Source organism: Musa acuminata, unplaced genomic scaffold (assembly GCF_036884655.1).
Source record: "Musa acuminata AAA Group cultivar baxijiao unplaced genomic scaffold, Cavendish_Baxijiao_AAA HiC_scaffold_1077, whole genome shotgun sequence".
NCBI lineage: Eukaryota > Viridiplantae > Streptophyta > Magnoliopsida > Zingiberales > Musaceae > Musa > Musa acuminata.
The window spans coordinates 604,108-673,788 of NW_027021291.1; the positions used below are offsets into that span (position 1 = coordinate 604,108).

Here is a 69,681-nt window from a genome sequence, read left to right on the forward strand (position 1 = left end):
AGGCCTCCAAAGAGGCCAACGACGCCATGACGGAGGCCAACGGGGAGCTTCAAAAACTGATTCGGATAGAACGGACCGAGCTCCGTCTGGTGAAGGCCGAGGCGAGTGCCCTTAGCAAGAAGCTGGAGGGCGCAAATGCCGAGGTGAAAAAGGCCTCGGAGGCATTGGCGGAGGAGACCCTGCTTCGACCCCTGAAGGACAAGGCGCTTATCGAGGCGTACAAGAAGTCGGAAGGGTTCGAACTCGGGCTGACGCGGACGGGGCGGGTATCCTTCGAATACGGGTATCGAATCGCTACGTCGCGCTTCCGTGCTCGCCATCCTGGTCTCGTGGTGGATGAGGACCCCTTCAACTCTCACCCCGAAGACCGAGGTGTGGACATGCCTGAGGAGGTTCCCTTCGACGACCGCTTGGAGGTCCCCCGGCAGTGAGGACGGGCTGCGGACTTATGTGCGCCGAGCCTTTGTGCTTCCTCTGGGTGCCGAGTCTTGTATTTCTCCATTTTTGAAATAAAGGAAGCTTTCTACCATTCGTGTACTGTCCGGCCAAAGAGGCCCTTCGCTTGGCGGCGCGATCTCCCCATTGTTCTAAACAAAAAATCTCTTAAGGTTCCGGACGTTCCATGTTCTTGGCAAGCGGGACCCGTCCATTGTCGTGAGCCTGAATGTGCCTGGTCGGACTACCTCGATGATCCGATAAGGTCCTTCCTAGTTGGGGGCCAGCTTCCCCCCGGCCCTGGTCGGGTTGCTGACTTCGGCCCTTCGTAGGACTAAGTCGTTCATTTTAATAGGCCGAGGTCGTACCCTGCGGTTGTACACCCGGGCAACTGCTCTTTTATAAGAAAGATCCCTCAGGTGTGCGCCGGCGCGCCGCTCTTCGATCAGGTCCAAGCCGGCGCGCAGCCCCTGGTCCGATGTGGTCTCGAGGTACTCTTCTACTCGAGGGGTAGGGAATACTACCTCGGGGGGTAGGACGGCCTCGGTCCCATACGAGAGGCTGTAGGGTGATTCCCCGGTGGCTGTTTTGGGGGTGGTCCATAAGGACCACAAGATGCTGGGTAACTCCTCGACCTAGGCCGTTCGGGAAGCTGATACCCTTCTTTTGAGCCCGTCCAGGATAGATCGGTTTGTTACCTCGGCCAGCCCATTCGTTTGGGGGTAGGCTACCGAGCTGTGTTTTAACCGGATTCCATAGCTAGCGCAGAATTCTTGAATCCTTTTGCCGGCGAATTGGGTCCCGTTGTCCGTGACGATGGTCCTGGGGAGGCCGAACCGAGTCACAATGTTTTTCCATATGAACTTCTTGATCTGCTGCTCGGTGATCGCCGCCAGGGGTTCAGCTTCCGGCCATCGGGTGAAGTAGTCTATTGCGACCACAATGTACCTTCTCTGCCCTGAGGCTGGGGGGAAGGGGCCGAGGAGATCCAGCCCCCATTGCGCGAACGGCCACGCGCAGGTGATGGGGGAGAGCGGCACCGCCGACAGTTGGGGGGTCCAGGCGTGCCTTTGGCACGGGCCGCACTTCCGTACGTAGGCCTTCGCGTCCTGGACCATGGTGGGCCAGTAATAGCCTTAGCGGAGAATTTTGCAGGCCAGGGTTCGGCCGGCGATGTGCTCTCCACAAATCCCTTCGTGGACCTCGGCCAAGACAGTCGCCGCCTCTTCTGGCTCGAGGCACCGCAGAAGAGGGTGGGAGAAAGACCGCTTGTACAGCCGCCCGTTCGCTTCGGAGTACCATGCATGATTTCGGCGAATACGTCGAGCTGCGGCTTCGTCGGTGGGGAGGGTCCCGTCGCGTTTGTAGCGCAGCATGTCCCCTACCCAAGTGGCTCGGGAGTCGGCCACCGAAACACACGCGATCGGGATAGAGGGGGAGGGAAGCTCCTCGATACCGTGGGTGGTGCCCGGAGGTCGCTTCGAGGCTAGCTTGGCCAGCTCATCGGCACGGTCGTTCTGATGTCTTGGCACCCTGGATATCGTGAAGTGTGCGAAACAGGAGGCTAAGTTTTTTACCTCCGCTACGTACTTTGCCATGGTGGGTTCTCTGGCCATGCTCGGTCACTAGTTGCGAATCGGTGAGGACTTTGATGGCGTCGACCTGCATCTCGCGGGATAGTCTGAGCCCCGCCAGGAGTGCCTCGTACTCGGCTTCATTGTTGGTGGCATGGAACCCGAAGCGGAGGGAACGCTCGAACGTCTGCCCATCGGGGGCCGACAGCACCAGTCCTGCGCCTGCCCCGGTTGAAGCGGATGAGCCGTCCACCTGTAGGACCCACGTTCCGCCTAGTTCACTGGAGGGCCACCCTTCGGGATGGGCGAGCTCTGAGATGAAGTCGGCCAGTGCTTGTGCTTTGATGGCGGTCCTGGGCGTGTAGTGGATGTCGAACTCTCCGAGCTCGACCGACCACTTGAGGAGTCGCCCTGCGACATCGAATTTGGACAGTACTTGACTGAGAGGTTGGTCGGTGATTACCTTGATCGGATGAGCTTGGAAGTAGGGGCGTAACTTTCGGGCCGCCAGCACGAGCGCGAGGACGAGCTTCTCGATTGGAGGATATCGCTCCTCGGGCCCGCTCAGGACATGACTGGTGTAGTAGACAGGGAGCTGTTGGCCGGCTGTCTTGATGAGGACCGAGCTGACTACGTGCTGTGAGGCAGCTAGGTAAACGCCGAGCTCTTCTCCAGCAGTGACTGAAGTGAGGCGCAGAAGGTTGGCTAAATGTTGCTGGACCTGTCGGAAAGCTTCCCCACACTGGGGCGTCCATTGGAAATTCTTCGGGTCTCTTATTGCACGGAAGAAGGCGAGGCAGTGATCACCCGACCGGGACAAGAATCGGGATAGGGCGGCCAGCCGTCCGTTTAGTCGCTGTAGGTCTTTGATCGTCCAAGGGGCCTGCATGTCGAGGATCGCCTGGACCTTTTCCGGGTTGACGTCGATCCCTCTTTCATGTACAATGAATCCGAGGAACTTTCCTGTACTAACGCCGAAGGCGCACTTTGCGGGGTTGAGCCGAAGGCCGCAGTTTCGGAGTGTGGCGAATGTTTCTGATAGGTCCGTTAGGTGATCTCGCGAGACCCGGCTTTTTACAATCATGTCGTCCACATAGACCTCTAGGTTTCGCCCTATTTGTTGGGCGAATATCTTGTTGATGGTCCTCTGATAAGTTGCGCCCGCGTTCTTTAGCCCGAACGGCATCACTTTGTAAAAGTATGCCCCGAGGTTGGTGATGAAGGCTGTGTGTCTCTGATCCTCAGGCGCCATTCGGATCTGATTATATCCGGAGAAGGCGTCCATGAATGAGAGTCGGGCGTGCCCTGCGGTTGCATCCACGAGCTGATCAATCCTTGGAAGGGGGTAGCAGTCTTTTGGGAATGCCTGATTAAGACTGGTGTAGTCAACACACATTCGCCAGCTCCCATTATGCTTTTTTACCAGAACTACATTGGATAGCCACTGTGGGTACTTGACCTCTTCTATAAAGCCGGCCGCTAGGAGCCGTTCTACCTCTTCGCGGATGGCTTGTTGCCTGTCCGGGGCCTGGGGTCGCGGCCTTTGTTTCACCGGGCGGGCATCAGGCGATATGTTGAGGTGATGTTGGGCTGCCTTTGGGTCCACGCCTGCTGCGTCGGATGGCGACCAAGCAAAGACGTCGGCGTTCTCTTGCAAGAGGCCGACGAGTTGTTCCCGCTCGTCCAGGGGTAGGTCAGTCCCGACCTTAATGGTTCGGTCCGGGCGTCCCTTTTTCAGTGACACGTCGTAGGTTGGGGCCGACGGCTCGGGATGTGGATTTGGCCGTTTCATTTCTCTGGGATCGTCCAGGGGTGCTTCGGTTTTTGGCCTATTGTGTAGGGAGACCGCCGTCAGGTAGCATCGCCTGGATTCCCGAGGGTTTCCCCAGACCTCTCCAGTTCCCGCGTGAGTCGGGAATTTCACTGTCTGATGGTAAGTGGAGACCAGGGCCCTGCTTTTGTTGAGGGAAGGTCGGCCGAGGATGGCATTGTACGCTGTAGGAAGATCTACTATCAGAAAGGTCGACATCACCGTTTTAGTCTTGGGCGGTGTCCCCAGCGTCAGAGGTAGTGTGACAGATCCCAATGGCGAAACCGAGTTGCCGGTGAACCCGGTGAGGTCCGAGCGGACTGGTTTCAGGGCTTGCTTCGTAAGTCCCAGCTTCTGGAAGGCGTCGTGGAATAGTATATCCGCCGAGCTTCCTGTGTCAATCATAATTCTTCTTACCTGGGCATTGGCGATTCTGGCGGTTATTACTAGCGCGTCATCGTGCTCCAGTCGTTCGGCGTCTTCGGGGGGAAATGCGACCCGGGGGTCAGGGGTTCCATGGGGACCCTCGTCCCTGGCCGAGCGGGCGTAGGCCTTCCTTCCAGACATGCTATCCCCTCCGGATGCTGGGCCGCCAGTGATGACGTTGATTAGGCGCTCGGTCGGACCGTCTGGGCAAGGCGGGGGGATGTTGCCTTTCTGAACGTGGGGGTCGAGGCGCCCCTCCCGGCGGAGTTTGTAGATTTGCCGCGAGAGCTCGCGGCATTCTTCAGTGTCATGTCCGTTTTGGCGGTGGAAGCGGCAGTACTTGGACCAATCGGCCAGCTCTCGCGGGTTGTTCATCGGGTAAGGGGTTTTGAGCATTCCCTTTTCCCTGATCTGGAGAAAAATTTCCGTCCGGGATGCACCCGTTGGGAGCGGGAGGGGTCTCAGCAGGGGAGGATCGGGTTGGTGGAGCTTGCGTCTGGGAGGGAGCTATCCCTGAGCCGGTTCTGGTCTTTCCCTCTTGTGTTCCTGCCGTTTCCCCCCCGTCCAGGCTTCGACTTCCACGAACTGGTTCGCGCGCTGGAGCATCTCGGGGACCGAGGTAGGAGGTCGCTCCACGAGAGACCAGAAGAGTCGGGAGGGACGCAGGCCTATTACGAACGCCTGCATTAACAGTGAAGGGTGAGCGTCCGAGAGTTCCCGGATCCTTGTAGCAAAGCGATTTACGTAAAGGGAGAGGGGCTCATCCTCCTTCTGGGTAAGCCCGAGGAGGAACGCCATGGAGGGCTTCGGGCGAGCGCTAGCTATGAAGTGGAGCTCGAAGTCCTTGGCGAGCTGGTCGAATGAGGCGATCGTCGCAGTCTTCAAGCCTCCGTACCACGTGAGGGCCGGCCCTCTCAACGTGGTGGGGAATGCCCTGCTCATCAAGGCGTCGGAGGTCCCGTACAACGACATCTGCGCGCGGAAGGCCGCCGTGTGGTCGGCCGGGTCGGCGGAGCCGTCATAAGCGTCCAGGGGGGGGAGTCGGAAGCCTGGGGGAATGGCGTGTTCCAGTATCTTCGGCACGAACGGCGACCCCTGATGCGGGCCTTCCGTGGGCTCCCCTGGTGGCCCGGCACGGATTTCCCTTTGCACATTGTCAAGCCGCTGGTTGACGAGGCGCAACTGAGCGCGGAGGGATACTGCAGAGTTCGAGGATAGTGCCTCTGGTTCCGAATGGCCTTCCGGGCAGATCGCCGCCTGCTCTCGGGGCTGAGATAGCGGCACTCGAGGCGAAGCGGGGGGCTCTCGAGGGGGGGTGGGAGCTTGACTAGGGACCCCCTGTTGGTACAACAGTTGGGGGCCCGGGGGCCGAGATGGACGGGAGACAAGGGGGACAATAGTTTGCACCATGTCAGTGAGTAGCTGGACCTAGTGAGTGAGGCCGTGGAAGGCTTCAGCTGATACGGGCGACGGACCGCCGGTGGTTCCGTCGGGGGGCGATAGGCCCGGATCGTTGAAGATCCGCCAGTAGCGCTCTGAAGCCGTAGCGGGACGCTCTTCCCGAGATCCTTGGAGAGGGGGGAGTTCCCCCGTACCCTCGGTCGGGAATGGTTCCCCGATGGCGAGTCTGGCACGATCATCCTGATGATCGCTCGACATGCTGGGCCCTCCTTCTAGCGCCAACATGTTACGGTGTGTAACTTTTTAAGCCGTGGCCTCGGGGCCGACGCGGCTCGGTTCTGGGGCTCGAAATGTCGAGGATCTCGGGCGCAGCTCCCTCGGGGTCTCCCGATCGGGATCGGTCGTTCGGGGCGGTAGATCGGGTCGGCAGCTCCGCAGCAGCGCCGGGAAGAGGCCACCTCGTCTTCGTTCCTGCACACAGGTCGGGTCGGAAGCTCGGCCCGACCCCTCCGACGATCAAGTTAGAGGAAGATGTGGAGGGGGTTTTGGAGGACGAAATGCCTCCATGCAAGTGTGGTTTGTGAGTGTGTCCTCCCCCTGGCTTAGGACTCAGGGGTATTTATAAGTGGGCCTGGGTGAATACCTCACGTTGCGACTGACACGCCCATTGGGGCTGCGTGGGAGGCCGAGCTGCAGCAGGGTATGGTGCGTCTCGGTGGGCGTGTTCCGTACCCTTGACCGAGCCCAAAAGGCGCAGAGCCGGGCTCGTTGGCCGAGGGGTGGTGGCGTTGTTTGTGACGGACGGGGGCCAGTCCGGGCGTTAATGCGCCTGGGTCGGCGTCCCAGGGCTTCGTTGACCGGGGCGTGAGGCATTGGTACAGGGTGGCTGACGTCATTCACATCCTGTCGCCATTATTGCCCTCGTCACCAGTGATATTTGTTTTGCTTTGGGCAATTGCTTCTTCTACAGCTGGCTTTTTTACTTGCGCATTATATTATCCAGATTTGTGAAGGTAATGTATGTGAGCTAAAGTACATTTTAGCTAGTGATCCTTATCATCTGATACTTCCTGGTCACGTTTGTCTTGGTTTTCTCCAAACAAATCATGCAAAGACTTGCTTTCTACTGTCATCTGATACTACCAGGTCACTTTAGTGCATTGCGTTGGTCTTATCCACTCGGAAACAATAAATTTCCTTAACTTGTTTTGTATTTGTAAGTGGAGGTCGGGCCAATGGGGATATGGGTTCCATAATTGGAGGATGCTGATAACCTAAATCCTACTTGATATCTTACAAGTGAATCCCTAGAAACGCAGTTCCATGATGACAGGTGTTACGGTAAGTAACCTTTTAGTCGCGACTTCGGGGTTGACGCGGTTGATTCAGGGCTCCAAATGACTCGGATCAAACGTGACTCCCTTTGAAGTCCCGGGGCGACGGATGCGGGGGATCTTGCCGGGGAACTCCGTCTTGTCGAGCAGGCTTAACAGCGGTCGGGTACCTGCACACAGGTCGGGTCGGTAGCTCGGCCCGACCCCTCCGACGATCAAGTCAGTGCGGGGAAGTATCGTGTTTTTTGGCCTCCCCCTTTCCCCCATGTCCGATGGGTATTTATACAAGGGTTTTGATGTTACCTGATGGGCCATCCTGCAGGAGGGGGGCCGTACCTCTGATGGCGTCTGTCGTCGTGGACGTTGCGTGGAGAGCCGAGCTTCGGCAGGGTGAGGGGAGCGTCGGTCAGCCGAGGGGGTCTGGGTACGGTGGGTTTGGGCTCATGTCGCGTCGTTATTAACGTTCGTTCTGGGGCAGTGTGCCGCACAGGGCGTTCGACGTGGGGGGTGTATTACGTCAAATCCGGGGTGTTACGTCAGGCCAGTTTTTTACCCCTATCATATGCCCCCCCTAAAAGGAGCTATGCGTCGGTTTTTCATGCAGGGAGTCTGATGCATGGCTTCCTACTTCGGGTAGGCTGTTCATGCGGGTCCGAGGGGCATGGTGCAGACGAGCCGGTCGCGCGAACGCATCTCGAGCAGCACGAGGTCGAGGTGCGCAACTTTAGTCAGGAAGATGAGCAGAGTTGGACTCGGGGGTACTGGAGCTGAGGAGCACAGCGCAGGCAGGGTGACTGCGCAGGTGTGGTTTTGGGAGTCGTAGAGCCGAGGGCCGAGGAGCACAACGTAGGCGGGGTGACCGCGCAGGTGTGATCTTCGGGAGGCGTAAAGCCGAGGGCCGAGGGCCGAGGAGCACAACGTGGGCGGGGTGACCGCTCAGGTGTGTCTCGGGATGGCGTAAAGCTGAGGGCCGAGGAGCACAACATGGGCGGGGTGACCACTCAGGTGTGTCTCAGGATGCGTAAAGCTGAGGGCCGAGGAGCACAACGTGGGCGGGGTGACCGCTCAGGTGTGTCTCCGGATGGCGTAAAGCTGAGGGCCGAGGAGCACAACGTGGGCGGGGTGACCGCTCAGGTGTGTCTCGGGATGCGTAAAGCTGAGGGCCGAGGAGCACAACGTGGGCGGGGTGACCGCTCAGGTGTGTCTCGGGATGGCGTAAAGCCGAGGTGCTCGGTTCGGGCAGGCTGTAACCGAGGCGATGGCCCCGGTTGTAACACGGACGAGGCGATACTTGGCTTTCGATCGGTGTTTTGGTCGTTTTTGACCGTTGTGCGGGCGCAGTCAGCCGGGTTGCCTTTTGCCTGGGGAAGATCAAAGGGCCACGCCTTTCGGGCGTCGTCGGTTTTCAAGGTTGACATGATTAGGGGCTCCGTACTTCGCACCGCACTGTGATTAAGAGCCGTACCAGCCGAAGTTATGGCGATACGGCCTTTGCGTCTTCGCAGCATATCTCAGGAGGGGAAGGGTCGCCGCTTCGGCGGGAAGCAGGCTATAAATAGCGCTCCGTCGGTCTCTTTCACTTCTTGGTACCTGCATTTGCTTCAACCCCTTCTCTGGGTGACTCGACCTAGCACTCTTCAGTCGCCCTGCCTTCCCAAAAGCTCGGTAAGGATGGCTTCCCCTCCATCGTTGTCTCCTTCTTTGCCTCCTTTTTCTGGTGCTGCTGGTGAGGTGGCGTTGGCGAGCCCCCGCTCGTCGTCCGAGGAACGGGCCACCAAAGCCCTTGAATCGCTGATGTGGCCGCACGACCTCGACTCCATTGTGAGCGAGTCGTTGCTGGGGCTCCTTCGGGACCGCTATGGTATCCCGCCGGAGTTCTCGCTCCTTGCCCCTGAGCCGGGGCAGCGGGCGTATGATCCCATTCCTAGGGGCTTTGCCCTAACCATAGATGCCTTCGAAGCCGGACTACGCCTACCGTTCCACCCGGTCATAACCTCCTGTGTCGCGTGGTGGCGCATTTCCCCTTCTCAGATGGCGCCGAATTCTTGGCGCTACCTGGTGGCGTTCCTCGGGGAATGCTACTTCGCCCGAATCACCCCGAGCCGGTCTCTTTTCCTTTCCTGTTTTCGCCTGTCCAGGGGGTCGGGGGGCTATTACTTGTCCGCCCGACCTGGTTTCCGGGTCGGCGGGGCTCCCTCCAGCAACAAGGGGTGGAAGGAGCGCTTCTTCTATGTCTGCCATCCGGAGAGTTGGAGCTTTGGGCTCCGGTGGGCCGCGCGCGCAGTCGATAACAATGTCCCGGCCTTGGATGAGGGGGAGCTCCAAGCCCTTCGAAGATTGAAGGAGATCCTCCCATCTTCCAGAGCCATCCGAAAGATGACCGAGGTGTGGTTGGTCGAGGCGGGCTTGAGCCCGGTACCTCGAGGTATGCCTTGAGAAGGTGGCGGTAGGCCCTCATGTTTTATTTTCTTCTTTCGGGGTGCTCATCGAGGCCGATGTGTTTTTGCAGAGATGGTGAAACTTGCTGTAGTGCGCGGAGGACGCGTCCCGTCCGCAGCATCTCCGCGGCGTCAGGTCGGCCTAGGCGCTGGTACAAGAGAGGCGCCAGTGGAGCTCGAGGATGCCCGCCCTCGGAAGAAGGCCAAGGTCGGAGCTTCAAAGAAACCGACTCCCCCGCGGGCTCAGGAGAGCGTGGAGGCGGCGGAGTCGGGCTCACACGACAGGCGAGGGCGAGGCAGGCCCGAGCAACGAGGCGGGGAAGGCGCCGCGGGAACCCTCGATCCGGGACTTGTGCCGTCTGCCCGCGGGGCCGCCAAACGACTCCTACCAAGCGCGCTTGATGGGCGAGCTTTCCGAAGGCCAACCCTCTGACCGGTTGGTAGCCCGCTGGGGGGGGCTGACCCGCGGGACCCGGGTGTGGGCCGATGCGGAGACCGCAGCTGCATTCTTCCGAGGGGGGCTGCATCTCGACCTGGCTCGCGAAATGTATATTCTGCCGTCGGATGTCCTGCTCGGTAAATCCGTGAAGTCGCTATTGTGGGTAAGTGCTCTACTGTTGGCTTTCGATCTATGACGCAACCGAGGGTTCTGACTTTCCTCCCGCAGGGTCAGCACTACGCTATGGCGTTGGCAGATCGTGTTCGCGACTCGGGCCGGGCCTTAGGTATTTTGTGCGATCGCAACGCCGAGCTGCGTAGGCAGCTTGAGGAGGTTCGTGCAGGGGCAGCTCCTGAGGCGGTCGCGGCAGCCGAGCAGCGTTCCTTAGAGCTTGAAGCGGAGGTGACGCGTCTACGGGCTGAGGCTGGGGAGACCGAGGCCGAGGTCCTTCGCCTAAGGTCCGAGGCGAAGGCGGCTGAGGAGGAGAAAGACAACCTCCGAAGGCTCCTGGAGGGGGCGCAGTCTGAGGCTTGCCTGGCCCGAGGCGAGGCGGCCGCTCTTACCCAGCGGCTGGAGGGGGCATTGGCCGACGCGAAGGGGGCCTCGGAAGCCCTGGCGGCCGAGCGGGAGCGGCGACCGGAGAAGGAGAGGGAAATAATCGAAGCCTACAAGCAATCCCCCGGCTTCCAACTCGGGCTGGTTCGGTCAGGGCAGGTTACCTATGAGTACGGGTACCGGATAGCCCTGGGCCGATTCCGGACGTGCCATCCCGGGTTGGGGGTCGAGGCGGATCCTTTCACCTCGCACCCCGAGGACTTGGACGTAGACATGCCGGAGGAAGTTCCTTTCGACAATAGCGTCGGGGGCCCCGATGGCTTAGGGCAGTCTTGAAGTCGGCTCAACCGAGCCGTTTTTGCTTGTAACTTTTGTGGTCTTCGGGTCAGGTCGTAGTTGTAATCCTGTGCTTCGTAAAATCTTCCCAGTGTGCCTTTTGCTTCGAGAGTCTTCTTGTATTCTCATGCTCCAGAAATAAAGGTCCTTTCCTCGTATGTTTTTGAGCTTCAGAAATTGCATAGCTTCGACTTGGGAGACTTGGGAGATGCTTAACACGGATGTTGACCTCAGACAAAGAACTTTTTGAGGTTCTGGATGTTCCACGTTCTCGGCAAGGAGGAACCGTCCATTGCTGTGAGTCGATACGTACCCGGTCGGACCACGGCGGCAACTCGATATGGTCCCTCCCACTTGGGGGCCAGCTTCCCCCTCGTTCGGGTCGGGTCGCTGACCTCGGCCCTTCGTAGGACTAGATCGCCTAACATGATCGGTCGGGGTCGCACCTTTTTGTTGTAGGCCCTGGCGACGGCTCTCTGGTGAGAGAGGGCCTTCAGGTGCGCGTCGGCGCGCCGCTCCTCGAGCACGTCGAGGCTGGCGCGAAGTCCCTGGTTCGAGGTTTCCTCGTCGTAGCTCCTTGTCCGACGCGTGGCGATAGACATCTCGGGTGGTAGGATGGCCTCGGTTCCGAACGTCAAACTGTACGGGGATTCTCCAGTCGCAGTCTTGGGAGTGGTTCGCAGCGACCATAACACACTAGGGAGCTCGTCCGTCCAGATCGATCGGGCCGCTGACACTCTTCTTTTGAGGCCATCCAAGATGGACCGGTTGGTTACCTTGGCCAACCCGTTCGTCTGAGGGTGGGCCACCGAGCTGAACCTTAGTTGAATGCCATGACCGGCGCAGAATTCCCGAAACCTTGTGCCTGCGAACTGAGGTCCGTTGTCGGTGATAATGGCCCTGGGCAACCCAAACCGAGTTACAAGGTTCTTCCACACGAATTTCTCCATCTGATGTTCCGTGATCGTCGCCAGTGGCTCGGCCTCGACCCACTTTGTGAAGTAGTCTACTCCTACAATTATGTACTTCCGCTGTCCAGAAGCTGGTGGGAAGGGACCGAGGAGGTCCAGCCCCCACTGGGCAAAAGGCCATGCGCAGTCGATGGGGGAGAGCGGGACCGAGGGTTGTCGGGGTGCGCGGGCGTGTTGCTGGCACGATCCGCACCGCTGCACGTAGGCTTTCGCATCTCGGCACATGGTTGGCCAGTAGTAGCCTTGGCGGAGTATCTTGTGCGCCAAGGTTCGTCCGCCGATGTGTTCGCCGCAGACCCCCTCGTGAGTTTCGGCCAAGACTGTCTGTGCTTCGTCAGGTTTGAAGCATCGCAGGAGGGGGTGGGTGAAGGACCGTTTGTAAAGCCGACCACCCTCCTCGGCGTACCACGCGTGTGTGCGGCATAGACGTCGAGCGGCGACTTCGTCGAGAGGGAGAGTTCCATCCCGTTTGAAGCGCAGCAACTCTTGCACCCACGTAGTCGGCGCACCGCCTGGGGCCATAGTCGCTACTTCGATGGCGCGGGCGGGGAGCTCCTCAATCTCTGGCCATGCCTCGGGGGTTTGTCTTGACGCCAGCTTAGCGAGCGCATCGGCTCGCTCATTTTCCTCCCTCGGGACATTAGATAATGTAAAGTAAGGGAACCTCGCGGTTAGGTCTCTTACCCGTGCCAGGTACTTGGCCATGGTTGCGTCCCGAGCTTCATATCCACCGTTGAGCTGTTTGGCCACAAGTTGCGAGTCGGTGAGGACGTGTATTGCGTTTACCTGCATCTCGAGGGCCAGCCTTAATCCCGCTAGGAGTGCCTCGTATTCCGCCTCGTTATTAGTGGCTTTAAACCCGAAGCGGAGGGAACGCTCGAACGAGCGTCTGTCAGGGGCGAGGAGGACCAGCCCCGCTCCGGCACCACTTGAGTTAGCTGAGCCGTCCACGTGTAGGATCCAAGCCTCGGGGGTTTGCTTGGGATCTCCGTCCATGGGAGCCAGCTCCGCGATGAAGTCGGCCACCGCTTGGGCCTTCATGGCGGTCCTGGGTGCGTAACTGATATCATGTTCACCGAGCTCCACGGCCCATCGGAGGAGTCGACCTGCAACATCGAATTTTGTTAAGACCTGCCGGAGAGGCTGGTCGGTGATGACTTTCACCGGGTGCGCCTGGAAGTAAGGGCGCAACTTCCGAGCCGAGAGCACCAGGGTGAGTGCGAGTTTTTCTATCGGCGGGTAGCGCTCTTCAGGTCCACTCAGGACGTGGCTGACGTAGTAGATCGGTAGTTGTGGGCCGGAGCTTTCCTTGACAAGGACGGAGCTGACCGCATGCGGGGAGGCCGCTAGGTAGAGTCCCAGCTCCTCGCCGGGGGAGACAGAGGTGAGCCGAGGGAGGCTGGCCAGGTGCTGCTTTAAGGCCTCCTCGCATTCCGATGTCCATTGGAAATCCTTCGGGTTTTTGAGCGCCTTGAAGAGCGGGAGGCAACGATCGCCCGCTCGGGCGAGGAAGCAGGACAGGGCGACAAGTCTTTCGTTGAATCGCTATAGGTCCTTAACCGTCCGGGGGGTCTGCATATCGATTATTGCCTGTACCTTCTCTGGGTCGGCGTCGATTCCTCTCTGGTGTACAATGAATCCTAGGAACTTCCCGGAGGTGACGCCGAAAGCGCACTTTGTGGGGTTGAGCCGCATGCGGAACTTGCGTAGCGTGGCGAAGGCCTCGGCCAGGTCGGCAAGGTGCGTTCTGGCCTCTCGGCTTTTTACGATCATGTCGTCTACGTAGACTTCCATGTTTCTGCCGATTTGATGGGCAAACATTTTGTTTACCGTCCTCTGGTATGTGGCCCCGGCATTTTTTAACCCGAACGGCATGACCTTGTAGAAGTATATCCCTTGATCGGTGAGGAAAGCCGTACGTTCTCTGTCTTCGGGCGCCATCCTGATCTGGTTATACCCTGAATAGGCGTCCATGAAAGAGAGGCGTGCGTGTCCTGCCATCGCGTCGACCAGCTGGTCGATCTTCGGGAGGGGATAGCAGTCTTTAGGGCACGCACTGTTGAGACTGGTGTAGTCAACGCACATCCTCCAGCTTCCATTGTGTTTCTTCACGAGAACTACATTGGATAACCACTGGGGATACTTGGCTTCTTCTATGAAGCATGCCGCTAAGAGTCGGCCCACCTCCTCTCGTATGACGCGTTGTCGGTCAGGGGCGTGGCGCCGGGGTTTTTGTTTCACTGGGCGAGCGTCAGGTGGGATATTGAGATGATGCTCTACGACCTCTGGGTCGACCCCCTCCATGTCCGATGGGGACCAGGCAAAGATGTCGACATTTTTCCGCAGAAGACCGACGAGCTGTTCCCGTTCCCGTTCGGGCAGTTCCGATCCGACCCTTACCGTTTGGCTTGGTCGCGCTTCCTGCAAAGGAACGTCAACAGTGGATCCCCTCGGCTCGGGATGAGGAGCCAGTTTCTTCGCTTCCCGCGGATCTTCCAAGGGCGCCCTGGCCCTAGTTCTCTTGCCCAATGAGACGGAGGTAAGGTAGCAGCGCCTGGACTCTCGGGGGCTTCCGGTGGCCTCCCCGACCCCCTCGCGAGTCGGGAATTTGACGGTCCTATAGTAGGTCGAGACGACGGCTTTGACCTTGTTGAGGGTCGGTCGACCTAGTATGGTATTGTAAGCGGTGGGAAGGTCGACCACTAAGAACGTAGTCATTACGGTCTTCGATCTTGGCGGGGTCCCCACGGTCAGAGGCAAGGTAATGGCTCCCAGGGGCGATATTGAATCTCCCGTGAAGCCGGTGAGCGCTGAGCAGATCGGGCTTAAATTTTCCCTGGCCAGGCCCAGCTTCTGAAAGGCACTGAAGTAGAGTATGTTGGCCGAGCTTCCCGTGTCGACCATGATTCTCCTCATTTGCGCGTTGGCTACCCTTACCGATATCACCAAGGCATCGTCGTGGTCGGGTCGCTCAGCAGCTCCGGTTGGGAAGGTGATCTCGGGCTCGGGCTCGTGTCCCGAGGCTTCGTCGGGAGCGGACCGGGCGTACGCCTTTCTGCCCGACATGGAATTTCCTCCGGATGCGGGGCCTCCGGCTATGACATCGATGTGTCGCTCGACAGGGCCTTCTAGGCGAGGTGACTGCTCCTTGTTCGGCCGGAGGTATTGGCCGAGATGACCTCTGAGGATGAGCTCCTCGATTTGTCTCTTCAACTCGTAGCACTGCTTAGTGTCGTGCCCGTGTTGTCGATGGAATCGGCAATACTTTGAACGGTCTGCGAGCTCCCACGGGTTCTTCATCGGGTGAGGGTCCCTGAGCATCCCCTTCCCTCTCTCGTGTAAGAATATTTCAGTCCGGGAAGAATTCAAGGCGGGAAGAGGAGGCCTGGGGTCGGGCCTGTCCAACTTTCGCCGGGAGGCGGTAGGTTGTTGCTGTCGGGGCGATTCTGACTTGACCTTTTTGTGCTCCTCCCGCTTTCCAGCCATCCAGGTTTCCGCGGCGATAAACTGACTGGCACGTTGGAGCATTTCGGGGACCGCGACGGGGGGCCGCTCCACGAGTGACCAGAAGAACCTGGAGGGCCGCAGGCCAACCATGAAGGCCTGCATCAAGAGAGAGGGGTGAGCATCCGCTAGTCCCCGGATTTGTGTTGTAAATCGGTTCACAAAGTGGGAGAGGGGCTCGTCCTCCTTCTGGTTGAGCCCCAAGAGCAACGCCATGGACGGCTTTGGCCGGGCGTACGTCAGGAAGTTAAGCTCGAAATCCTTGGCGAGCTGGTCGAAGGAGGCGATGGTCCCTGGCTTCAGGCCGCTGTACCACGCGCGGGCTGGTCCTCGCAGAGTCGTCGGGAACGCCCTGCACATCAGGGCGTCTGAAGTCCCGAATAGCGCCATCTGGGCCCGGAAAGCAGCCACGTGGTCCGCCGGGTCGGCTACGCCGTCGTACGCATCCAGTGAGGGGAGGTGGAAGTGCGGCGGGATCGCCTGGTCCTGTATCTCGGGGATGAACGGAGATCCTCGGTGTCCGTCCGCCCCGAGCTCTCCCTTTGACTTACGAACTTCCTGTTGTACCTCGTCAAGCCTTTGACTGACGAGGCACAGCTGAGCTCGTAGAGCGTTCGTCGAATCGACAGTCGGAGCCTCAGGTTCGGGATGGCTCACCGTGTCCTCTGCTTCCCGACTCCCGGGATGAGTTGTGGGGTTTCGAGGCGAGCCAGGAAGTTCTGTGAGTGGCACGTGAGTCCGGGCGGGGGGCTCCTGTTGCCGCGAAGGCGGCGCTGCCTGCGAAGACGTTCGCTGGGAGACGATGGTCTGCACTATGCTTGTCAAAGTTCGGACCTGGTGGGCGAGGTCATGAAAGGCCTCAGGTGGCACTTGCGACGGGTCGGCGGGTGCACCGCCGGGGGGCGCCAAGCCCGGGTCGTTGAACAGTCGCCAGTAGCGTTCTGATACCGCTGCGGGGCGTTCGTCGTGGGTTTCGTCACGCTGTTCCCATAAGGCGGGGAGCTCCGTATTTGAGGATCCGCCGAGGTGGATTCGCTGGTCGCCTGACATTTGGATGCGGCCCTCCTTCTAGCGCCAATCTGTTACGGTAAGTAACCTTTTAGCCGCGACTTCGGGGTTGACGCGGCTGATTCAAGGCTCCAAATGACTCGGATCAGACATGACTCCCTTTGAAGTCCCGGGGCGGCGGATGCGGGGGATCTTGCCGGGGAACTCCGTCTTGTCGAGCAGGCTTAACAGCGGTCGGGTACCTGCACACAGGTCGGGTCGGTAGCTCGGCCCAACCCCTCCGATGATCAAGTCAGTGCGGGGAAGTATCGTGTTTTTTGGCCTCCCCCTTTCCCCCATGTCCGATGGGTATTTATACAAGGGTTTTGATGTTACCTGATGGGCCATCCTGCAGGAGGGGGGCCGTACCTCTGATGGCGTCTGTCGTCATGGACGTTGCGTGGAGAGCCGAGCTTTGGCAGGGTGAGGGGAGCGTCGGTCAGCCGAGGGGGTCTGGGTACGGTGGGTGTGGGCTCATGTCGCGTCGTTATTAACGTTCGTTCTGGGACAGTGTGCCGCACAGGGCGTTCGACGTGGGGGGTGTATTACGTCAAATCCGGGGTGTTACGTCAGGCCAATTTTTTACCCCTATCAACAGGCATTATAGAACTGGTGCAATCGAGAAATAATAGATCAGTGTTAGTGAGATGGCACAGAGAATCTATTCGGTCAAAGAGAGGATCACTGTCAAATGACCAACCATATTTATAGTTCATATCACTCGAATTGAATTGCTTTCATGCATCTCAAAGCACGCATTACCTTGATTTCTGCATCTAGCCTCTGACCTGTGGGCGCTAGCCGTCTGCCATTCCTCTCCTTTGCCTTCTAACAGAAGAAATCGTTCGCTTCCTAAATGCCTGTGTGCAACGATATCTAATCAGTATCAAAGCCTTGTAGAAACAGCCAGATGATCCAATGAGTTGAGGTTCCCCCAACCTGCAGTTTGCTGTGGTGAGTGGTTGACAGCCTCGTGCGCCATCACAAGTACACACCCTGGAAAGGCAGGCGAAGGCAAGTGAAGCCCATCGACTCCGACAGCTCATTAGGTGAGAAGGAAGGAGATATAATACTCCATTGGGACAGAGAGACGCCCCTATTCTTTCTTCTCTGGTCCCATTAAAGTCAGCAGCGCCACTTCCACCATGGGGCGTCTGAACCCAGGCAAGCTTCATGGGGCCTCACCCCAGTTTCCTTGGAGACCGTTCATGACTGCAGCAGCAGACTCCGTTTCCACGCCTAATTTGCTGCTGCATCTCCACATTTCTGCCGACCTGAGAGCCCATTAAAGAAGTAGAAACTGCGAGGAAATGGTCTCTTAAGAGACCCTCTGCTGCCACTTTCATGGCAGTAACGAATGCTTTTCGACTCCAGTTTGATCCACCGCCTTTTCATTGCAAGTTCTTCGACTGGGGAGAACATCGGTCGACCCTCGTCGATTCTTTCACGTAAGAGATGGATAACATGCAGCCGCTGTGCCTCGTCTTCCTCTTCCTCTGCTCCACCCTGTTGCTGCAGTGGTCGCAGGGATGTCACCCCCACGACCGTTCGGCCCTTCTCACCTTCAAGGCCGGCATCACCGCCGACCCCTCCGGCCTCCTCCGCTCCTGGGACTCGGCCACGGACTGTTGCTCCGCGTGGGACGGCGTGGCCTGCGACGCTGCCACTGGCCGCGTCGTCAACGTCTGCCGCCCTGGCCTCTCCTCCGGGCCCGACTTCATCTCCGACGCCTCCATTGCCGGGAGTCTCTCGCCTGCCCTCGGCGACCTCTTCTCCCTCCGGTTGCTCGATCTCAGCAACCTCAAGCAGCTCGCCGGCCCCGTTCCACCCGCCCTCGGCCGCCTCTCCCGCCTTGAACACCTCCTCCTCGACTCCAACCAACTCACCGGCTGCATCCCCTCCGCCTTCGCAAACCTCACCCGACTCCGGAAGCTCTCCCTCGGCAACAACCGCCTCTCCGGATCGCTTCCCCCTTCCATGTTCACCTCTCCATTTCTTTCCGTGGTCTCTCTTTCCAACAACAGGCTAACCGGCGGCATCCCGGCATCCATCGGGCGGGTACCTGCAATGGAGGCACTAGACCTCCATGGCAACCACCTCACCGGCTCCATCCCCATGGAGATCGGATTGCTGCGAAGGCTCACTGTTCTTGATCTTTCAGAGAACAAGATCTCCGGCGGCATCCCCAGCTCCATAGGCAAGCTCAAAAACCTGGTGGTTCTCTACTTGAACCAGAACCGCATCACGGGAAGCATTCCGCCTTCCATCGCCGGTATGGTCTCGCTGCAGTTCTGTAGGATGTCGGAGAACCAGCTCACCGGGAGCATCCCGGATTCGATCGGCGGCCTACCTAGCATCGAGAGACTGATACTGGAGAACAACAAGCTCACCGGTCAGCTGCCCGCCGCTATAGGACGCCTCGCCACGCTCACGGACATCTTCTTCTCCAACAACCGATTTACCGGCAGGATCCCTTCCAGCTTCGCCAACCTGGCCAATCTGCAGACGTTAGACCTGTCGCGGAACCGCCTCGGTGGTCCAATCCCCGCCGAGCTCTCCCGGCTGCGGAACCTCCAAGAGCTGGATCTCTCCTTCAACTCCCTGATGCACTTGGGCAGGCCGCCGAGCTGGCTCGGCCAGATGAACATATTCAAGCTTGTCCTGGCGGACACAGGGATCTCCGGTCCGCTGTCTGACTGGCTGTCGTCGGCGTCGTCCATCTCGATCCTCGACCTTTCCAGCAACGGACTGGTGGGGGATCTCCCGCCGTGGATCGGCAACATGACCGGGCTCTCGTTGCTCAACCTCTCCAACAACACTCTGCATTCGGGGATCCCGGAGGGGTTCAAGAACCTGACGCTGCTGATGGACCTGGACCTGCACTCCAACGAGCTGTACGGCCGGCTGCGGCCAGTGCTGGCGAAGGGGACGCAGGACCCCTTGGGGCACTACCGGACGCTGGATCTGTCACGCAACCGGTTCACCGGGGGGCTTGACGAGGGCGTGGGGGAGCTGGCCGCGATGGACACAGTAGAGAGGCTAGTGGTGTCGCACAACCCAGAGCTTGGCGGCGGGATACCGGCGTCCATGGCGAGGCTGGCGGCGCTGAAGGAGGTGGGGATGGCGGGGAACGGGCTCTCCGGGAGCATACCTGAGGGCGTGCTGGACCTCGCGCGACTGACCGAGTTCGATGTGTCAGATAACAGGCTCAGCGGTCGGATACCGCGCCATCGGGCTCCCTTGACGGCGGAGGGCTTCAGAGGAAACACGGGGCTCTGCAGCGCGCCTCTCCCGCCATGCAAGCTGTGGTAACGAGCCAAAGTACACAGGAAGGAGTCTCAGATTTAATTTCCCGATGTCAAGGTGACGGAGAACAAAACAATACTTTCTTGTTTGACAATTCATGGAAACGTAAGAACGGCTTGCACTTTTTTCTTTTTCGTTTTTTGGAGTCCAATTGTCTATTAAGGTGAGGAATCTTAATATATCAAACTATATAATATAATATAAGGCTACATACTTACATAATTTATAGAGATTGATGAATATATCTATATACTTGAGCTCCTCCAATCGAACAATATCCATGTGTTGTTTCAGTCGACGTAATAAAATCTGGTTCAAACCGTTTTCAGTTAGATTTGATTAAAATAAGATAGTTTGAATCGTAATCGATTCAAATTTATTTAATCGATTCGATTAATTCGATTCAATTAATCAGTTTATAATTAAAATAATTATATATATATATATATAATAAATTAGTTCAATTCAATTGATCCGAACTGAAATCTTGGTTAGGTTCAATTTGAACACCTCTACCATTTATGGCTTGCACAATATTTTTCTAATAATATATTTACAAATATGTGTACCAAATCTAAATCTATGATTATATAAGAGGACCTCGATAAAATGAATATTCTTTATGTTTTTATTTTCATCACAAGTAAATTTGATTAGGTTTTGCACTAATCTCCGATCTCCAACCGATGTTTAAGAGTGGCAGAAGTCATGAGATTGTTAAGAAGAACCGTTTAATAGTCAAAATCATATATCATGGTCTACATCGACTCAAAATATTTATCATGGTATTAAGTTTCAATTATATATTGATCTGATATTTAAGTTTTTTTTTCACTTAAGTTCAGTTTACGATCATTCGAACAAAAATCCTATTTATCATGTCATATCGTGACAAATCTTAGTTTTAATGTCACTCCAATGTTTAACCGGTTGACAGCGTTGTTTTTGCATTAGAGAAACCGTCAAAGAAAGGCTGCTACTTTCAACGACACTTGCAACGAGCATGATCTCGAACGGAAAGCAAACAGTGGAAGAAAGCCGATCAACCAGAAGCTTCACATCAAGAAAACAAACAGTTCGATCCAACCCTCCATGGGAACTAATCAGGCAAAGTAAAGGATTAGCTTCTTCGTAAATGAAGTGAAATCCATGTCCCAAGTGGCACTCCAAAGAAACGCAGCTGAAGGTGATCCCACCCTAATCACAGACAAACCCCATTCCAAGATCAAGAACCAAGGAAGGAAGCCAATTCAAGAAATCGTTGAGAGATCGGATTTACCTAAGAAGCCGATGAACGTTCAAAAGAAATTCTACTTCCTCGGTGAATGACTTGGTAGAAGATATAATTTCTTGAAATTTAGGTTTATTGTTTTTTAAGTAGTTACGTAACTGATTGATAAATTTCTTTACCTGTCCAATTTCTAGCGGATCAAGATATCCATTCGCTCCGGTATAAATAGTAGCTATCTGTTCTTCCACTGCGAGAGGGTCTGATTGGGATTATTTAAGCAACTCGCGTAATCGTTGACCTCTTGCCAATTGATTCTGAGTAGCTTTATCGAGATCAGAAGCGAATAGTGCAAAGGCTTCTAACTCTGTGAATTGGGCTAGTTTCAATTTTGATTTGCCGGCTACTTGTTTCATGGCTTTAATTTGAGCTACGGATCCTACTTTGGAAACGGAAATACCCACATTAATAGCAGGTCGGATTCCAGCATTGAATAGATCGGCAGATAAGAATATTTGTCCATCTGTAATGGAAATTACATTAGTAGGAATATAAGCTGAAACGTCTCCAGATTGAGTCTCAACTATCGGTAAAGCGGTCATACTTCCTTCACCTAAACTAGAATTTGATTTAGCGGCTCTTTCCAAAAGTCATGAATGCAAATAAAAAACATCTCCTGGATAAGCTTCACGACCGGGAGGTCTTCTTAATAGAAGAGACATTTGGCGATAAGCTTGTGCCTGTTTGGAGAGATCATCATAAATTATTAAAGTATGTTGTCCACGATACATAAAAAACTCAGCCAGAGCCGCTCCCGTATAAGGAGCGAGGTATTGTAATGTAGCAGGTGAATCCGCCGTTTCGGCTACCACAATAGTATATTCCATCTATCCTACCTGAGCCACAGAAGATGCTTTTTGACCAATAGCTACATAAACACACATTACATTTTGACCTTTTTGATTGAGAATCGTATATGTGGCTACGGCTGTTTTGCCAGTCTGTCTGTCTCCAATAATTAATTCTTGTTGACCGCGTCCTAGGGATCATCAAATCAATGGCAATAAGCCCCGTTTGAAGAGGCTCATATACAGAACGTCTAGAAATAATACATGGGGCAGGAGATTCAATTAACCGAGATTCAGAAGCTGAAATTTCACCTCTCCCATCAATAGGTTTAGCCAGAGCATTTATAACACGACCCAAATAACCCTCACTCATAGGTATCTGAGCAATTCGTCCTGTTTCTTTTACGGAACTTCCCTCTTGTATCATCAAACCATCACCCATTAATACAACGCCAACATTATTTGATTCCAAATTCAGAGCAATGCCTATTGTACCCTCTTGAAACTCTACTAATTCACCTGCCATTACTTCATCAAGACCATGAACACGAGCAATTCCGTCGCCTACTTGAAGTACGGTACCAATATTCACAATCTTTATTTCTCTACTATATTGTTCAATACGCTCACGATTAATATTACTAATTTCGTCGGCTCGAAGGGTTACCATTAGTGTTTCTTTATTCTTTTTAGGAAGGAAAAGAAAAAAATAATGCCTAAACTATAACTAAAAAAAGAAGGGCTAATCAGTTATTTCTTGCATGGCCCTGAGAATGCCAATATTAGCACGGATCGTACGGAAATGTAACTCGCTATTCAAGCAACTATTCAGAGCTCCTTGTAAGGCTTGTTGGAAAACTCGTTGTCGGACCTGATTAATCGCTCTTTGTTGTTCAAACTGAAGGGTTTCATTTTTGTAATTTTCTAATTGTTCCAAACTATTACTAGTGGCATTAATCAAATTTTGTTTTTCTCATTCTATTTCAGAGTATCCATTCATTCGATACTCATATGCTTCCATTTCCACTTTACATAAGCGAGCCCGGGCTCTTTCGAGCTGCTCAATGGCCCCTTTACGTAATTCTTCCGAATTTTGAATAGTATTCAAAATCCTCTGTTTTCGATTATCTAATAAATCATTTAATGAAAGTAGATTATCTTTTCATTAATTTCAAAACTTCCATGATCTCTTCCCAAACCAAACATGAATCTTTCGATTCATTTGGCTCTCACGCTCAATTATTTATTTTATTTATGGTGTGGGTATTCCCATATCTTTTTTAATGTTTTATTTATGGTGTGGGTATTCCCATATCTTTTTTAATGTAATGAGCCTACCCTCTCTTTTCTGTTTGTATTCAAAGATGTCAAAACTGATACAAGACCAGAATATCAGGAGGACTCTTCCGACTAGACCAGACAAAAATCTAGAATTGTCAACAAAGTTGTTTCTTTATTTGTATTTTATTTATATTTGTTTTGTATTTTATTTATCATTTTCAATTTTAGAATTCTATTTCATTTTTCATTTTAAAAAAATGAAAATAATAATTATTATATTTTTTTATTTGTTTCTTCAAGTCCAAAAATTCCTTTTTTTTATACATAGGTCGTCATTTTGGCATTAGATAAAAAAAGCAAAGTGCTCATTTTTCTAGTAAATGGTTCAAATTCTTTTATCAATACGAGTGTTCTATATCAAATCAAATAAATTACCAACTATTTTTTTTTAACCATTTCGTTACTAACGTAGTGGTAGAAGTGGTAGAAAGAGTACCATGTTTTACCTAGACTTTAAACAATTTAGCTTTAACCATGTTAATGGTCTCACATTATTGGTTGATAGAGAATCAAAGTGGATTTACCAATAAGTCACGAAATGCTATGGTTCTTACATATGATTTCTTAATTTATTCAGAAGTAATTCATCGAGATCGTGCACCTTTTTCCTATTTCTCCTATAAATACCATAAATAAAGTGCAGCCGGATGGATCCAACCTATTCTTGAAATACACAACTCGCACACACTCCCTTTCCAAAATAAATCAATACACCAAGCACTACACTTAGATTTATTGGATTTGTTGCTAAAATATCGGTATTAAACCCGAAACTCCCGGCAGATGGCCAGTGACCCAAGGAAACGAAAGAATCGATTACATTTTTCATATGCTCCCCTCTCTTATGGATAGGACTAACAAAGAACAGAGTTCTTTTTGTATCACTTCACTCGTCTTTTTTTGATCGATTTCTTTGTTGAATCTCGTATTTTGATGATGAAACTACTTGATATATGTTTATGATTTAATCTGCGGTTTGAGTAACGCAGGATGCTTCGATCAGGATGAGACAATTAAAGCAGGAAAATCATGTTGTGCCGAAGGAACATGTCAAAAGATTGGACGTCGGGCCGGTGGATCGGTCGACGTATCGACAGAAGGCTTCGGGCCGTGGAATCGGGCATCAGGCCAAGAAGAGCGGGTATTGTGCCAAGGATATCGGAGTTGCGAAGTCAACTGGCCGATTGGGAAATAGGCTGCAGGAGAGGACGATGCGCCGAAGAATCGGACGAAGCGTCGAGTGACCAATGACATGTCGGACAACTTGGTTAATTGCTTAGGATTAATTGTCTCGATCGAAGTTTTGTTTTGTTGTGCAGGTTTAACTATGATAACGATGAAGACATAAAGCGAAACAAAGTGTCGGAGTCAAGCGCGAAGGATTTGTTGCGAGTTCGAGAGTTCGACGGAAGTCCGAAGGTTCGTCGGGAATGCTACCGGAACTAGCCGAGAATGAGTTGGGAGCTTGCCGAAGGGTTTTTCGAAAGCTCGCCGGAAGGTTCGTTGGAAGTTCACGGAGCTCGCCGAGAAAGATCGGAGCTTGCCGAAGAAGCTCGTTGGAACTCGCTAAGATCAAATCGTGAAGTCTAGAAGCTTGCCGGGAGTCCGCAGAATGGTTTCCGAGAGTTCATCGGAAGACCGCCGGAAGTTTGCCGGAAGCTCGCCAGAAGAAGTCTTGACTTGCGGACTTTGTAATAGCTTAGAAAATGTCTTTAAAATCATAGTTAGCACGTTAATTAGGGTTAGGATTAGGTGTTAATCCTATAACCCAAGTAGGGGCCAATTAGGCTCAAGTTCGGACTGGTTTGGGCCAAGTTTGGAGCCAAACCAAGTGAGCTGAAATAGTGAAGGAGGTGCAACCGCCCCAGGCAGGAGGTGCAACCGCCTGGGCTAAGTCTCCCAGTGAGACTGGGCGGTGCAACCGCCCCAGCCAGGAGGTGGCACCGCCTGAGCTCAGTCTTCGAGCTAGACTGGGCGGTGCAACCTCCCTGACAAAGAGGTGGCACCACCTGAGCTCGGTCTTCGAGCTCTGGCAGAGAGGTGCAACCGCCTCAATCAAGAGGTGGCACCGCCTGGGGCTCAGTCTCCGAGCCAGACTCAGGCGGTGCAACCGCCCCTGATAGAGAGGTGCAACCGCTTGAGCTCAGTCTTCGAGCTCTGCCAGGCGGTGCAACCGCTCCAGTCAGGAGGTGCAACCGCCTGATCCCGGAATTCCGGGATTTGATCGTTTTGAGCTCCAAATTTGAACTGGGTTGGGGCCTATAAATACCCCACCCATTTAGCACAGAAAGCACACAGACCTACACCAAAATCTTGATCCTTTCTGTGATTCTAAGAGCTCAAAATTGTTGTAAAGCCTTTAAGTCTCCTCCTTCTGTTCTTCAAGCTTTTGAGTTGTAAAGTGAGGAGAGAAAGGTTCTGTAAGGGTTGTCTCCTGAGCCCATCAAAAGGAGTGAAACTGTAAAAGGGCAGTTGGCCTTCGCCTATTGAAGGAAGGCCTCTAGTTGACGTCGGTGACCTCGTCGGAGGAGGAAGCCAAAAGTGGAGTAGGTCAAGACTGACCGAACCACTCTAAATCTCTGGTTTGCTTTTATTTCGAGTACCTTATCATTACTGCAAACCTCCTACATAGCTACTGCTCTCTGCGCCTTTACGAACAAGTTTCTAAGTGCTGATCTTTCCAAATCTGCATTCAGACGTAAATCGGTGTTTTTCGTACGATCTTTACATTGCAGCTTACGTTTGCGTTTTGATTCTGCAAAACTGTCTTCTGCGCTTTTACGAACTAGTTTCTAAGTTCAGATCCCTTTGAAACTGTTTTAGACGCAAACTACGTTTAGACGTAAAACTGCGTTCAAACGTAAAACTGCGTTTAGACGCAAACTGCGTTTAGACGTAAAACTACGTTTAAACGTAAACTGCGCAAACTGTGTTTAAACATAAAACTGTGTTTTAGATGTAAACTACTTTTAAACGTAAAACTATGTTTAGACGTAAAACTGCGTTTAGACGCAAACTGCGTTTAGACGTAAAACTGCGTTTAGACGTAAACTGAGTTTAGACGCAAAACTGTGTTTAGACGTAAACTGCGCAAACTGTGTTTAGACATAAAACTATGTTTTAGACGTAAACTACTTTTGAACGCAAAACTACGTTTAGACATAAAACTGCGTTTAGACGCAAACTACGTTTAGACGTAAAACTGCATTTAGACGTAAACTGAGAGCCATTACCTCTAAAACACAGTTTACCTTGCCTCTGCGTTCACGGGAGATTCAATATCGCCCCTGGGAGCCATTACCTTGCCTCTGACTGTGGGGACCCCGCCGAGATCGAAGACCGTAATGACCACTTTCCTGGTGGTCGACCATCCCACCGCTTACAATGCCATACTAGGTCGACCGACCCTCAACAAGGTCAGAGCCGTCGTCTCAACCTACTACCGGACCGTCAAATTCCCGACTCGCGAGGGGGTCGGGGAAGTCACCGGAAGCCCCCGAGAGTCCAGGCGCTGCTACCTTACCTCCGTCTCATTAGGCAAGAGAACCAGGGCCGAGGCGCCCTTGGAAGATCCGCGGGAAGCGAAGAAACTGGCTCCTCATCCCGAGCCGAGGGGATCCACTGTTGACGTTCCTTTGCAGGAAGCGCGGCCGAACCAAACGGTTAGGGTCGGATCGGAACTACCCGAACGGGAACGGGAACAGCTCGTCGGTCTTCTGCGGGAAAATGCCGACATCTTCGCCTGGTCCCCATCGGACATGGGGGGGGTCGACCCAGAGGTCGCGGAGCATCATCTCAATATCCCACCTGACGCTCGCCCAGTGAAGCAAAAGCCCCGGCGCCACGCCCCTGACCAACAACGCGGCATACAAGAGGAGGTGGACCGACTCTTAGCGGCAGGCTTCATAGAAGAAGCCAAGTATCCTCAGTGGTTGTCCAATGTAGTTCTCGTGAAAAAACACAATGGAAGCTGGAGGATGTGCGTTGACTACACCAGTCTCAACAGTGCATGTCCTAAAGACTGCTATCCCCTCCCGAAGATCGACCAGCTAGTCGACGCGACGGCGGGGCATGCACGCCTCTCTTTCATGGATGCCTATTCAGGGTACAACCAGATCAGGATGGCGCCCGAAGACAGAGAACATACGGCTTTCCTCACCGATCAAGGGATATACTTCTACAAGGTCATGCCGTTCGGGTTAAAAAATGCCGGGGCCACATACCAGAGGACGGTAAACAAGATGTTTGCCCATCAAATCGGCAGAAACATGGAAGTCTACGTGGACGACATGATTGTGAAAAGCCGAGAGGCCGGAACGCACCTTGCCGACCTGGCCGAGGCCTTCGCCACGCTGCGCAAGTTCGGCATGCGGCTCAACCCCACAAAGTGCGCTTTCGGCGTCACCTCCGGGAAGTTCCAAGGATTCATTGTACACTAGAGAGGAATCGACGCCGACCCGGAGAAGGTACAGGCAATAATCGATATGTAGTCCCCCCGGACAGTTAAGGACCTGCAGCGATTCAACGGAAGACTTGTCGCCCTGTCCCGCTTCCTCGCCCGATCGGGCGATCGCTGCCTCCCGTTCTTCAAGGCGCTCAAAAACCCGAAGAATTTCCAATGGACATTGGAATGCGAGGAGGCTTTAAAGCAGATAAAGCAGCACCTGGCCAGCCTCCCTCGGCTCGCCTCTGTCTCCCCCGGCGAGAAGCTGGGACTCTACCTAGCAGCCTCCCCGCATGCGGTCAGCTCCGTCCTTGTCAAGGAAAGCTCCGGCCCGCAACTCCCGATCTACTACGTCAACCACGTCCTGAGTGGACCTAAAGAGCGCTACCCGCCGATAGAAAAACTCGCACTCGCCCTGGTGCTCTCGGCTCGGAAGTTGTGCCCTTACTTCCAGGCGCACCCGGTGGAAGTCATCACCGACCAGCCTCTCCGGCAGGTCTTAACAAAATTCGATGTTGCAGGTCGGCTCCTCCGATGGGCGGTGGAGCTCGGTGAACATGATATCAGTTACGTACCCAGGACCGCCATGAAGGCCCAGGCAGTAGCCGACTTCGTCGCGGAGTTAGCTCCGATGGACAGAGATCCCGAGCAAACCCCCGAGGCTTGGATCCTACACGTGGACGGCTCGGCCAACTCGAGTGGTGCCGGAGTGGGGCTGGTCCTCCTCGCCCCTGACGGACGCTCGTTCGAGCGTTCCCTCCGCTTCAGGTTTAAAGCCACTAATAACGAGGCGGAATACGAGGCACTCCTAGCGGGATTGAGGCTGGCCCTCGAGATGCAGGTGGACGCAATACATGTCCTCACCGACTCGCAACTTGTGGCCAAACAGCTCAGCGGTGGATATGAAGCTCGGGACGCAACCATGGCCAAATACCTGGCACGGGTAAGAGACCTAACCGCGAGATTCCCTTACTTTACATTATCTAATGTTCCGAGGGAGGAAAACGAGCGAGCCGATGCGCTCGCTAAGCTGGCGTCAAGACAAACCCCCGAAGCGTGGCCAGAGATTGAGGAGCTCCCCGCTCGCGCCATCGAAGTAGCGACTATGGCCCCAGGCGGTGCGCCGACCACGTGGGTGCAAGAGTTGCTGCGCTTCAAGCGGGATGGAACTCTCCCCCTCGACGAAGTCGCAGCTCGGCGTCTGCGCCGCACACACGCGTGGTACGCCGAGGAGAGTGGTCGGCTTTACAAACGGTCCTTCACCCATCCCCTCCTGCGATGCTTGGAGCCTGACGAAGCACGGACAGTCCTGGCCGAAACTCACGAGGGGGTCTGCGGCGAACACATCGGCGGACGAACCTTGGCGCACAAGATACTCCGCCAAGGCTACTACTGGCCAACCATGTGCCGAGATGCGAAAGCCTACGTTCAGCAGTGCGGTTCGTGCTAGCAACACGCCCGCGCACCCCAACAACCCTCGGTCCCGCTCTGCCCCATCGACTGCGCATGGTCGTTTGCCCAGTGGGGGCTGGACCTCCTCGGTCCCTTCCCACCGGCTTCTGGACAGCGGAAGTACATAATTGTAGGAGTAGACTACTTCACAAAGTGGGTCGAGGCCGAGCCACTGGCGACGATCACGGAACATCAGATGGAGAAATTCGTGTGGAAGAACCTGGTAACTCGGTTCGGGTTGCCCAGGGCCATTATCACCGACAACGGACCTCAGTTCGCAGGCACAAGGTTCCGGGAATTCTGCGCCAGTCATGGCATTCAACTAAGGTTCAGCTCGGTGGCCCACCCTCAGACGAACGGGTTGGCCGAGGTAACCAACAAGTCCATCTTAGATGGCCTCAAAAGAAGAGTGTCTGCGGCCCGATCGACCTGGACGGACGAGCTCCCCAGTGTGTTATGGTCGCTGCGCACCACTCCCAAGACTGCGACCGGAGAATCCCCGTACAGCTTGACGTTCGGAACCGAGGCCATCCTACCACCCGAGATGGCTATCGCCATGCTTCGGACGAGGAGCTACGACGAGGAAGCCTCGAACCAGGGACTTCGCGCCAGCCTCGACATGCTCGAGGAGCGACGCACCGACGCGCACCTGAAGGCCCTCTCTCACCAGAGAGCCGTCGCCAGGGTCTACAACAGAAAATTATGACCCCGACCGATCAAGTTAGGCGATCTAGTCCTACGAAGGGCCGAGGTCAGCGACCCGACCCGAACGAGGGGGAAGCTGGCCCCCAAGTGGGAGGGACCATATCGGGTCGCCGGCGTGGTCCGACCGGGTACGTATCGGCTCACAGCGATGGACGGTTCCTCCTTGCCGAGAACGTGGAACATCCAGAACCTTAAAAAGTTCTTTGTCTGAGGTCAATACCCGTGTTAACATCTCCCAAGTCGAAGCTGTGCAATTTCTGAAGCTCAAAAACATACGGGGAAAGGACCTTTATTTATGAAGCATGAGAATACAAGACAACTCTCGAAGCGAAAAGGCACACTGGGAGAAGATTTTACGAAGCACGGGATTACAACTGCGACCTGACCCGAAGACTACAAAAGTTACAAGAAGCTAAAACGGCTCGGCTGAGCCGACTTCAAGACTGCCCTAAGCCATCGGGGCCCCCGATGCTATCGTCGAAAGGAACCTCCTCCGGCATGTCTACGTCCAAGTCCTCGGGGTGCGAGGTAAAAGGATCCGCCTCGACCCCCCAACCTGGGATGGCACGTCCGGAATTGGCCCAGGGCTATCCGGTACCCGTACTCGTAGGTAACCTGCCCTGACCGAACCAGCCCGAGTTGGAAGCCGGGGGATTGCTTGTAGGCTTCGATTATTTCCCTCTCCTTCTCCAACCGCCGCTCCCGCTCGGCCGCTAGGGCTTCCGAGGCCCCCTTCGCGTCGGCCAAAGCCCCCTCCAGCCACTGGGTAAGGGCGGCCGCCTCGCCTCGGGCCAGGCAAGCCTCGGACTGCGCCCCCTCCAGGAGCCTTCGGAGGTTGTCTTTCACCTCCTCAGCCGCCTTCGCCTTGGACCTTAGGCGAAGGACCTCAGCCTCGGTCGCCCCTGCCTCAGCCCGGAGACACGTCACCTCCGCTTCAAGCTCCGAGGAGCGCTGCTCGGCTGCCGCGACCGCCTCAAAGGGTTGGCCTTCGGAAAGCTCGCCCATCAGGCGTGCTTGGTAGAAGTCGTCCGGCGGCCCCGCGGGCAGACGGCACAAGTCCCAGATCGAGGGCTCCCGCGGCGCCTTCCCCGCCTCGTTGCTCGGGCCTGCCTCGCCCCGACCTCGCCCTCGCCTGTCGTGCGAGCTCGACTCCGCCACCCCCACGCTCTCCTGAGCCCGCGGGGGAGTCGGTTTCTTCGAAGCACCGACCTTGGCCTTCTTCCGAGGGTGGGCATCCTCGAGCTTCACTGGCGCCTCTCTTGTGCCGACGCCTAGGCCGACCTGACGCCGTGGAGATGCTGCGGACGGGGCGCATCCTCCGCGCACTGCAGTAAGGTTCACCATCTTTGCGAAAACACATCGGCCTCGGTGAGCACCCCGAAAGAGGAAAATAAAACATGAGGGCCTACCGCCACCTTCTCAAGGCATACCTCGAGGTACCGGGCTCAAGCCCGCCTCGACCAACCATGCCTCGGTCATCTTTCGGATGACTCTGGAAGATGGGAGGATCTCCTTCAATCTTCGAAGGGCTCGGAGCCCCCCCTCATCCAAGGCTGGGGCAGTGTTATCAACTGCGTGCGCCGCCCACCGGAGCCCGAAGCTCCAACTCTTCGGATGGCAGACGTAGAAGAAGCGCTCCTTCCACCCCTTGTTGCTGGAAGGAGCCCCGCTGACCCGGAAACCAGGTCGGGCGGACAGGTAATAGCCCCCCGACCCCCTGGACAGGCGAAAACAGGAAAGGAAAAGAGACCGGCTCGGGGTGATTCGGGCGTAGTAGCATTCCCCGAGGAACGCCACCAGGTAGCGCTAAGAATTCGGCGCCATTTGAGAAGGGGAAATGCGCCACCACGCGACACAGGAGGTTATGACCGGGTGGAACGGTAGGCGTAGTCCGGCTTCGAAGGCATCTACGGTTAGGGCAAAGCCCCTAGGAATGGGATCATACGCCCGCTGCCCCGGCTCAGGGGCAAGGAGCGTGAACTCCGTCGGGATACCATAACGGTCCCGAAGGAGGCCCAGCGACTACTCGCTCACGGTGGAGTCGAGGTCGTGCGGCCACATCAGCGATTCAAGGGCTTTGGTGGCCCGTTCGTCGGACGACGAGCGGGGGCTCGCCAACGCCACCTCCTCACCGGCGGCACCGGAAAGAGGAGGCGAAGAAGGAGACGACGACGGAGGGGAAGCCATCCTTACCGAGCTTTTGGGAAGGCAAGGCGGCTGAAGAGTGCTAGGCTGAGTCACCCAAAGAGGGGGTTGAAGCGAATGCAGGTACCAAGAAGTGAAAGAGACCGACGGAGCGCTATTTATAGCCTGTTTCCCGCCGAAGCGGCGACCCTTCCCCTCCTGAGATGTGCTGCGAAGACGCAAAAGCTGCATCGCCATAACTTCGGCTGGCACGGCTCTTAATCACAGCGCGGTGCGAAGTACGGAGCCCCTAATCATATCAACCTCGAAAACCGACGACGCCCAAAAGGCGTGGCCCTTTGATCTTCCCCAGGAAAAAGGCAACCTGACTGCCCGCGCCCGCACAACGGTCAAAACAACCAAACATTGATCAAAAGCCAAGTATCGCCTCGGTCGTGTTACGCCCGGGGCCATCACCTCGGTTACAGCCTACCTGCACCAAGCGCCTCGGCCAAATCTCTGCCGAGACTCACCGCGGTGCGGCCCCAAACGCCTGCCGTGTTCCTCAGCTGTGTGGTGCCCGAGGCCGCGTCCTCGCATCCTGCCCACTTGGTCGTGTTACTCGGCCCCTCGGCCCTCGGCTTTACGCCATCCCGAGTCACACCTGCGCGGTCACCCCGCTTGCGTTGTGCTCCTCGGCCCTCGGCTTTACGACATCCCGAGTCACACCTGCGCGGTCACCCCGCCTGCGTTGTGCTCCTCGGCCCTCGGCTCTCGATCCTCATCGGCTCTATTGGCCCCGAGTCCAACCCTGCTCGGCCTCCCGATAGAGTTGCGTGTCTCGGCCTAGCGCTGCTCAAGAAGCGTTAACGCGACCGATCCGTCTACGGCGCGCCTCTCAGACCCACACGAATAGCACGCCTGAAGCAGGAAGCCATGCATCGGACTCCCCACATGCAAAACCGACGCATAGCTCCTTTCGGATGGGGCATATGATAGGGGTAAAAAACTGACCTGACATAGCACCCCGGATTTGACGTAATACACCCCCCACGTCGAACACCCTGTGCGGCACACTGCCCCAGAACGAACGTTAATGACGACACGACATGCGCCCACACCCACCGTACCCAGACCCCCTCGGCTGACCGACGCTCCCCTCACCCTGCCGAAGCTCGGCTCTCCACGCAACGCCCGCGACGACGACAGACGCCATCAGAGGTACGACCCTCCTCCTGCAGGATGGCCCATCAGGTAACATCAAACCCCCTGTATAAATACCCCCCGACTCCCAACCGAAAGGGGGGGGATCGATCTCTCAATACTATACTTCTCCCCACTGACTTGATCGTCGGAGGGGTCGGGCCGAGCTACTGACCCGACCTGTGTGCAGGCACCCGACCGCTGTTAAGCCTGCTCGACAAGGCGGAGTTTCCCAGCGAGATCCCCCGCATCCGCCGCCCCGGGACTTCAAAGGGAGTCACGTCTGATCCGAGTCATTTGGAGCCCTGAACCAGCCGCGTCGACCCCGAAGTCACGGCTAAAAAGTTACTTACCCTAACAACATCCATCCTTGTTTTAAATAAAATAGAACTTCCAAAAGATCATTTATGGTCCATCACCTTCCTTGTTAACATTTGCAGGAATATGACCAGCAGTTGAAGTTCTTCTGTCCGCCAATATCTGCAATAAATTTCACATGGATGCTAACGAACTTTCTCCACCCGTTCCCGCAGCAGATTTTTATTGATTTACCAAAGTAATCAATTTTCTTTTCTTCTCTGAAGCCTTTTAAGTTTCTCATTTGCTTTCATTTTGTCAGGTACATGGAAATCATAGTATTTAGGGTTAGAATTGGACCTATTTGAATCAGATTATTTAATCCTCATCATTCCTAAGGAATCTGGTGTCCAGTAAACCTAGTGCCTTCTCTGGAATCACGTTTGGAGATTCTATGCAATTGAGTGTGTTTTGATTTTATTGTAAATGTCATTATTTGAGGAGTATGCATAAAAGAGAATAAACATGTAAATAGGAAAGCAAGCTCACATAGGATGAGAGAAATCAGAAGCTTCCATACGTGATGAAACAAAAGAACAAAGCATATTATGTTTATTAGCACAATAACAGATGTTTCAACTCAAACACATGGAATTAATTTTCAGTCCTTAATAGTCAAAGATGGTTTGAGCACTTTTGCTTATATTGGTTATCAGTGATATTTGTTTTGCTTAGGGCAATTGCATCTTCTACAGCTGGCTCTTTTACTTGCGCATTATATTATCCAGATTTGTGAAGGTTATGTATGTGAGCCAAGTACATTTTAGCTGGTGATCCTTATCATCTGATACTTCCTGGTCACGTTTGTCTTGTTTTTCTCCAAACAAATCGTGCAAAGACTTGCTTTCTACTGTCATAGCACCAGCCGGAGCACTTTAGTGCATTGCGTTGGTCTTATCCACTCAGAAACCACAAATTTCCTTAACTTGTTTTGTATGTGCAAGTGGAGGTCGGGCCAACGGGGATATGGGTTCCTTAATTGGAGGATGCTAATAACCTAAATCTTACTTGATATCTTACAAGTGAATCCCTAGAAACGCAGTTCCATGATGACAGGCATTATAGAACTGGCGCAATCGAGAAATAATAGATCAGTGTTACTAAAGAGAGGATCACTGTCAAATGACCAACCATATTTATAGTTCATATCACTCGAATTGAATTGCTTTCGTGCATCTCAAAGCACGCATTACCTTGATTTCTGCATCTAGCCTCTGACCTGTGGGCGCTAGCCGTCTGCCATTCCTCTCCTTTGCCTTGTAACAGAAGAAATCGTTCGCTTCCTGTTACGGTGAGTAACTTTTTAAGCCATGGTCTCGGGGCCGACGCGGCTCGGTTCTAGGGCTCGGAATGTCGGAGATCTCGGGCGCAGCTCCCTCGGGGTCTCCCGGTCGGGATCGATCGTTCGGGGCGGTAGATCGGGTCGGCAGCTCCGCAGCAGCGCCAGGAAGAGGCCACCTCGTCTTCGTTCCTGCACACAGGTCGGGTCGGAATCTCGGCCCGACCCCTCCGACGATCAAGTTAGAGGGAGATGTGGAGGGGGTTTTGGAGGACGAAATGCCTCCATACAAGTGTGGTGTGTGAGTGTGTCCTCCTCCGCTTGTTTGGAACTCCCTAGTATTTATAGATGGGCCTGGGTAAATACCTCATGTTGCGTCTGACACGCCCATTGGGGCTGTGTGGGAGGCCGGGCTGCTGCAGGGTATGGCGCGTCTCGGTTGGCGTGTTCCTTACCCTTGACCGAGCCCAGAAGGCGCAGAGCCGGGCTCGTTGGCCGAGGGGTGGTGGCGTTGTTGTGACGGACGGGGTCCAGTCCGGGCGTTAATGCGCCTGGGTCGGTGTCCCAGGGTTTCGTTGACCGGGGAGTGAGGCCTTGGTACAGGGTGGCTGGCGTCATTCACATCATGTCGCCATTATTGCCCTCATCATATTCTCCCCCGGAAAGAAGCTATGCGTCGGCAGTCGTAGCGAGAGTCCGAGGCATGGCTTTCGTTTTTAGAGTTGGTCGGGTGCGGAGTCACAGACCCTGGGGGTGCGGAAGGGGAATGGCCTTCCGTGCGGCGCAAGGCCAAGGGACCGGGAAGGGGCCAAGTATGTGTCGGGAGGCGGAAAGCCGAAGGGCCGAGGAGCGGCCGAGCATGTCTTGGGTGGCGTAAAGCCGAAGGGCCGAGGAGCGGCCGAGCATGTCTTGGGTGGCGTAAAGCCGAAGGGCCGATGAGCGGCCGAGCATGTCTTGGGTGGCGTAAAGCCGAAGGGCCGATGGGCGGCCAAGCATGTCTTGGGTGGCGTAAAGCCGAAGTGCCGAGGAGCGGCCGAGCATGTCTTGGGTGGCGTAAGGCCGAAGGGCCGATGAGCGGCCGAGCATGTCTTGGGTGGCGTAAAGCCGAAGGGCCGAGGTGCGGCCGTGGCGGCTCTTAAAAGCTGCCGTGTTGATTGTTGCCTCGTGGACGGGGGTTACTTTCTTTGCACGTTTCCGGGCGTTGAGGTCGAGGAGGTCCTTGGGCTGTTTCTACAAGGTTCATGTGAGGGCAAGAAGAGGCCAAGCCACTGACAGCCACAGCCTAGCCGAGAGGGTAAGCGCGGAAACTCCCATCACCGACAAAGAAACTAATGTCGATCGACTAATAGCATTCATCAGTTTGATGATTTTTTTACCTGTTTGTTTATTACATGATTCGTTAATGGCTTCAGGTGAGAAGAGAGAGGATTAATGAAAGAATGCGCTGTTTACAAGGCCTGGTTCCCGGCTGCTACAAGGTAAATATAGCCCACAAGGAAGCTTGTCGGCTTTTGTTACGCGCAATTCAATTACTTAGTGAATATTCTAAAGAGAGGCCATGGTGATTACAGGCCATGGGCATGGCCGGAATGCTCGACGAGATAATTAACTATGTACAATCACTGCAGAACCAAGTTGAGGTAAGACTTGTTCATGATCCGAGGGGTTTTCTTGTCACTCTGTTTTGCTTTCTTCAGCACCTGCCGTTTTGTCTTGATACAGTTCCTTTCGCTGAAACTTTCGGCTGCAAGCTCCTTCTACGACTGCTGCTTCGACATGGGCATGGAGACTCTCTCCACACCACAGGTGATCCTTGCCGTGTGAATATATAGTCCATGTGCGGTTCCATTGGGGAGAGGCAGAAGAGCGAGGACCACTCCCTTGTTCTTATGCTCTCTCACGCCCACACACATCACAACAACAATTTTATGAAAGGTTATGCCAAAGTGATACCAATACGGTTGATGTGATGATACCAATGATATTAACCACACCTCTGCAGTTGCTGTGATACCAATGACTGAGCATGCTAAGAAATGAATTGATTGATCGTGCCACTTCTAACGACTATAGTGAACTTAACATCCTCCGATGGGCCAGAGTTTGGAGTTAATATAATTTAGCTAGGTAATGTTAAATACTCGGAGTCAACCTAATTATGTGCTTTAAGAAGAGTTCATACTTCTCTGATGGATGCCAGCCACTGGCTTCTTATTGTGTTGTACTCTGCCTCACATTAATGCACTGTAAAACATAGTCGTAATGAAGTTGATTTGTGTACCTGAGATTGTTCATATATACACCCCTACTTGTGGAGTTAATGCCTGAAGGGACACTAGTCCTTGTTTCTCTTATATCTGCAGGCAGGTGATGGGCAGGAGACAGATGAGGCAGCTGTGAGACCGGTGGGAGAGGAGTATGGGGGTTGTACCACCGGCTTTCCTCTGTAGTTTGTCCTTTCGCATCTCTCTCTCTCTTTTTGCTTCGACTGCCATTTCTGATTACATCTACTCGTGCATGGCACACATGTATTTTCCCATGCACATATATATATATATATATAAATAAGCTTTACTTCTTTTTGTGTTTGCCGTGTTTGCATCTGTCCACTTTGACTCAGTACTTGATGATGTTGCTATCTATCTCAAATGAATGGCAAGAAATAAGTCCACATTTTTTAGCATGATTTATTTAAATTAGATCTGATGTGGCAGGCGTAACTCTATCTGTAAAGAGCTCTGTTGTACGTGCCGTGTCAGATGGTGACACTAGTACTTTCTTCGACTAGTTGTTTTCCTTCTTCGTAATCTTTGTTGGATCGTTTGAGATCGCAATCTTACGAGCAGATGCCGAACGAGGGTAGAGAGAAATTTTGACTTGTGGAAAGACCATATACACTATAGAGACGTGTAAGAAATTGTCCATTTTAGGATGGATATTATTATTGTCCATCAACCTCCAAAAGACACCAATTAAGGATACAGTTAACGGGACAAAATATGCTTGTCAACATAGATTTCTTATTAACGTAAACGGATGGAGACATTAAGAATCTGAGAGTACATTTTATTATGTGGACATGACGATATCTAAATGCCTGTGTGCAACGATATCTAATCAGTATCAAAGCCTTGTAGAAACAGCCAGATGATACAATGAGTTGAGGTTCCCCCAACCTGCAGTTTGCTGTGGTGAGTGGTTGACAGCCTCGTGCGCCATCACAAGTACACACCCTGGAAAGGCAGGCGAAGGCAAGTGAAGCCCATCGACTCCGACAGCTCATTAGGTGAGAAGGAAGGAGATATAAAATACTCCATTGGGACAGAGAGACGCCCCTATTCTTTCTTCTCTGGTCCCATTAAAGTCAGCAGCGCCACTTCCATCATGGGGCGTCTGAACCCAGGCAAGCTTCATGGAGCCTCACCCCAGTTTCCTTGGAGACCGTTCATGACTGCAGCAGCATACTCCATTTCCACGCCTAATTTGCTGCTGCATCTCCACATTTCTGCCGACCTGAGAGCCCATTAAAGAAAGTAGAAACTGCGAGGAAATGGTCTCTTAAGAGACCCTCTGCTGCCACTTTCATGGCAGTAACGAATGCTTTTTTACTCCAGTTTGATTCACCGCCTTTTCATTGCACAAGTTCTTCGACTGGGGAGAACATCTGTCGACCCTCGTCGATTCTTTCACGTAAGAGATGGATAACATGCAGCCGCTGTGCCTCGTCTTCCTCTTCCTCTGCTCCACCCTATTGCTGCAGTGGTCGCAGGGATGTCACCCCCACGACCGTTCGGCCCTTCTCGCCTTCAAGGCCAGCATCACCGCCGACCCCTCCGGCCTCCTCCGCTCCTGGGACTCGGCCACGGACTGTTGCTCCGCGTGGGACGGCGTGGCCTGCGACGCTGCCACTGGCCGCGTCGTCAACGTCTCCCGCCCTGGCCTCTCCTCGGGGCCCGACTTCATCTCCGACGCCTCCATTGCCGGGAGGCTCTCGCCTGCCCTCGGCGACCTCTTCTCCCTCCGGTTGCTCGATCTCAGCAACCTCAAGCAGCTCGCCGGCCCCATTCCACCCGCCCTCGGCCGCCTCTCGAACACCTCCTCCTCGACTCCAACCAACTCACCGGTTGCATCCCCTCCGCGTTCGCAAACCTCACCTGACTATTAATGCTCTATTTTACGTCTTATATAAAACATAGTTTAATCGGGTTTCTTTATCCGAAACTATTTTCGATATTTGACACTTTTTCTTGAAACCACACACGAAGTGTTAAAGGTTTCAAAAATCAATATTTTAATGTACGATTTTGAACTCTTTTAAATGAAACCAAAAGAAATCGTTGTTGACATGTACATCCGTATGTCGTCAATGGTTTAAAAACAATTGGTAGAAGTTTTTCGGATTTTGAACTTGTAAACAAGATTTTACATTCTCTTTCTAAAAATTGGAATTAAAAATTAACCGTGATAAAAGAAGCTAAAAATCTAAACAATTTATCATTTGAAGAACTAATTGATTCGTTAATGACATATGAAAATGGTGTACAATACACATGATGAACATGATGAACAAAACAACCTTTCAAAGAACATGAACGATTTGAGATATAGAACACAAGAAAACCACTTGAGCATAAGCTGAAGTGGTGATGAATTTGAACTTGTATAGAAATTTAAAAAGTTAATAAAACAAAAATTAAAGAATAAAAAAAATGGAATTCATCGGTTGGGTACCTGCAACGGAGGCATTAGACCTCCATGGCAACCACCTCACCGGCTCCATCCCCATGGAGATCGGATTGCTGCGAAGGCTCACTATTCTTGATCTTTCAGAGAACAAGATCTCCGGCAGCATCCCCAGGTCCATAGGCAAACTCGAAACCTTGATAGTTCTTGATAGGGGTAATAATGGCGACATGACGCGTCACGACGTCGGCCTCACCTGGGCGCCACTCTGTCCGAGGAGGAGGGCAATAATGCTAACTCGACATGCGCTGATGTCATCCGCTCTCAGACAACGACTTCATCGTTGCTTGACCTCGTGCGCTTGACCGAGGTAGAGGAGGACGACAACCGACCCTCGCCCATACCCTTCGACATTTCGGTTCTCCACGCAACGTCAATAGCAATGTCAGATGCTACCAGCCTGCCCCTTGCAAGCGGGCACATCAGGGAACAGTAAGCTTCCCTATAAATACCCTTACCTTCTGAATGGAAAAGGGGGACTGGAACTTCTACTTCTCCACCTAAAACCCTCTCCGCTTCCTCTAACTTGGTCGTCGGAGGGGTCGGGCCGAGCTTCCGACCCGACCTCCGTGCAGGTATGAAGACGCCCGACCTCCCGCTAGGCTCTCGTCGTGGAGCCGCCTCCATGAGGACCCGACGACACCAGCACGCGACCACCCAGACGGTTCGTCGAAGCCCACCTCGGAGAGATCCCCTTATCGACCGAGCCCGAACCAAGCCGCGTCGGCCCCCGAGGCCACGGCTTACAGTTGTTTACCACAACATTTTGGCGCTAGAAGGAGGGCTCGGAATGTCGGGTGATCACTCGAGCGGCTCAGACGAGCTTACGGCTAAGAGGTCGCGCCCGACCGAAGCCTCGCGGGAACGGCCCCCGCACGGAGACCATCGTGACGAACACCTCGCCATGACCTTAGGACGATATTGTCAAATAATCAACGACCCGGGCTTGTCGCCACCCGGCGGCGCCCCAACCGACTCGACGCCCGTGTCGCTCGAGGCCTTTCAGGCCCTCGTTCATCAAGTCCAAGCTCTAACGGACATGGTGCAATCCATCATCCCGTACATTGCTAAACCGCTGTGGCAAGAAGAGCCACCCGTTCAGGCTCACACGCCGCCCTTGGAGTCTCCCGGCTCGCCTCGGATCCCATCATTACCACTCGAGGATCGAGTGATGGCAAACCCGAGCGACTGCCCGGAACCCGAGGCACTCTCTTCGGAATCTCTGTGGGCCCAGTTGCGGCTCGTCAGCCAGCGACTCGACGAGCTGCAGAAAGAGGTCCATAGGTCCAGGGGAGAGCTAAGGGAGGACGTACACCAAGGGTCTCCATTCACGCCCGAGATACGGGATCTGACAGTCCCCTCGGACTTCCAGCTCCCCTCTCTGGACGCTTACGATGGCTCCGCCGACCCAGCGGACCATGTAGCTACTTTTCGCGCCCAGATGGCGCTATACGGGACATCTGATGCTCTGATGTGTAGAGTGTTTCCCACAACTCTGAGAGGGCCGGCCCACGCGTGGTACGGCGGCTTGAAGACCGGAACGATCGCGTCTTTCGACCAGCTCGTCAATGACTTCGAGCTCCACTTCATGGCATATGCACGGCCGAAGCCTTCCGCGGCACTGCTCCTTGGACTCAGACAAAGGGAGGACAAGCCCCTCTTACATTTCGTGGATCACTTTGTCACGCAAATCCGGGGTTTGTCGGACTCTCACCCCTCTCTGTTAGTGCAGGCGTACGTGATAGACATGCGACCTTCCAGATTTCTCTAGTCCCTCGTAGAGCGACCTCCCACCACGGTGCTAGAAATGCTCCAGCGGGCTAACCGGTACATCGCAGCGGAGACCTGGGCGGCCGGGAGGAGAAGGGACGACTCCCGATCGCGGGCTCTACAAGAGAGGCCAAGCCCACATAGTGGCTACTCGATGTAGTCCTCGTGAAAGAAATCAAAGCCCTGCCTCGGTCTTTTCCGAGCGAAGGTTCAGTATCTGCCTTACCTCCACTGGACTCGCTGTTAGCCCCGGCCTAAACTCCTCCGAGCCTACACGGCTCGGCCGGAGACAACCTCGGCCTTCGCTGCGTCCCTCGGCAGCAAACTGCCGAGTCCTATCTCAGCGTGGCCTTCTCGCCTGAGATGCATCCCTCGGCCCGGGTCATACCTTTGACCCGAGCCGTGTCCCTCGGACGTAGACTGCTGAGTTCCACCTGCGCAATTTGCCCGCCTGCGTCATGCTACTCGATCGCTCGATGCCCGAGACCTCACCAGCGTGGCCTGTCCGCCTGCATGGTGCTACTCGGTCGCTCGATGCCCAAGGCCACACCTGCGCGCCCTGCCCGCTTGTGTCGTTCTACTCGGTCGCATGATGCCCGAGACCACACCTGCGCGGTTTGCCCGCCTGCGTCGTGCTCCTCGGCCGCGTAATGCCCGAGACCACTAGCGCGGCCAGCCCGCCTGTGTCGTGCTCCTCGGCTTCCTGCTCCCGAGACACACCTGCGCGGCCAGCCCGCTTGCGTGGTGCTACTCGGTCGCTCGATGCCCAAGGCCACACCTGCGCGGCCTGCTCGCCTGCGTCGTGCTACTCGATCGCACGATGCCCGAGACCACACCTGCGCGGTTTGCCCGCTTGCGCCGTGCCCCTCGGCCGCGTAATGCCCGAGACCACTAGCGCGGCAAGCCAGCCCGCTTGCGGCCCGAATGTCGAGGGATCGGCAGATCGACTTGGACTAAGCCACAACTGAGGGGTCACACCCGATCGGGGCTCCGGGGGAGCGCGCCACGTAAGGAGAACCTCGAGATGAACACCCCGCCACGACCTCGGAACGCTTTTGGCGGTCATTTAACGACCCAAGTTTGTCGCCACCCGAGGGTCCCCCTACCGACCCATCATCGGTGTCGTCCGAGGCCTTACAGGACCTCGCCTATCAAGTCCGGGCTTTGACGGGCATGGTGCAAACCATCATCCCACTAGTCCCTCGTCCGGAGCACCCGCCTGCGATCTAACCAGTGCGGCAACAAGCGCTGCCTGTCCAGGCCCACACGCTACCTCCGGAGGTCCCGACTTCGCCTCGGGACCGATCGGCCCTGCTCGGGGATCGAGCGACAACAAACCCGAGAGGTCGCCCGGAACTCGAGGCATTGTCTTCGGATTCAACGGACTCCCTGCGAGCCCAGTTACGTTTCGTTAGTCAGCAGCACGACAAAGTGCAGCAGGAGGTTCGCAGGTCAAGGGGGGAGCTCGGGGTGAACGCGCAACAGGGGTCTCCGTTCACGCCCGAGATTCAAGGTCAGATAGTCCCCCCGAACTTCCAGCTCCCCTCTCTGGACGCATATGACGGCTCCACCTACCTAGCGGATCACGTGGCCACTTTCCGTGCCCAGACGGTGCTGTATAGGACCTCTGATGCTTTGATGTGTAGAGCGTTCCCCACAACTCTAAGAGGATCAGCTCGCACATGGTACAACGGCCTGAAGACCTGGACGATCACCTCCTTTGATCAGCTCGTCAGTGACTTCGAGCTCAGCTTCCTGGCTTACGCCCACCCGAAGCCGTCCGTTGTGCTGCTCCTCGGACTCAACCAAAGGGAGGGCGAGCCCCTCTCCAATTTTGTGAATCGCTTTACCACATAAATCTGGGGGTTGCCGGAAGCTCATCCCTCCCTGTTAATACAGGCATTTATGATAGCCCTGCGACCTTCCAGGTTCTTCTGGTCCCTCCTGGAGCAACCCACCACCGCGGTACCGATGATGCTCCAACGCGCCAACCACTACATCGCGGCAGAAGCCTGGATGGTCGGGAGGCGGGAGAAGCACAAGAGGATCAGGCCAAGCGCCACCCCACCATAAATGAGGCCTCCTCCTTAGCCAAGCTCCTCGGCCACAGCCGGCCCGAGGTCACCTCTGCGCGGCCTACCCGCCTGAGCTAAGCTCCTTTGCCGTAGCCGGTCCGAGGCATCCTCCCGAGTTAAGCTCCTCGACCGCAACCGGTTCGAGGCCACCTCCCGAGTTAAGCTCCTCGACCGCATCAAGTCCGAGGCCACCTCTGCGCGGCCTGCCCGTTTGAGTCGCGCTCCTCGGCTGCATCTGCCCGAGACCACTACCTCAGCGTGGATCGATTAATTCGATTCAATTAATCAGTTTATAATTAAAATAATTATATATATATATATATATAAAATAAATTAGTTCAATTCAATTGATCCGAACTGAAATCTTGGTTAGGTTCAATTTGAACAACCTCTACCATTTATGGCTTGCACAATATTTTTCTAATAATATATTTACAAATATGTGTACCAAATCTAAATCTATGTTTATATAAGAGGACCTCGATAAAATGAATATTCTTTATGTTTTTATTTTCATCACAAGTAAATTTGATTAGGTTTTGCACTAATCTCCAATCTCCATCCGATGTTTAAGAGCGACAGAAGTCGTGAGATTGTTAAGAAGAACCGTTTAATTCAAAATCATATATCATGGTCTACATCGACTCAAAATATTTATCATGGTATTAAGTTTCAATTATATATTGATACGATATTTAAGCTTTTTTTTCATTTAAGTTCAGTTTACGATCATTCAAACAAAAATCCTATTTATCATGTCATATCGTGACAAATCTGAATTTTAATGTCACTCTAGTGTTTAACTGGTTGACAGCGTTGCTTTTGCATTAGAGAAACCGTCGAAGAAAGGCTGCTGCTTTGAACGACATAGAAACAAGAATACCAATGAACAACTTTATGGCATCGTGTTTTGCTGCGTCTAACTGTGCCCTTAATGCAAGGATTTCCTGGAAAATTTACAAAGATAAACCAAATTTAGACATACTAAACCAAAAACTACTGACAGAATTATCAGTAATTTTTTTTCTCCTTGATCTAGGAAACTTACCCTGTCGAGTTTGGTAATAAGTTCTGTGGTTTCTGCCCTTTGTTTCGCTAACTCGTCACGTAACTCGTCAAATATGCACCTAAACAATTAGAAAAAAGAAGTTAAAAGTAAAGCTACTACATTGATGCTACTGATGGTAGTCCTATTTGTTTGTTCCAGGCATAACAAAGCTGATAAAAAATGAACAAACTCAAATGAAACATTGGATCAACATTAGCACAGTGATCTAGCAACACTCAGACCAGAACGTCATGATGATAAATCAGAATTCAAATCAACATGAACTCTGGTTTTTTGTTACCTACAACAATCTAGTGGATTGTCAGTAAAAGTCAGATTTAGCACCAAGTTTAACTATTTTCTTATGCAATCGAGATCTCTTCATCTGAACTAGCATGGTTAACCTAGTTGTTAAATTAAAAAGGTGTATTTTCTGTAACAAATATGGACAATAATTCAGCCTGAGATATCACCACATATTCCATTATCAAAAAGACATTAACATCCCTTACTCTCTCTCTCTCTCGAGGTTTAGATCCAAGCGCTGCCCAACAGTTACCTTGTCGATTTCATATCTGTTTAAGACAGTGAGTTTAAATTAAAGAAAGAAGTATTAATCTGGATATAATTGGCTCACTAATCTGTTATATACTTCAATGCAAACCAGACCTAAGTTCACTACGCATTTTCTCGATATCAACTCGAAGTTTTTCAGTCTCTCGTTGCAGCAATGCATAGTGATGATCCTGCAATCATATGACATAAGTTTAAAAAAAAAAGAGTATATAGAGTAGAATCTGAACAGAGTGCCTAATGAACTGTAAATTGACAATCTTGTTACCCTCTTGTAGTATTATAATAGATAAATCAGCTATCAGTTGATACATCACAAGACTGACTAACATGTTCACAATCCAACTGAGATGTACCTTTACTGAATGATATTAATTCCATGCTTTGATGACCAAGCTTGTTGAAACTGCTAATTTCAAATATGGCATGATAAAGTTCAACATGTTCACAAGTACTTTAGGGTGTCCTCATCAAAAATTTCTGAAAAGTTCCTTTGGGAAGAATATTCATGGAAATGATTGCAAATGCATGCGATATGTCTAATCATAAATGGTCTGTTAACTTCAAAGTGATTATCTGATCAAATAAGTGTTTAGTAAAACAACTTCTTAACAAATATCGGTAGCAGCAAAGCTACTGACATTGGTGGAAATGGCAGTGGAAAAAATACACACTAATTGTTCAATTTTTTCAAGCTAGAAAAGTATCAGTTCTGGAAGTCTGCCATAAATTTTTCATGCATTATGCGTCATTTGCAATATTAGCAGTTCTGGAAGTCTGCCATAAAGTATCAGTTCTGGAAGTCTGCCATAAACATAGCTAGAAACACTCGTGGGTGCAATATTAGCTATACTAACAAAAAAGATGCTTGTTGATGCTACCACACAGACTTGTGATCAAATCTATCCAAACTAAATCAATAACTTAAACATAGATTGAAGTTTCTAGACTCATTTTAAACTATTCTCACAGTGGATGTACCGAAAACTCATGCCCAGTTTGTCAATTCACAATAGAAATAACTAATATATAGTGAGCATTCAATTACTTAAACTGATATGAAAAAGGTCTCCTGTGATATTTCCGGATATATGAGAATGGAAATGTAGCAAAACAAGAAAAAGTGAAGTTATAGGAATCAAATAAAGGGGAAATAGAAAACTGACATGGGCTTCCCCATTACAGACTCATTGTCTTTTCTTTTCTCCGCTCATGTTTCCGGATAGGCCATGGAAACTTGCCAACCGATTAGGAATATCAACTTCTAATCTCCGCTCATGTTGAATTTTTTGGAAGAATTGACCAGATTTAGATATTTAAAAAGTAGTTAAAATTGCCATCTTTTGAAAATGCCTAATGATAATTCTAGTGCTAACCAGAGATTCCTTTATCCCTGTATAATTTTTAGCTAATTAAAAGGTCTCTACAACTACAAGTATGCACATAATCTCTGACACTTACAGAAAAGCATTTTAACAATGACACACTACGGAAAATAAAAATAAAAAAAGTATTTCTGATGAGCCCGCTCATTTTCATCATCTATTACCTTGCTTCCAAGGATTGAAAGCATATAGTGCTATTGCCCTACTGCCTGACGTACTTCTTTGTGATACAACTGAACAGTGTGTCACGGACAAACTTCGAAACAGGATGTTTGATGTAATGCTTACGTATGTCCGTGTCTTTCTATTTGTTTATGCTTTGCACAGCATATAGATGGACAACCAAAGGTTTAATAGTCTCATTTTAGTTGGGTTTGGTGGCCTCTTTAGGCTTGTAAATAAAGGTTGTGTCATGTAGACACGTGTGAGAGATTATTCGATCTGTAATGGACCATTTTACCCCTTTGTTGTGCAACTGTTCTGAGCTTATAAAGTCTATTTGTAATTTGCATTGTTTGTGAAGTGTTTTTCGGAAATGTTTGCTTGTGGATTCCGAGTGAGGCGTTTACTCTAAACCGTTTTCTCTTTTGTGGGTCCTAATAGATCATGGGAGGTTTCGGGGAGACTGACCTTTGCGGACGAACACGCAAGGGTGCCGCACGACTTAGGCAAAACTAGCTAAGTCTGTGACAGATGGTATCAGACCGGGACAAGCACCCATATAAACACCTGGCATACAAATCTGAGGGACCTAGTGGGGTTGCGTTGAGGGCAGTCAGCACACGCGCGACCGTTTGGGAGAAAACGGGCATGGAGATGTAGGAAAAAGGAGTCGCTCGGAGGAGCGAGCATCTGAGACTGACATTCGGAGGAATGGCAAATCCTTCGCGCGAGAGGCACCACGAGGACAAGCAAGCTGGGAAGAATGTGAAGCGCACAAAGGTTCGGATGGCTGAGTTCAAGCTACGGCTCAACGTTGACAACAACACTTGATGGTGCTCAAGGCAAGTGAGGCGCTTGGTAAAGGATGAGACAATGCAAGGTGGAAAGAGTTGCTCAGCAATCGAAAGAGCTGTGCAAAGCTCACAGAGGTGAGAGGAATTGCTAACTCAAAGAATTCGGTGCTCATGTAAGGGCTTGCATGCGGATGATGGAATGTTCGTGGCCATCCCAAGGCGACCGAAACTCGGTGCCAAGGAGCATTGAAACTTTCTCTTCGGCATGTGAAGGATACGTCCGTGGAAGGCTAAAGTGTGCAGCAAGTTCAGCATGTTGCTAGGGCTTGAGTGATGCAGCGGGGGCTGTATTGACGTAGAGTCGCAATCTAGCAAGTTCGTTTGCAGGAGGCGAAACAATGCACAGTTTGTTCAGCAAATCGGAGTAGTCTAAGGGGATGGTGGTCTCCGAAACGAAGAGAGATGTTGCTACAATATGACAGTTATTTAGGAGGGATAGATCTCGGTTATCCAGAGGGAGAATCATGTGCAACAGATCGCACATGTTGAGGAGGAGTACCTCAAAAACAACAACTCCACGAAGCTCAATGGACCGAGCGAGCGATGAGGAGTCGTTGAATGATCTCACTTAAGAGAATGCATTGGTGGATGCATTGCGAGATCAAGTGAGAGAGCGATCTAAAGCAACATAAATGAAAGCATACTTGGGAGTAGATATGATGATCAGACTCAAGGAAGGGCTGACCCGAGGAATGGTGGGCGTGAGGGCCACCATCAACTCAATGCAAAACGAGGAGCGGAGCAACTTGGGTGTAACTTGGCGAAGTACCCAAGCCGTATGAAGTGAGCCGGCATAAAAGATGGAACATGGAGCGGAGGCACAAAGCTTTCCTTGGACAGAGGTCAAGGACATGAACTCTTGCAAAGGCAAGAGTAGGATCATGTTGTTCCATGGGTCATTCATTCTGACGGAGCGGACTCATCTTGTATGGTGCCAAAGACGAAAGAAGTTTATGGGCACATGCACCTTATCTCAGAGAAGCATTTGATGGAGGAACTAAGGCAACTCAACTTGCGGAGGCGAAGTTGGGTTCAAAATGCCTTGGCATGGGGCAAGAGGATGCGGAGGCAGGTATTCTTGAAGAATATGCCACAGTGATGCCATTCAAGTTACTTGAAGGAAGCGATGCGCAGCGGAGATTGTGCTTGTAGGGGCAGAGGCCCAGGATCCAGACAATGGTGCACTAATTATAGCGAAGTTGGTGGACTTCGGGAGCTACTAGGCGATGGATTGTCCTAGAGCGATGCTTCAACTAAGTGTGACCTAAGAGCGGGTGGATGAAGGTCGATTGTCAAAAGAGCGAACAAAACGAAAGTGGAGACCCTGCGATGTATTGGCAGAGGCTACACATAGAGGGTTCACAATTCAAGTTCATCCCACAATGATCAGAATGCATTGGAGATGTCACCAGGAGGCGACATGGTGCAGCGGATCGTGGTGGAAGCAGTTCGTGGCAATGCGATTCACACGACACAGTCCCGTGAGGGACTTTATCATACGGAGGTATGATCGGGAGATACTGGGAGCTCCACTTCGGTGAACAACACGACGGTAAGAAGAGCGAGTTCCTACCTTATCGGTGCGCTACCTTAGTAGTTGTCGTTCTTGTTTCTTTAGTCCCTTCAGTAGTTCCTATACCTGTCATGTTTCTTGGATTATTTACAAGTGGTATTCAAGCTCTTATTTTTGCAACGTTAGCTGCGGCTTATATAGGTGAATCCATGGAGGGTCATCATTGACTAGCTTTCAAAATAGTCTTTTTATTATTACAAAATAGTCTTTTTATTATTATTATTAAGTAAGTTTATCCCAATTCATGCGTGGTTCAAGATAATCCAATTGGTTGGGGAACATAATAACGTATTACTATATGACTTAGAGTTTTAGGAGAAAAGATGGACGGTATTACAGAATTGTAAAAAAAAAAAGAAGGGTTGGGGAGGTTATACTAGATGTATGTAATGTCTATAAGCTCAGACCCGTCTATGTTTCTAGGAGTGATTCTAGAATCCGATTTAATCTAAAAAAAATACGGGTGATTTACGTTATGGAAGAAACAAATATATATGTCATATTAGAATGACATTAGATATTCATTAGTTATATAAGGCTATCCCTATCATCCTATATAACATCACTATATTACATAATTACGTGCTATTACTTAATTACATACTATTACTATTTTTTATAATCATAACTTCTACTCTGTAATCATAATATAATCCTATACATAATATAAAATATAATCCTATACATAATATAATCCTATAATGATAATATAATATAATAATAATATTAATATAATAAATAATAATAATATAATAATAATATAATAAATATAAGTAAATAAATATAAGTAATAAAATAAGTATTAGTTAACATTAATAATTAGTTTAATAGTTAATATTAATGTAAGTATTAATATTCATATGTAAAATATCTAAGTATCAATTAAGTATTAGTTAATATAATCATTTATAATTATATTATCGATAATTATTAGTATTAATTATTACTATATATTGATATTGGTACTACTTCATACTTTTATATTACTACATATTGATATATTGATATTGATTTGTATTGGTATTAATTTGATTGATATGGATTACAGCTCACACTGCATTTAGTCACTCCATGAGCGGGGCCTTGCTGGAGGAACTCCGGGCGCGCTATAGCATCTCGGAGGACCATATCCTCAGTGCTCCCGAACCGGGCCAACGGGCGTATGATCCAGTCCCGAAGGGCTTCGCCTTGACCCTCGACGCCCTGGAGGCGGGCTTGCGTTTTCCTCTTCACCCCCTCATAGCATCCTGCCTGTCTCTCTGGCGGATTTCGCCATCTCAGGTGGCGCCAAACTCTTGGCGTTACCTGGTGGTATTCCTGGGGGAATGCCATTATGCCAACATCACCCCCACTCTTAACCTCTTTCTTTCCTGCTACCGCCTCTGCAGGGGTTCGTGGGGCTATTTTTTGTCAGCCCGGACGGGTTTTCGAGTCGGTGGTGCCCCTTCCAGTAACAAGGGATGGAATGAGAGGTTTTTTTATGTCAGCCGTGCGCAGGATTGGGGTTTCGGGGTTCGGTGGTCCGCGAGGGCGATCGATAACACCACCCCATGTCTGGGCGAGGCAGAGCGCCAAGCTCTGGTGAGGCTCAAGGAGATTCTCCCTAGGTCGCAGGCCATCTGTACCATGACCGAGCAATGGCTGGTCGAGGCGGGCCTCAGCCTGACGCCTATGGGTATGTTTGGTTACGTTTTGTCCGGGCGTTTTGCGTGGTTGGCTCCGGGTACTAACTTCTTTTGTTTTTCGTAGATATGGTGAACCTGCGCTCGCTCCTGGGGGGTCAGGGTTTGGAGCCCCCCCTTCCAGCTTCGCCAACCGATCCGCAACCTCCTACTCCCGCTCCGTTGACCGACCTGCTACCCGGCTCGGCGGGCGCCCCGCTGGAGGTCGAGGCTGGGCGCCCTTCGAAGAAGGCGAAGACAACCCCGTCGAAGGGGCCCGAGGCGAGCTCTCATCGTGGAGGGGCAGTCCCCAGTCGTCGGACGGCCGGGAAGGGTCTTCGCCCTGTCTCCATGCGCGACCTCTGCCGGCTTCCTGCCAGAGACGGGGAGCCGTACCTGACGCGGCTAGCGAGCGAGATCCTACCCGGTGAGCTCAGCGACCCCCTGGTTCCCCGCAGGGAGGGTTTGTCCCGGGGGTCTAAGGTGTGGGCCGGAGGGGATCCCTCCGCGACGTTCCTCCGAGGCGCGCTCCATCCCGATATGGCTCGGGACTTGTATGTCCTGCCCTCGGAGGCGTTGCTCAACAAGTCGGCCCAGTCACTGACCTGGGTAAGCGTGCTCCTGCTTTGCCGGTTCATTTGTCCGACGCCAGCCTCCTTGACCTGTTTCCTTCTATGCAAGGTCTCCACTACGCGGTGGCCCTGATGGACAGGGTGCATGACGCCGGCCGGGTCATCGGGGGCCTGGCCAGCCGCAATGCTGAACTCGTCCTGCCAGGTTGAAGAGGTTTGAGCCGGAGCTGGTCCGGAGGCCGTGGCGGCTGCCGAGCAGCGTGCGTTGGACCTGGAGGCGGAGGCGGCGTGCCTCCGGTCGGGGCTCGAGGCCTCTAAGAAGGCGAATGAGGGACTCCAGAAGACAATAAGGGTGGAGCGGACTGAGCTCCGCCTGGTGAAGACGGAGGCAAGCGCCCTCAGCAAAAAGCTGGAGGAAGCGAAGGTTGAGGCGAAGACGGCCTCAGAGGCGCTGGCGGAGGAGGCTCGTCTCCGACCCGCGAGGGACAAGGAGCTCCTCGAGGCCTACAAGAGGTCGGAGGGGTTCGAGCTCGGGCTGACGCGGACGGGGCGGGTATCCTTTGAATATGGATACCGTATCGCTACGTCCCGTTTCTGTGCTCGTCACCCGGGTCTCGAGGTGGAGGAGGACCCTTTTACCCCTCACCCCGAGGACCGGGGGGTGGATATGCCCGAGGAAGTCCCCTTCGACGATCGCCTAGAGGTCCCCCAAAAATAAAGGGTTTTTGAATTTGTTTTTGTTGGTCGGGTTTTGTAAGTCGGGTCCTGTATTTTGGTTTGCTATCTTCAATAAAAGGAAAGACTTTTCTCCATCCGCTTTATTGTTCCCTTCTTCTTTTCCTAGGCAAAAGCTTCTTCCTTCGGGAGAGAGTTCTTCTTCTTTAAACGGAAAAGGTTTCTTCGTTTCAGACGAAAAACTTCTTAAGGTTTCCAACGTTCCAGGTTCTCGGTAAAGGAGAACCGTCCATCGACGTGAGGTGGTAAGCACCCGGTCGGACTACCTTGATGACCCGATAAGGTCCCTCCCACTTGGGGGCCAGCTTTCCCCTTGCTCGGGTCGGGTCGCTAACCTCGACCCTTCGTAGGACTAGATCGCCTAACTTGATCGGTCGGGGTCGTACCTTTTTATTGTAGACCCTCGCAACGGCTCTCTGGTAAGAGAGGGCTTTCAGGTGCGCGTCAGCGCGTCGCTCCTCGAGCACGTCGAGGCTGGCATGAAGTCCTTCGTTCGAGACTTCCTCGTCATAGCTCTTTGTCCGAAGGGTGGCGACAGCCATCTCGGGTGGCAAGACGGCTTCAGTCCCGAACGTCAAACTGTACGGGGATTCTCCGGTTGCGGCCTTAGGAGTGGTGCGCAGTGACCATAGTACGCTGGGGAGCTCGTCTATCCAGGCCGACCGGGCTGCGGACACTCTTCTTTTGAGTCCGTCCAAGATGGATCGGTTGGTTACCTCTGCCAGCCCGTTCGTCTGGGGGTGAGCCACGGAGCTGAACCTCAGTTGAATGCCATGATTGGCGCAGAATTCCTGGAACCTTCTGCCGGCGAACTGAGGTCCGTTGTCCGTGATAATGGCCTTGGGCAACCCGAACCGAGTTACCAGGTTCTTCCACACGAACTTCTCCATTTGATGTTCCGTGATCGTCGCCAGCGGCTCGGCCTCGACCCACTTTGTGAAGTAGTCCACTCCTATAATTATGTACTTCCACTGTCCAGAAGCTGGTGGGAAAGGTCTGTTGAATCTCGGATTTTGATGATGACAATCAATTGTCATTTGTTATCTAATCTATGTCACTTGAAAGGATTACCAACTTGAACGAACTATCACAAACATGTGTACGACATTGGGAGTATGCACGTTATAAGATCTATCTTGATCGTACAAGTTTTTTTTTTTCCTTAAAATAAAAACTCATACGTAATCACGTAAGAAACGTTAATTGCTCTGAATGAAAACTCTCCTCAAGACAAAACATCCCTGATCAAATCACAACAAAGTGCTCACTGCCTACAGGCGGTGGCACCTCTCCAGCTGGCGGTGGCACCTCTCCAGCTGGCGATGGCACCTCTAGCCATCACGGGTTGCCAGCGGTTGCACCGCTCCAGCTAGAGGTGCAACCGCCCGCAACTCTGCCTTTTTAACCCACGCTAGGGCCGGCGGTGAAACCGACCCCAACTCACTTCCCTTCCCTTCTCTACTCCTCCAAGCCTCCTCCATCCCCATTTCACCCCGTTTAGCTTCCCAAATACCTCCCATTTCGGAGCAAAACATCAAGAATCCTTCCCTCTTTTGAAGATTCCACTAAGGTATTCTCTAAGAACCTCTTAAATTCTGTTTTGTTCTTCATTTACTCTTGCTCATCTTTATCCCTCTAAACTGCTGTAGTTATGGGATCTAGAAGATCCTCAAGGGACAAGGGAAAGAGGAGATTAGTAGAAGAGTTTGATTTCACCCTCTTTGATTCAAAAAACCATGCTGAAAAATTTCCCTCTTTCGAACTTAGAAGCATCAATAAGGTAAAATACGTAGATATACATGAACTTAGAGACTTAGAAACTATCCAATGGTTTGCAAACCTAGATCTACTTCCAATCTTGCAGATTAACGAACCCATCTATCCTAGGCTAGTTCGATTGTTTTACAATAACATATAAATAGATGAGGAAGAAAGGATGTCCACCTATCTTTTAGGACAACACATCTCAATCACTGATAGATTCATTTGTGATATGATAGGCATTCCCATGAAAAGCATAGGACTTTACTTTAGAGGATCATGGGTTGATGAAACTATTGGAACATCCTATGTTGAAGCCTTAGGAACAATCTTTGCCAATCCCGACATAACATTTGTTCCTAAAAGTTGTGAACATCTACTACCTATGAACACTAAATTACTTCATCATATCATGACTAGTATAATTCTTCCTAAACAATACCATCATGATGAAGTGAGTCAATTAGAATTAGGAACTATGTACTTAATCATGAAGGGACATGACATCTGTCTTGGCTATCTTATCCAACAAAGCATGTTAGAATTATCTAAGAAAGACATGATGCTCCCATATGGTGGTATAATTACTAGAATAATGAGAGCTTACGACATTCAAATACCACCAGAAGAAGAAGTAATGAAAGTAGATAGATTCAGCATAATAAACACAAGTCTACTTCACCGACTAAGATGTCACTATAGAAACGGTAACTGGGTTAGATTGCCTAGAAGAACTGATCCTCCTCAACTTGAACCAGAACCGGAAACACCAGTATTAAGGAGTACCCAATCTCCTCCGATCTGTCCCTTTGAGGAAACACATCCAGTTGAGCAAACTCATACATCCGTCGAAGAAATTGGGATTCGAATGGACCGATTCGAACAGAGATAAGAACGGATTGAACAACGACAAGATCAAATTCTATCAGAGCTACAGCAGATTCATAGTCAATTTGACTCCTTGTTTAGGCACTTTAATTTTCCACCTCATGAATGAACTTGTATGAACATTTGTTGTTGTAAACTTCTTATGTTACTCACTTCTGACATGCTGGTTGTAAACATCTATTGTGGTAAACATTTGTCATGTGCCTTGTGGTAAAGGTTATCTTAAACTTTAATCGTATCGTTTTTCTTTGTTATGTGATATGTCCGAACTAAGAATGTTGTGCTCTGAAACTAAAAGTTTTGAAAACCTTGTGAGTTGATTAGGAATGTTGATGTGTCCGAATAAATAAACTTATTTTTCGGACTATATTGAATTATCAGATCACTTGATTGCCATGTTTATATGTGAAAATCTGTAACAAAATCTTGTCCAAATGCATCTTATTTGTTCGAATGCTATAAAACAGATTTATTCGTACACTTTCATGAAAAATAAGTTTCTGAAATAAATCTGATAAAGTGATTCCTGTGTATGTATTTCATCCTGTAATATCTTTGCGAGTAAAATGGATTATAACAAAAAAGGGGAAGAAGTTTTCAAAGCAATCTATGTAAAATTCCTCTATAAGCTTGCTAATATTGTTTTCCTCGTATCACAATTACAATGCTTTTTGTTGATGACAAAGGGGGAGAAACATATGAATTGATAAACACTGCCATGATCATGTCTATGTCATAGTTGCAAATACTTGAGTGATGCTATAAACAATGTTATGGTTATGCCATCCTTGCATCACCAAGAGATATATGAACGTGTGCTATAGTTTGCATTATGTCTTGAGTTGATATCTTATCTTGTAAAGTAAATGCAAACTTGCTAGAAAATCTCATGTGTGTGCATCATGTAAAAGTCCTTCGCAGCTTTATATGACAATGTTCAACTACATGATGAATTGTTACAAACATAATCATACAAACTTGATGATGTATGTCAAGCCTTGACATCATTCTTGAAGAGATACATCATGATGGGTATCATGATGGGAGTATTGATAAGTTTAACTGATCTAACTTATCAATACGTCACTTGAATTCTTAGGTCTTGAATTCAAGGTTGACTTATCTCAACTATGGCATATAGATAGGGGGAGTTAAGGATAACTCCATTATCAATTGATTGTCATCATCAAAAATGGGGAGATTGTTGAATCTCGGATTTTGATGATGACAATCAATTGTCATTTGTTATCTAATCTATGTGTTGAGATAAGTGTGCAGGATTAACTACGATGAAAGTTAGACAAGCAGCAGGAGTTGCGCCGGAGTCAAGATCATGATCACGTTGGGAGTTCGAGAGTTCGACGGAAGTTCGGACGGTCGTCGGAGGTTCTGCGAGAACAGATCCGAGAAGTCCGGAAGCTTGCCAAGCGAAGCTCGTCGGAACTCGCCAAGTGGATCATCGCAAAATCCAGGAGTTTGCCGGAAGTCCGCAGAAGCATCACCGAGGGTTCATCGGATGATCGACGGAATTTCGCCGGAAACTCGCCGGAAGAAGCGATTGACGTACCGAAGCAAAGCTGCAGAAATTGTCTTAGATTTAATCGTATTTAGCACGTTGATTAAGTTAGAAATGGGAGGTGATCCCATTAGCTTAATCCTGGGGCAATTGGGCCCCTGAAGAACTCAAATTGGGTCGAATGGTTCAACCCATTCGGACCCAAGTTGCTGTGGGAGGTGCAACCGCCCAGGCAGGGAGGTAGCACCGCCCAGGCTATGTCTCCCAGCGAGACTGGGCGGTGCAACTGCCCCAGCCAAGAGGTGCAACCGCCCAGGGCTCAGTCTCCAAGCGAGACTGGGCGGTGCAACCTCCTCTGTCAAGAGGTAGCACCGCCAGAGCTCAAGTTTCGAGCTCTGCCAGGCGGTGCAACCACCGAGCTCAGTCTTCGAGCTCTGCCAGGCGGTGCAACCACCGAGCTCAATCTTCGAGCTCTGGCAGAGAGGTGCAACCGCCTGAGCTCAGTCTTCGAGCTCTGCCAGGCGGTGCAACCTCTCCAGTCAAGAGGTGCAACCGCCTGATCCCGGAATTCCGGGATTTGATCGTTTTGAGCTCCAAATTTGAACTGGGTTGGGGCCTATAAATACCCCACCCATTCAGCACAGAAAAGATACAGATCCACAACGAATTCTTGATCTTTTCTGTGATTCTAAGAGCTCAAATTTGTGTAAAGTCCAAAAGTTCTCCTCTTTCTGTTCTTCAAGTGTTGAGTTGTAAAGAGAGGAGAGAAAGGATCTGTAAGGGTTGTCTCCTGAGCCCGTCAAAAGGAGTGAAACTGTAAAAGGGCAGTTGGCCTTCGCCCATTGAAGGAAGGCAGCTAGTTGACGTCGGTGACCTCGTCGGAGGAGGAAGCCAAAAGTGGAGTAGGTCAAGACTGACCGAACCACTCTAAATCTCTGGTTTGCGTTTATTTCGAGTACCTTATCATTACTGCAAACCTCCTACATAACTACTACTCTCTGCGCCTTTACGAACAAGTTCTAAGTGCTGATCTTTTCGAATTTGCATTCAGACGTAAATCTGTGTTTTTCGTACAATCAGCTTACGTTTGTGTTTTGATTCTGCAAAACTGTCTTCTGCGCTTTTACGAACTAGTTTCTAAGTTTAGATCCCTTTGAAACTGTTTTAGACGCAAACTACGTTTAGACGTAAAACTGCGTTTAGACGTAAAACTGCGTTTAGACGCAAACTGCGTTTAGACGTAAAACTGCGTTTAAACGTAAACTGCGCAAACTGTGTTTAAACATAAAACTGTGTTTTAGACGTAAACTTCTTTTAAACGTAAAACTACGTTTAGACGTAAAACTGCGTTTAGACGCAAACTGCGTTTAGACGTAAAACTGCGTTTAGACGTAAACTGAGTTTAGACGCAAAACTGTGTTTAGACGTAAACTGCGCAAACTGTGTTTAGACATAAAACTGTGTTTTAGACGTAAACTACTTTTAGACGCAAACTGCGTTTAGACGTAAAACTGCGTTTGGACGTAAACTGAGTTTAGACGCAAAACTGCGTTTAGACGTAAAACTGTGTTTAGACGCAAAACTGCGTTTAGACGCAAACTGCATTTAGACGCAGACTACGTTTAGACGTAAACTATGCTTAGACATAAACTGTGCTTAATCTTAAGTAATCCTAGAATCGGCTTTTACATCGAAATCGTTTTTATCGGACGAACGCAGCTTTCGTTTTTAAATCGCTGAAAAAGATCTGCTGCACTAATTCACCCCCCCCCCCCCTCTTAGTGCTCTCGATCCTAACAATTGGTATCAGAGCAAGGTTAACTCTCTAACGGATTAAAACCCAAGAGAAATGGCATACGTCGGAAACCAAGAGGGGCATTCTATTACACGTCCACCAATGTTCAGTGGGACGGACTACACCTACTGGAAGACCCGAATGAGGATCTTTCTTATTTCTATGGATTTTGAACTGTGGAACCTTGTTGAAAACGGATTTTCAAAGTCTTCTCTTCCAATGATCGATTGGAATGAATTGGAGAAGAAGGCTTTCGCTCTTAATGCAAAGGCTATGAATGCCTTATTTTGCGCACTTGATAAAAACGAGTTTAATCGTGTTTCAACTTGCGAAACTGCATTTGATATTTGGCACACACTCGAAGTGACCCACGAGGGCACAAGTAGAGTGAAAGAGTCAAAAATCAATCTGTTGTTACATTCTTTTGAACTTTTTCGAATGAAACCAAGTGAAACTATTGGCGACATGTTTACCCGTTTCACGGATGTCGTCAACGGTCTAAAAGGACTCGGAAAAAGTTTTTCGGATTTTGAACTCGTAAATAAGATACTAAGATCCCTTCCTAAGAGTTGGGATCCTAAAGTCACTGCTATTCAAGAGGTAAAAGATCTGCGCAACTTCCCTCTTGAAGAACTAATCGGGTCATTAATGACCTACGAAATGACTTGTAAAGCTCATGAAGAGCAAGAAGACATCCTTCCAAAGAACAGGAAGGATATGGCACTTAAAACTTCTGAATGCCACTTGAGAGAAAACTCAAGTGATGAGGACTGTGATGATGACTTGGCACTTCTAACAAGAAAGTTTAAAAAGTTCTTTAAAAGAAACAAGTTTAAGAATGATGCAAAAAATAAACTTGAACCCAAGAAGGACCAAGTGATCTGCTATGAATGCAAAAAGCCGGGACACTACAAGAGTGATTGTCCCCAAGTCAAAAGGAGAACATCAAAGAAGAAGGCAAATCAAGCAACATGGGATGACTCGAGCGCATCCGAAGAAGAGGAGTCCAACATCGAGCAAGTTGCTCATTACGCCTTAATGGCCATCGAAGACGAGGTAACAAATTCAATAGATGCAGATTTATCATTCGATGAATTATTAAATGCTTTCCATGAATTGTTTGATGAGTGTAAGACTATTAGCAGTAAATACAAATTGCTAAAAAAGCAGCATGATAGTCTTATTTGTAATTTCGATAAGTTAAATGCTGAACATCATGATAGCTTAAGCTCATGCATAAAATGCCATGATCTAGAAACTCTCCAAAAAGAAAACTTGCTACTTAAGGATACCTTGAAGAAATTCGAGGTTGGTAGCAAGTCATTGAACATGATCCTTACAAACAAGGGTCACGTTCCCAAAAGAAGTGGAATTGGATTCGTGAGAAGTCCTCACCAAAATCCAACCACCTTCATAAAAGGCCCCATCTTACATGTTAGACATCAAAGCAAATGCAACTTTTGTTGCAAGTTTGGACACAGGACACATTATTGTCCATTCAGGAAAATTAGTCCAAACAAATTGATTTGGGTTCCTAAAGGAACCATGACAAATTCTATGCAACGTGATAGAAAATGTAGATCTATTTGTGAGGAACCCAAAAGCAAATGGGTACCTAAAAATCATCCCTTCCTATAAAAACATTAAAATTTTAGGCTGGAGCAAGAATTAATATTCTGCTCCTTGATTCTCGACAGTCATAACCCAAAAGTCAAAAGGAACTCGCAACGCTTAAATAACAAGTGGAAATTATGAAATCACAAATGCGATTTGGATGCAACCTAATGTGACTTTTCAGAATTAGAAACATATGATTCACATATCCCCTTGATCATCGAATCTGTCAATATTATCCATTCATCATCTTCAAATCAAACCTTGTATCATGAAGAAACTAAGTATGTCATAAACTTGAAAGGATTACCAACTTGAACGAACTATCACAAACATGTGTACGACATTGGGAGTATGCACGTTATAAGATCTATCTTGATCGTACAAGTTTTTTTTTTTTTTCTTAAAATAAAAACTCATACGTAATCACGTAAGAAACGTTAATTGCTTTGAATGAAAACTCTCCTCAAGACAAAACATCCCTGATCAAATCACAACAAAGTGCTCACTGCCTGCAGGCGGTGGCACCTCTCCAGCTGGCGGTGGCACCTCTCCAGCTGGCGATGGTACCTCCAGCCATCACGGGTTGCCAGCGGTTGCACCGCTCCAGCCAGAGGTGCAACCGCCCGCAACTCTGCCTTTTTAACCCACGCTAGGGCCGGCGGTGAAACTGACCCCAACTCACTTCCCTTCCCTTCTCTACTCCTCCAAGCCTCCTCCATCCCCATTTCACCCCGTTTAGCTTCCCAAATACCTCCCATTTCGGAGCAAAACATCAAGAATCCTTCCCTCTTTTGAAGATTCCACTAAGGTATTCTCTAAGAACCTCTTAAATTCTGTTTTGTTCTTCATTTACTCTTGCTCATCTTTATCCCTCTAAACTGCTGTAGTTATGGGATCTAGAAGATCCTCAAGGGACAAGGGAAAGAGGAGATTAGTAGAAGAGTTTGATTTCACCCTCTTTGATTCAAAAAACCATGCTAAAAATTTCCCTCTTTCGAACTTAGAAGCATCAATAAGGGAAAATACGTAGATATACATGAACTTAGAGACTTAGAAACTATCCAATGGCTTGCAAACCTAGATCTACTTCCAATCTTGTAGATTAACGAACCCATCTATCCTAGGCTAGTTCGATTGTTTTACAATAACATACAAATAGATGAGGAAGAAAGGATGTCCACCTATCTTTTAGGACAATACATCTCAATCACTGATAGATTCATTTGTGATATGATAAGCATTCCCATGAAAAGCATAGGACTTTACTTTAGAGGATCATGGGTTGATGAAACTATTGGAACATCCTATGTTGAAGCCTTAGGAACAATCTTTGCCAATCCCGACATAACATTTGTTCCTAAAAGTTGTGAACATCTACTACCTATGAACACTAAATTACTTCATCATATCATGACTAGTATAATTCTTCCTAAACAATACCATCATGATGAAGTGAGTCAATTAGAATTAGGAACTATGTACTTAATCATGAAGGGACATGACATCTGTCTTGGCTATCTTATCCAACAAAACATGTTAGAATTATCTAAGAAAGACATGATGCTCCCATATGGTGGTATAATTACTAGAATAATGAGAGCTTACGACATTCAAATACCACCAGAAGAAGAAGTAATGAAAGTAGATAGATTCAGCATAATAAACACAAGTCTACTTCACCGACTAAGATGTCACTATAGAAACGGTAACTGGGTTAGATTGCCTAGAAGAACTGATCCTCCTCAACATGAACCAGAACCGGAAACACCAGTATTAAGGAGTACCCAATCTCCTCCGATCTGTCCCTTTGAGGAAACACATCCAGTTGAGCAAACTCATACATCCGTCGAAGAAATTGGGATTCGAATGGACCGATTCGAACAGAGACAAGAACGGATTGAACAACGACAAGATCAAATTCTATCAGAGCTACAGTAGATTCATAGTCAATTTGACTCCTTGTTTAGGCACTTTAATTTTCCACCTCATGAATGAACTTGTATGAACATTTGTTGTTGTAAACTTCTTATGTTACTCACTTCTGACATGCTGGTTGTAAACATCTATTGTGGTAAACATTTGTCATGTGCCTTGTGGTAAAGGTTATCTCGAACTTTAATCGTATCGTTTTTCTTTGATATGTGATATGTCCGAACTAAGTGTTAGGATCGAGAGCACTAAGAGGGGGGGGGGTGAATTAGTGCAGCGGAAATCTTTTAGCAATTTAAAAATGAAAGCTGCGTTCGTCCGATAGAAACGATTTCGATGTAAAAGCCGATTCTAAGATTACTTAAGATTAAGCGCAGTTTACGTCTAAGCGCAGTTTATGTCTAAACTCAGTTTGCGTCTAAATACAGTTTACGTCTAAACGCAGTTTTGCGTCTAAACACAGTTTTACGTCTAAACGCAGTTTTGCGTCTAAACTCAGTTTACGTCTTAAACGCAGTTTTACGTCTAAACGCAGTTTGCGTCTAAAAGTAGTTTATGTCTAAAACACAGTTTTATGTCTAAACACAATTTGCGCAGTTTGCGTCTAAACACAGTTTTGCGTCTAAACTCAGTTTACGTCTAAACGCAGTTTTACGTCTAAACGCAATTTGCGTCTAAACGCAGTTTTACGTCTAAACGTAGTTTTACATTTAAAAGAGGTTTACGTCTAAAACACAGTTTTATGTTTAAACACAGTTTGAGCAGTTTACGTTTAAACGCAGTTTTACGTCTAAACGCAGTTTGCGTCTAAACACAGTTTTACGTCTAAACGCAGTTTTACGTCTAAACGTAGTTTTACGCCTAAACGTAGTTTGCGTCTAAAACAGTTTCAAAGGGATCTAAACTCAGAAGCTAGTTCATAAAAGCGCAGAAGACAGTTTTGTAGAATCAAAACACAAACGTAAGCTGATCGTACGAAAAACATAGATTTACGTCCGAATGCAGATTCGAAAAGATCAGCACTTAGAACTTGTTCGTAAAGGCGCAGAGAGCAGTAGTTATGTAGGAGGTTTGTAGCAATGATAAGGAACTCAAAAATAAACGCAAACCAGAGATTTAGAGTGGTTCGGTCAGTCTTGACCTACTCCACTTTTGGCTTCCTCTACCGACGAGGTCACCGACGTCAACTAGCTGCCTTCCTTCAATGGGCGAAGGCCAACTGCCCTTTTACAGTTTCACTCCTTTTGACGGGCTCAGGAGACAACCCTTACAGATCCTTTCTCTCCTCTCTTTACAACTCAAGACTTGAAGAACAGAAAGAGGAGACCTTTTGGACTTTACACAAGTTTGAGCTCTTAGAATCACAGAAAAGATCAAGAATTCATAGTGGATCTGTATCCTTTCTGTGCTGAATGGGTGGGGTATTTATAGGCCCCAACCCAGTTCAAACTTGGAGCTCAAAACGATCAAATCCCGGAATTCCGGGATCAGGCGGTTGCACCTCTTGACTGGAGAGGTTGCACCGCCTGGCAGAGCTAGAAGTCTGAGCTCAGGCGGTTGCACCCCTTGACTGGAGAGGTTGCACCGCCTGGCAGAGCTCGAAGACTGAGCTCAGGCGGTTGCACCTTCTCTGTCAGGGGTGGTTGCACCTCTCTGCCAGAGCTCGAAGACCGAGCTCAAGCGGTGCATCTCCTGACCAGAGAGGTTTCACCTCTCTTCCAGAGGTGGTTGCACCTCTCTGCCAGAGGTGGTTGCACCTCTCTGCCAGAGCTCGAAGACCGAGCTCAGGCGGTGCATCTCCTGACCAGAGAGGTTGCATCTCTCTGCCAGAGCTCGAAGATCGAGCTCGGTGGTTGCATCGCCTGGCAGAGCTCGAAACTTGAGCTCTGGCGGTGCTACCTCTTGACAGAGGAGGTTGCACCGCCCAGTCTCGCTTGGAGACTGAGCCTTGGGCGGTTGCACCTCTTGGATGGGGCGGTTGCACCTCTTTCACTATTTCAGCTCACTTGGTTTGGCTCCAAACTTGGCCCAAACCAATCCGAACTTGAGCCTAATTGGCCCCTACTTGGGTCATAGGATTAACACCTAATCCTAACCCTAATTAACATGCTAACTATTATTTTAAAGACATTTTCTAAGCTATTACAAAGTCCGCAAGTCAAGACTTCTTCTGGCGAGCTTCCGGCAAACTTCCGACGGTCTTCCGATGAACTCTCGGAAACCATTCTGCGGACTCCCGGCAAGCTCCTAGACTTCACGATTTGTTCTTAGCGAGTTCCAACGAGCTTCTTCGGCAAGCTCTGATCTTTCTCGGCGAGCTCCGCGAACTTCCAACGAACCTTCTGGCGAGCTTCCGAAAAACCCTTCGGCAAGCTCCCAACTCATCCTCGGCTAGTTCCGGTAGCATTCCCGACGAACCTTCGGACTTCCGTCGAACTCTCGAACTCGCAACAAATCCTTCGTGCTTGACTCCGACACTTTGTTTCGCTTTATGTCTTCATCGTTATCATAGTTAATCCTGCACAACAAAACAAAAACTTCGATCGAGACAATTAATCCTAAGCAATTAACCAAGTTGTCCGACATGTCATTGGTCCCTCGACGCTTCGTCCGATTCTTCGGCGCATCGTCCTCTCCTGCAGCCTATTGCCCAATCGGCCAGTTGATTCCGCAACTCCGATATCCTTGGCACAATACCCGCTCTTCTTGGCCTGATGCCCGATTCCACGGCCCGAAGCCTTCTGTCGATACGTCGACCGATCCACCGGCCCGACGTCCAATCTTCTGACATGTTCCTTCGGCACAACATGATTTTCCTGCTTTAATTGTCTCATCCTGATCGAAGCATCCTGCGTCACTCAAACCGCAGATTAAATCATAAACATATATCAAGTAGTTTCATCATCAAAATACGAGATTCAACAATCTCCCCCTTTTTGATGATGACAACCACTTGATGACGGAGTTAAACTTAACTCCCGGAGTTTAAACAAACTCCCCCTATCAATATGCCATATTGATAGAACCTTGAATTCAAACTGAATTCAAGTCATTGCAATATTCATCATGAATACTTGCAACACGTCAACATGAACATATGCATAAACTTATGCATCACATGTCATGTCTTCAACATACTTCTCCCCCTTTGTCATCAACAAAAAGGAGAAGTACCACAATCAAGTGTGTGTGGTATTGGTTCAACTCATTGCATGAAAATCATAATATCAAGTTTTATCATCATGCAAGTTTGCTAATATCAAATATCAACATGAAAAATTGCGATGTAAGCTTTTGATATCATAACGCAAACATTTCAAGTGTTTATCAATTGTAGCATTTCATCACATGGTAAGATATCAACGCGTAAAATTACGATACAAGTTCTTGATATCTTAACGCATGATGCAAACATGGCAAAATGCAAGTTTGGCAATCATAGCATCAATTCATATATCTCTTAATGATGCAAGCATTGCAAATATGGCAATCATATCAATTCATATGTCTCTTGATGATGCAAGCATAGCATCAGTGTTCATAGCATCAATTCATATATTTCTTAATGATGCAAGCATTGCAAATATGGCAATCATATCAATTCATATGTCTTTTGATGATGCAAGCATAGCATCAGTGTTCATAGCATCAATTCATATATTTCTCCCCCTTTGTCATCAACAAAACGGAGAATGATATAAGCAAATTTTAAGCATAAGTGCTTGTTGTTATGTATGTGAAATAAATCCTTGCAAGTAAAAACACTTTCATCCATATTCATCAAATCCATTTCTCAAAAAATATTTTTCACATGATATGTGTATGAGAGATGTATTTGCTAGTTGATTACATATGTCAAAATTCAATGATATGAACTAAACTTGATATGACATATGCTTGTTGTTATGTATGTGAAATAAATCCTTGCAAGTAAAAACACTTTCATCCATATTTATCAAATCCATTTCTCAAAAAATATTTTTCACATGATATGTGTATGAGAGATGTATTTGCTAGTTGATTACATATGTCAAAATTCAATGATATGAACTAAACTTGATATGACATATGCTTGTTAAGAAGAGAGTGAACTTGATATGTTAGATTCAAGAGAATCCGAAAATGAAATTTGACTCTTTCTTCCATTCGGACAAGGTTTTGCTATAGATATTCAATTACAATAATAAAGATAAGACATTGCTCATCATCATGGTAGTATGATAGCAAGTTTACCATATACAAGCTAGCAAAAAATTTCTACATTTTAAGGCCCGCAAGCTAGCAATTTTGAGATGTTCAAGAAAGCAACTCTTTCTTCTTGAAATATAAGTTTTGCTAGATGTGCAAGTTAACTTTTTGCTTCTTGAGATAGGCAAGATAGCATTCCTTGGTGATGTTCAATATAGCTAAGTTCTACATCATGCAAGCTAGTGAATTTTATAACATTTTAGAACATGCATAATCACCAAAGCATCATAATTAGAGGGCACAAGTATTGCATGTATAATTGCATATCATAAATGTTTCATATCTTGATGGTATCAATTTTGTCAAATTATATCCTACCATGCATGATCAAAACTTCTCCCCATTTTATCATTAAAAACAAGAAGGAAGTAGGGGGAAGAGCATAAAAGTGTTAAATATTTCAAGGCATTTATATCATAGATCAAGTCATGATTCGTGATTCATCATAAAGCAAGTTAGTTTTCAATCATCACATAAGGCATTTAAGGAATTTTTGAAACATAGGAGAATGATTAATTTAAGCATACAATGTTTCAATCCAATCCAAGTCATGAATATCAATGCTTTCATATTGTGAGTATCAATTCATGAATACCACAAGATATTATTTGTGACTTCAATTTTGCAAGATCAAGATTATGATTTAAATAAAACTTATTCAAATCAATTCATAATCAAGTCATTAAAATTAATTTTGAGATTCACAAAATATCATGAAATCAAAAGACAAGTTGCATTTCATTTGAAGAACTCCTTTTTGATAAATGTAGGGAGCATAATGAGCGATCTTGATTTATAAAGAGCTTCATGTTATAATTATCAAGATCATGATTTTAATAATTATTCTCTTTAGCAAAGAATCACAAAAGCACTTTATTTTTGCATAAGAATTCTCATTGTATTATGATTTATAAATTCTTTTTCTGCACATGAATCATAGGAGATATGTATGTGAAACAAATCTTTGCAAGCAAAGACACTATCATTCATATTTCAAGATGGAATTTATAAGCAGGAATCATTTCATCAAATCCATTTTAGAAAAATATTTTTCATAAGTGTATGAGAAAATCCGATTGTTAGGATACCAATTGTTAAGTGAATCCGAAAATGAAATTAGTACTTTCATGCATTCGGATAAGATTTTGCTATAGATTTTCAAGTTCAATTATGAAGATAAAACATGCTCATGATCATAAAAATTTATGTATCCAAAACATATAATTTCCAACATGTTATAGTGTAAAATCATCATGGCAATTAAGTGATTTGAACATTGAATCAAGAATGTCCGAAAAATAATCTTAACACGTTCATGCATTCGAGCACATTTTTGCCATAGTTTTTCAAATATACTCATGAGAATAACACATGCTTATCATCGGCTTAAAACCTCATGCATAAAATTGTTAATCAAAATATTTAATTTCATCATTATGCATTTCTTCAAATCAAACATGATCTTTAATTAAAGTCGAGAAATAACAATGGAAATCAACGTAATACACATTTTTACTTCTTAACCATGATTTCATATTTTCAATCAAGATCATTTTATTTATTTATTATAGAATATGCAATATTATCATTTTCGAAATTACTAGCATGATCATGTAATTTTCAAGAAAATTAATTCTAAACTAAAAAGAAAATACATCATGAAAGCGTCAAGTAATTTCAAAATAAATCAAAGGCATTCTAATTACCTCAACGTCGTAGGCTGTTAAGGCGTAGTTTGCCACCTCGCTTTTGTTGATTTTTTCTTCGTCTTCGGAGGAGCTCGATTCATCCCAATTTTTATTCTTCTTCTTGCGTTTAAAGCAAGTAGTTCCATTCTTTTTGCTTTTTAATTTTCGTTTCATTTGTAGTTTAAGTTCACCATCACTTGAGCTTATGCTCGAGTGGTCTTCAAATGTTCTATGTCCCAAATCCTTCCTGTTCTTTGGAAGGTTGTTTTGTTCATCATTGTCCTCATCACTTGAGTCATCGCTCAAGTGGCATTCATTTGTCCGGAGTTCCAAATCCTTCCTGTTCTTTGGAAGGTGATTGTGTTCAACATGTTCATCATGTTCATTGTGCACCATTTCGTATGTCATCAACGAACCAATTAGTTCTTCAAGTGGTAAGTTGTTTAGGTTTTTAGCTTCTTGTATTGCAGTTACTTTTGAATTCCACTTCTTAGAAAGAGAACGCAAAATCTTGTTTACGAGTTCAAAATCCGAAAAACATTTTCCAAGAGCTCTTAAACTATTGACGACATCCGTGAAACGGGTGTACATGTCGCCTATAGTCTCGCTTGGTTGCATTCGAAAAAGCTCAAAATCATGCAATAAAAAGTGAACTTTCGAGTCTTTGACTCTACTAGTTCCCTCGTGCGTGATTTCAAGTGTTCGCCAAATGTCAAAAGCCGTTTCGCACGTAGAAATCCGATTGAACTCATTTTTGTCCAAAGCGCAAAATAAGGCATTCATAGCCTTTGCGTTTAAAGAAAAATACTTCTTCTCCAAATCCGACCATTCGTTCGTCGGTTTAGAGGGAAGTTGAAAACCGTTTTCAATGATATTCCATAAATCCAAATTCGTAGAAATCAAGAAAACTCTCATTCGAGTTTTCCAATAAGTGTAGTCCAATCCGTTAAACAACGGTGGACGAAAGACCGAAAAGCTCTCTTGAAAGCCATGAAGAGCCATTTCTCTCGGGTGTAAATCCGAAATGAGAAAAACCCTGCTCTGATACCAATTGTTAGGATCGAGAGCACTAAGAGGGGGGGGGGGGTGAATTAGTGCAGCGGAAATCTTTTAGCAATTTAAAAATGAAAGCTGCGTTCGTCCGATAGAAACGATTTCGATGTAAAAGCCGATTCTAAGATTACTTAAGATTAAGCGCAGTTTACGTCTAAGCGCAGTTTATGTCTAAACTCAGTTTGCGTCTAAATACAGTTTGCGTCTAAACGCAGTTTTGCGTCTAAACACAGTTTTACGTCTAAACGCAGTTTTGCGTCTAAACTCAGTTTACGTCTTAAACGCAGTTTTATGTCTAAACGCAGTTTGCGTCTAAAAGTAGTTTGTCTAAAACACAGTTTTATGTCTAAACACAGTTTGTGCAGTTTGCGTCTAAACACAGTTTTGCGTCTAAACTCAGTTTACGTCTAAACACAGTTTTACATCTAAACGCAGTTTGCGTCTAAACGCAGTTTTACGTCTAAACGTAGTTTTACGTTTAAAAGAGGTTTACGTCTAAAACACATTTTTATGTTTAAACACAGTTTGAGCAGTTTACGTTTAAACGCAGTTTTACGTCTAAACGCAGTTTGCGTCTAAACACAGTTTTACGTCTAAACGCAGTTTTACGTCTAAACGTAGTTTTACGTCTAAACGTAGTTTTACGTCTAAACGTAGTTTGCGTCTAAAACAGTTTCAAAGGGATCTAAACTCAGAAGCTAGTTCATAAAAGCGCAGAAGACAGTTTTGCAGAATCAAAACACAAACGTAAGCTGATCGTACGAAAAACACAGATTTACGTCCGAATGCAGATTCGAAAAGATCAGCACTTAGAACTTGTTCGTAAAGGCGCAGAGAGCAGTAGTTATGTAGGAGGTTTGCAGCAATGATAAGGAACTCAAAAATAAACGCAAACCAGAGATTTAGAGTGGTTCGGTCAGTCTTGACCTACTCCACTTTTGGCTTCCTCTACTGACGAGGTCACCGACGTCAACTAGCTGCCTTCCTTCAATGGGCGAAGGCCAACTGCCCTTTTACAGTTTCACTCCTTTTGACGGGCTCAGGAGACAACCCTTACAGATCCTTTCTCTCCTCTCTTTACAACTCAAGACTTGAAGAACAGAAAGAGGAGACCTTTTGGACTTTACACAAGTTTGAGCTCTTAGAATCACAGAAAAGATCAAGAATTCATAGTGGATCTGTATCCTTTCTGTGCTGAATGGGTGGGGTATTTATAGGCCCCAACCCAGTTCAAACTTGGAGCTCAAAACGATCAAATCCCAGAATTCCGGGATCAGGCGGTTGCACCTCTTGACTGGAGAGGTTGCACCGCCTGGCAGAGCTAGAAGTCTGAGCTCAAGCGGTTGCACCTCTTGACTGGAGAGGTTGCACCGCCTGCCAGAGCTCGAAGACTGAGCTCAGGCGGTTGCACCTTCTCTGTCAGGGGTGGTTGCACCTCTCTGCCAGAGCTCGAAGACCGAGCTCAGGCGGTGCATCTC

At 49.5% G+C, this 69,681-nt stretch overlaps 6 protein-coding genes and 1 pseudogene across 6 annotated transcripts; 4 read left to right on the top strand and 3 right to left on the bottom strand.

The window, feature by feature from the left end:
* Positions 1–10,978: 10,978 nt before the first annotated feature.
* LOC135666191 (uncharacterized) lies at positions 10,979–16,273 on the bottom strand. The gene is made up of 2 exons (XM_065177763.1): positions 13,316–16,273; positions 10,979–13,264 (listed from the first exon to the last, which is right to left on the bottom strand). Exons 1-2 carry the CDS (start codon positions 16,271–16,273, stop codon positions 10,979–10,981), a joined length of 5,244 nt encoding a protein of 1,747 aa, XP_065033835.1.
* A 1,248-nt stretch (positions 16,274–17,521) lies between these two features.
* Positions 17,522–19,806, top strand: LOC135666241 (LRR receptor-like serine/threonine-protein kinase GSO1). Its single transcript, XM_065177811.1, has one exon. The coding sequence runs from the start codon at positions 17,726–17,728 to the stop codon at positions 19,580–19,582; it is 1,857 nt and encodes a 618-aa protein (XP_065033883.1). The 5' UTR covers positions 17,522–17,725; the 3' UTR covers positions 19,583–19,806.
* A 1,403-nt stretch (positions 19,807–21,209) lies between these two features.
* LOC135666253 (ATP synthase subunit alpha, chloroplastic-like) lies at positions 21,210–23,086 on the bottom strand (annotated as a pseudogene).
* Positions 23,087–27,180: 4,094 nt separating this feature from the next.
* Positions 27,181–29,595, top strand: LOC135666192 (uncharacterized). Its single transcript, XM_065177764.1, has 3 exons — positions 27,181–27,423; positions 27,511–28,871; positions 29,136–29,595. The coding sequence occupies exons 1-3, from the start codon at positions 27,181–27,183 to the stop codon at positions 29,593–29,595; spliced, it is 2,064 nt and encodes a 687-aa protein (XP_065033836.1).
* A 3,219-nt stretch (positions 29,596–32,814) lies between these two features.
* Positions 32,815–37,078, top strand: LOC135666193 (transcription factor BEE 1-like). The gene is made up of 6 exons (XM_065177765.1): positions 32,815–32,972; positions 35,773–35,851; positions 35,970–36,035; positions 36,129–36,197; positions 36,280–36,363; positions 36,921–37,078. Exons 1-6 carry the CDS (start codon positions 32,815–32,817, stop codon positions 37,005–37,007), a joined length of 543 nt encoding a protein of 180 aa, XP_065033837.1. The 3' UTR covers positions 37,008–37,078.
* A 1,176-nt stretch (positions 37,079–38,254) lies between these two features.
* LOC135666194 (DNA damage-repair/toleration protein DRT100-like) lies at positions 38,255–38,722 on the top strand. The gene has a single exon (XM_065177766.1). It carries the CDS (start codon positions 38,255–38,257, stop codon positions 38,720–38,722), a length of 468 nt encoding a protein of 155 aa, XP_065033838.1.
* Positions 38,723–43,972: 5,250 nt separating this feature from the next.
* On the bottom strand, positions 43,973–45,147 carry LOC135666195 (uncharacterized). Its single transcript, XM_065177767.1, has 5 exons — positions 45,097–45,147; positions 44,858–44,939; positions 44,753–44,768; positions 44,194–44,272; positions 43,973–44,092 (listed from the first exon to the last, which is right to left on the bottom strand). The coding sequence occupies exons 1-5, from the start codon at positions 45,145–45,147 to the stop codon at positions 43,973–43,975; spliced, it is 348 nt and encodes a 115-aa protein (XP_065033839.1).
* Positions 45,148–69,681: the final 24,534 nt, after the last annotated feature.

Coding starts and splice junctions, on each gene's coding strand:
- LOC135666195 (XM_065177767.1), bottom strand. CDS start 45,147: ATGGAATTAATATCATTCAGTAAAGGTACATCTCAGTTGGATTGTGAA. Junction 44,940..45,096: donor CTCAGTTGGATTGTGAACAT/GTTAGTCAGTCT, acceptor ATATGATTGCAG/GATCATCACTATGCATTGCT. Junction 44,093..44,193: donor TTATTACCAAACTCGACAGG/GTAAGTTTCCTA, acceptor TAAATTTTCCAG/GAAATCCTTGCATTAAGGGC.
- LOC135666194 (XM_065177766.1), top strand. CDS start 38,255: ATGGATAACATGCAGCCGCTGTGCCTCGTCTTCCTCTTCCTCTGCTCC.
- LOC135666191 (XM_065177763.1), bottom strand. CDS start 16,273: ATGTCAGGCGACCAGCGAATCCACCTCGGCGGATCCTCAAATACGGAG. Junction 13,265..13,315: donor TCGACGCCGACCCAGAGAAG/GTACAGGCAATA, acceptor AAGGACCTATAG/CGATTCAACGAAAGACTTGT.
- LOC135666241 (XM_065177811.1), top strand. CDS start 17,726: ATGGATAACATGCAGCCGCTGTGCCTCGTCTTCCTCTTCCTCTGCTCC.
- LOC135666193 (XM_065177765.1), top strand. CDS start 32,815: ATGACGACACGACATGCGCCCACACCCACCGTACCCAGACCCCCTCGG. Junction 35,852..35,969: donor GCCACAGCCTAGCCGAGAGG/GTAAGCGCGGAA, acceptor TAATGGCTTCAG/GTGAGAAGAGAGAGGATTAA. Junction 36,364..36,920: donor AGACTCTCTCCACACCACAG/GTGATCCTTGCC, acceptor TTATATCTGCAG/GCAGGTGATGGGCAGGAGAC.
- LOC135666192 (XM_065177764.1), top strand. CDS start 27,181: ATGCCGTTCGGGTTAAAAAATGCCGGGGCCACATACCAGAGGACGGTA. Junction 27,424..27,510: donor GGAAGTTCCAAGGATTCATT/GTACACTAGAGA, acceptor AAGGACCTGCAG/CGATTCAACGGAAGACTTGT. Junction 28,872..29,135: donor GCGAAAGCCTACGTTCAGCA/GTGCGGTTCGTG, acceptor CGGGTTGCCCAG/GGCCATTATCACCGACAACG.